Consider the following 60,948-nt stretch of genomic DNA (forward strand, 5'->3'; position numbering starts at 1 on the left):
GCAGGAAATCACCCTCCATCCTCAGGAAGCATCAGAGAGGTTTCTCTGGTGGATCTCGACTTACATCAGGCCGCCATCTGCCCTCCATCAGCAAACAACTGTCGAGCACAGATTTGAATCATAGATCCAAGTTTCTACATATTGGATTAGAACTGAACTTGTGCTCTGCCAGAGAGGTTTCTTTGGTTGAGATCAGCGAGTTTCAGATCTGAACTAAAATTAGCTGCGTCCCTTTTCTGCCTTTCTGGATTTCAAATTTGAGGTTTCAAGAGAGGACTCTTGTGTGATGACAAGAGTTGTGATTCAAGAATTGGTTGTGATTGGAATTGGTTTAGTTTTAATCCCGCATTTCATTACTGTTTTTGGATAGAGCTAGAACTCATTTGTTACAGATTTAAGAACATAGATTAGTTTCTTTCCAGATCCTTGAATAATCCTTGTTCTTTGATGCAGAAATTTCAGTGAGTTGTTGTTTAGTGTAATTAGTTTCCAATCTTGTCTTAGAGAGAATGTTATCATTTTGACATTAAAGAGTAGTTGTTGTTTGATTGAAATTGTCTTTGCTTGCTCAGATTTACTTGAATTATTTTACTTTTGAGTAGTTAATAAATTTAGGAAGTTGCTCTGTTCTTACTCCAATTCAAATTTTATTCATTAATGTGTAATTCAATACAGCCAATCTAGTTTAAAAATAAATGAATACCATAACGCCCATTCCTATTAAGAAAACTCCAAAAATAATCCTAAGTTTTAAACAAATATTCATCTATTAGTTTCCTTGAGAGATTCGACCTTGGCTTTATACTACAACAATCTGGAGTAGTTAAAGGGTTTTCAAGATTAATTAATTTGGAGTTCATTTGTGACAACCAATTTGAAAGTGCCAGTGAGCAACTAAGTTAAGCTAGGGTAAACAAATATAAGAAAAAAATGCAATGTAAAGATAATTAATAAAAATAAGTACAAATAGATTTTTCAGTTAAAAATTAGATTATATAGATTATACCTCCCCCTAGACTTAATATATCATTCTCCGCCTTTGATCACATAAAAAATGGGATTCCTTAATAAATCTAAGGTTATTTTAAAAAAATTGCAATAAATTAGAAAATTTTAAGTGAAAAAAATTCTAAGTGAGAAAATTTTAGGCAAAAAAAAATTCTAAGTAACACAATTTTTAAATAAAATTTTTTTGCAATGGAATAAATAACTTAAAAAATATTTTAACAGAAATAATTTAAATATTGAATTTTTCTAAGTGAAATTTTTAGAAGAAATTTTAATAAGTGTTACACCATTGACAAATATTGAAAGCAATTAACTATTTTTTACTTATCAGTTTGTCAATTAAATATTTAATTCAAAAATTGGCTTTCAGACTGTGGCGAGGCACTAGGCCTTCTTGGTTATTGGATCATCAACCACTTCTAGATAAAGCCTTTTAATGAATTCAAATATTCAATTTTCTACCTAAAAGCCCTAAGTCTAATTTCTTTTTCAATTTTAAAAAGTTTTTGGAACCCAATATAGGTTCCTTCCTATAGGGTTAATTAGGTATTTTCTAGGTATATAAGTTTTTGATATTTTTCTGATATGTCTTTTGTGAAACCTATAGTACCAGTTTAATCCTTTATAGTTTCTAAAACCAGAAGTATTTGAACAAGCAGAAATTTTTTAAGTTTTCTATTTCTTTTTTTAATTTATCATTTTCAAGTCTTACTTTATCAAAATCTTCTATCAGACATGATTTTGCTAAAATTCTCTTTATTTCTAAATTTTTATTTTTTTAATTTATTATTTTTTCTTTTAAATTTGTACATAGATTTTGTCATAGACTTAATACCATAATAAAGTTGATCAGGAGGTAGGAGGCATACCTCACTTATCATATCAGACTTGAAGCCTAACTCTCCCCCTGTTTCGCTGCATTCATTTGAAGTCGCTCCCCCTTCATCGATGCTGGCTTCTGATGTACTTTGCCCTTCATAGCTCGCCATCAGTGCTAGTCCGGTATATTCTTATATTTCAGACTCAGATGATGAACTGTCGTCCCAAGTAGCTTTCATATTCTTGTGCTTCTTGGGTATCTTGATTTTATCCTTCTTGAGTTCTGGGCAATCCTCTTTTAAGTGTCCTTCCTTTTGACACTGGTAGCAACGAACCCTTCTTCTATTTCTTGGATTTTTCTTATTTTGCATTTCTTTAAATTTATTAGATCTAAAGAATTTTTGAAATTCCTTACCATATAAGCTTCTTGATCTTCTTCTGAGTCTGTCTCAGGTTCATCCTTCTTGGTTGCATTTAGCACCATAATCTGGCTTGAGTCTTTTGATGTCCCAGCACATCTGGTTTCATGTAATTCAAGAGTAGAAAAGAGTTCCTCTAGGGTGTTAGTGCAATTGACCTCTAGGGTTTCAATGTTTGACAATATGACCAAGGGTTGATCCAAACAGGACTTGATGTTTGGGAGAGAGAAGTCTAGTCAGGACTAGATGACTAGCAAAGGTAAGTCTTAACCAAAGGTTAGGCAAAGTGGAAGTCCCGGTGAGTGAAGTCAGGCCCTAGTGAGTGAAGCTAGGTGGTGGAAGTCTCGGTGAGTGAAGTCGGACCCTAGTGAGTGAAGCTTGGTGGTGGAAGTCCCGGTGAGTGAAGTCGGGCCTTAGTGAGTGAAGCTAGGTGGAGGAAGTCCTGGTGAGTGAAGTCAGACCCTAGTGAGTGAAGCTAGGTGGAGGAAGTCCTGGTGAGTGAAGCCAGGCAATGGAAGTCCTAGTGAGTGAAGATAGACAACCCTAGGAGGTAACCCTAGGTTATACTTGAATTCTGTTAATACTGTGTTAACTCAGTGTTGCAGGGAAGCTCAGCTAGGTCAACGGGCTGACCAGGTAACTGACATGAAGTCCAGATAGGTCGAAGGGCTGACCGGACATCTGGCAGGTAAGTTAAGGTAAGTCACTGGAGGGGAGTGACTGTGAGGACACATTCCCGGGAAGGGAATATTAGGTGCTGATCTGACTTAGATCCATTTCAGATATCTAAGTCGAGATCATGACTAGATTCCGATCTTGAGGAGATGGAATCTAATTACTACTCTATTCTTTAACTGTGCTAACACTTTATTTTGTAGGGTTGTTTGCATTTTGCCTCGGACTAACTCTTTTTTGCAGGTTGCTGAAAAGTGGAGGTACGGGCGCCCGGAAGGGATTCGGGTGCCCGAAATAGGTCTGGGCGCCCGGAATGCAAAGTTTATCCCCAACGAGCTTCGCCACGTGGATCACCCTGGTTGACTCGGCTACGTCATATTCAGGGCGCCCTGAAAGTATCCGGGCGCCCCGAACCTCCTATATAAGGAGGGTGAAGGCTGAAGCAAACAATCAACAACGACAAGATCCTCCAACGCTTGTGATCCGGCGGTAAGAATGGGGGACCCCATTTAGCAGAGTCAACACCACGTGGAGGTCGAAAGGTAAAAGGCCAACCAGAAGCTTGGCCGAGCTGATTATGATGGTGATAACCGGCTGAATCTTCCGAGCGGAAGCGATACACCCCGGCAGGGAGTCGGGGTTCCGACGCTCATGATGAACAGTATAGTAGAGCCGAGCGGATGGCCCGCTCGGCCGAAAGAATGAAACACTGCGAACAGTCCCGAGCACGCGACCAGGAAGCTCCCGAGCGGATCAGGAAGCTCCGACCGGTCGAACGTGAGGAAACCGCCGACCGGTCGGACGCTCGGCATGGAGACAAGGACAGAAACATCCTCTGACAGCAGGTGATACGCAGGATCTTAAGGCATGGGCTCACTGTCCCATCAGAGACGTACTCGGACTGTAGCAGTAAGAGGTCAGGCAAGCTCATCTGACAAGCCCATACTAAGGTATGGCACAGAACACGTGTGCACCTCGGTATGAGTGCACATGCCTCTTCACAGCCCTATATAAGGGTCCTCACCCTTCGCCGGAGGTACGCTCTCGCATGTTGGAGCCTCATATCTACTGTCTGCTTGCCTGACTTGAGCGTCGGAGGGTCGTCGCCGGGGACCCCTCCCCGGCCCGACTTCTGTGCAGGTTCGCCGGAGGTCGATGCAGCTGGCCGAAGATAGGGGAGAGCGCCACGTGCCCAGCGTCCGTCGATTCAGCGACTCGGACAGGATCAATTTGGCGCCGTCTGTGGGAACGCGCCTGTATCCGAGCGGAATAGATGGACGAGGCTGGATGACCTCACATCGTGATGCTCCCCCAGGAGAAACTCGACGCTCTAATGGGGGCAAGAGCAGCTAAGCTCGTGGAGCAACAGAGACAAAAGGCTCAAGCTGAGCGGATATCCGAGCGACCCAGGAGGACTGACCGGAGAAACATTAGAAATGGGAGTAAAATAAGGGTCCAATCGGCCCTCAGGTGGGAGCAACTCCTGCCCCGATATCGGTCCGACAAAGGGGTCTTCATCAGGCGAGGCAACTGGCCAATAAGTTTCGACAAGTATAACGTATGCTCCTCACTCCACGGGTATTCGGGAGTTGAGAAATTGGGTCATAGTCGTGCCGATCGATAGGTCAGTTCTTTCAATTACCTGTTGCTCAGATTGGTAGTTTAAGTAAGAACTCCCGTGCCGCTCGGCCGGGAGTGTATAAACCGAGCCAAGAGCTCGATGGGAAGACCACGTGCCGCTCGGCCGGGAGTGCATAAACCGAGCCAAAGGCTCGACGATCGGAGACCCCGAGCCATTCGGCCGGAGGTATATTGAACGAGCCACACGCTCGAAAATTCGGAGACCCCGAGCCGTTCGGCCGGAGGTATAATATCCGAGCCAAGCGCTCGACGAACGAAGGCCCCGAGCCGTTCGGCCGGAGGTATAATATCCGAGCCAAGCGCTCGACGAACGAAGGCCCCGAGCCATTCGGCCGGAGGTATATTGAACGAGCCACACGCTCGAAAATTCGGAGACCCCGAGCCGTTCGGCCGGAGGTATAATATCCGAGCCAAGCGCTCGACGAACGAAGGCCCCGAGCCGTTCGGCCGGAGGTATAATATCCGAGCCAAGCGCTCGACGAACGAAGGCCCCGAGCCATTCGGCCGGAGGTATAATATCCGAGCCAAGCGCTCGATAACGAAGGCCCCAAGCCATTCGGTCGGAGGTATAATATTCGAGCCAAGCGCTCGACGAACGAAGGCCCCGAGCCGTTCGGCCGGAGGTATAATATCCGAGCCAAGCGCTCGACGAACGAAGGCCCCGAGCCGTTCGGCCGGAGGTATAATATCTGAGCCAAGCGCTCGACGAACGAAGGCCCCGAGCCGTTCGGCCGGAGGTATAATATCCAAGCCAAGCGCTCGACGATCGAAGACCCCGTGCCGTTCGGCCGGGCGTACGATACCCAATCATCGACACAAAAATCGAAGGCCACGTGCGGGAAGCAAAGTGGTGTAATATGGCGCTAATGCTGTATATTTTAAGCTGCGCCGAACGGAAGCGTTAAAATTAGCCTTAACGGCCGACGAGCACCGTCGTTAAACATCGAGAGCCGCGCCGACCGGCTATAAATAACCGCGCCGTCGAGCACCGACGTTAAACATCGAGAGACGAGCCGGCGTCTATAAATCCCCGAGCGGAAGACCGACGAGCACCGTCGTTAAACATCGAGAGCCGCGCCGACCGGCTATAAATAACCGCGCCGTCGAGTACCGACGTTAAAAATCGAGAGACGAGTCGGCGTCTATAAATCCTCGAGCGGAAGACCGACGAGCACCGTCGTTAAACATCGAGAGCCGCGCCGATCGGCTATAAATAACCGCGCCGTCGAGCACCGACGTTAAAAATCGAGAGACGAGCCGGCGTCTATAAATCCCCGAGCGGAAGATCGACGAGCACCGTCGTTAAACATCGAGAGCCGCGCCCACCGGCAATAAATAACCGCGTCGAGCACCGGCGTTAAACATCGAGACGAGCCGACGCCTATAAATCCCGAGCGGAAGACCGACGAGCACCGTCGTTAAACATCGAGAGCCGCGCCGACCGGCTATAAATAACCGCGCCGTCGAGCACCAACGTTAAACATCGAGAGACGAGCCGGCGTCTATAAATCCCCGAGCGGAAGACCGACGAGCACCGTCGTTAAACATCGAGAGCCGCGCCGACCGGCTATAAATAACCGCGCCGTCGAGCACCGACGTTAAACATCGAGAGACGAGCCGGCGTCTATAAATCCCCGAGTGGAAGATCGACGAGCACCGTCGTTAAAAATCGAGAGCCGCGCCGATCGGCTATAAACAACCGCGCCGTCGAGCACCGACGTTAAACATCGAGAGACGAGCCGGCGTCTGTAAACCCTCCGAGCGGAAGACCGACGAGCACCGTCGTTAAAGATCGAGAGCCGCGCCGATCGGCTATAAACAACCGCGCCGTCGAGCACCGACGTTAAATATCGAGAGACGAGCCGGCGTCTGTAAACCCTCCGAGCGGAAAGCCGACGAGCACCGTCGTTAAAGATCGAGAGCCGCGCTGATCGGCTATAAACAACCGCGCCGTCGAGCACCGACGTTAAATATCGAGAGACGAGTCGGCGTCTGTAAACCCTCCGAGCGGAAGACCGACGAGCTCCGTCGTTAAAGATCGAGAGCCGCGCCGATCGGCTATAAACATCCGCGCCGACGAGCACCGTCGTTAAAGATCGAGAGCCGCTCCGATCGGCTATAAACATCCGCGCCGACGAGCACCGTCGTTAAAGATCAAGAGCCACGCCGATGAACGAATATCAAAGAAACCGCGGAAACTACAAATATTAAACCATTCAGGCCCGATCGGGGGTTGGTCCTTCGATACTCGGCGTTTGTTAACTTCACGCAGGCAGGATACGTGTAGAGCGAGTAGACCTCCTCGCTCGGACTTTATGCAACGGGCCAAGCCGGTCGGACGCGTGAGGGAGAACGCTTAAGAGCAGGACTGACTCTAAGCATGAACGTTAAGCAAACAGAAGAATATTATGAACAATGAGTAGGAAGACAAGCAAAGGAGCATCGTTTCATTAGAAGAAAAATTATGCCGAACGGCACGTACAATAAAATTTTTGCATCCGCCGAGCGGATGAAATACAAAAAGCACTAGAGATAACTCGCCTCACTCCGGGTCTTCAAAATTAAAAAAGGCGTCCGGGATGTCATCAATCATGGCCGCCAGGTCGGAGGCGGGAATATACATTCCCTCGGGAAGGTGGCCACTCTTCTTCAGGTACGCCAGGGTGACCTTGACCGCTTCAGCGAATGTAGAAGAGACACTGTCGCCGAATTTCGCGCCGAACCGCTCCGAGTGGAGATACTCTTGGCGCGCCGCTGCTAATCGACTCGGCTCTCCCTCCTTATACCTTTTAAGCACCGCCCGGGAGGCAATTAGGGAATCTTGGACTGCCTTCAAGTCCATCGCAGCTTTGGTGTGTTCGGCCGAGCGGATCTCCCGCTCGGCATTCAGCTCGGCCTCTAGCTTTTTAGATTGCTGATCCAGGGCCCGGACTTCGACTTTCATTTTATCCAGATCAGCAATCGCTCGCCTCTTCCGGCCACTGGCGCGCTTCACGTCCCCGTCCCGCTTCTTCACCAAGTCTTCGAGTCGGGCCACCTCTGCAGCCAGATCGACAGCCTTCTGCTGTTCGGCCGCGAAGGCTTGTTTCTCCCGTTCGGCCGACGGACCCCCCGACACTTGAAGTTTTTCCAGGAGATCCTCCAGCTCGGCCAGCCGATGGCTCGTGGCGATTTGCTCAGCCCAGCGCTGCAAGGGAAATAATAAAATCAGGAATCGAACAATAGCATGGCACGGGAATAAAGATGGGTTTACCTGAGTGGCCTGCTGCATATTGTTATCGCCGAGCTGCTTGGGCGTCATGAGGGCCACCTGGATCTGGGCGTCCTCGAAGAGCTTGGCGAGCGGACCAGTCAGGGTTATTTCGTGGACGGGGCTCGATGGCCGGTCGGTAGACAGTAAATATTCCTCCGATGGGAATCGGAGGGTGGTCTTGATGGTCGGATGGCCGGACGGCGCTTCTTCTGTTGCCGCCGCTTGTTGCGAAGACTCCCCTATGGTGGAAGTTTCACCCAACCGACGTAAACGGCGACGAGTCCGGGGAGGAGAGCCGGAAGGCTGTGCGGTAGGCGAGGCCGCTGGAGTCCCGATCTGTGATGGCGTGCGAGCAGGCGAAGTTACGCCGATCGGCACCTGTGGTGCTCCCTCTTGTGGTGGCGGAAGGCTGGAGTCCCTTCGACGCTTTCGCCGAACTTCCAGCGGTGGATCCCCGACTTGAGGGACCCCCAGCTCGGCGGGGGCTGAGGAAACAGGATCCGCCTCAACCTCCGTTGAAGCGGATGGGGCAGCATCTGTTTCAGGGGCGGCGGCTAGGGATGAGACCCCGCTCGGCGAGCTCCTTTTTGGTGGCCGCCTCAATTTCCACGGCCTTCAGTTTCAGATGAGCGGTAGCCTTGGAGCGCCACATGACTTCAGCTGCAATAGAAGAAATTAAAATCAGTTAGATAAAAAAGGTGAAGGGAGTAAAGAGTCTCTTACCCATACGGTAGGGAAGATTGGCCCGAACGGGAGATAACCCAAAAATATACAACACCCCCTTGAGAAGCAACTGGTCTATCTTGTACCGCTGACCGGACAACCAGTTCGCTGCATGGAGATATGCCGGGTTGCTTCTGAATTTGCCGAGCTCCGGCTGAGTCGGCACGACGGTTTGCCATTTGGTTCGAAAGGCTGGCCGCTCAGGAAGTCGGATGTAGAAGAAAAATTCTTTCCAATGCTTGTTGGAGGTCGGCATATTGTCAAAAAACTTAAAGCCTATTCTACTTTGGAAAATAAAAGTCCCCAACTCGGATTGTTTGGGGTAGAAGAAGAAGTGGAATATTTTAGGGTCAAGAGGGATACTGTGCAGCTTGAAGAGGACGACCATCCCGCTCAGTAGCCTAAAGGAATTCGGCACAAGTTGGCCGAGCGGGATGCGAAAGTAGTTACAAACCTCTAAAATAAAGGGATGGGTAGGAAATCTAAGGCCACCCTGGAATTGGTCTAAAAAGAAACAGATTATGCCGATCGGCGGGTCATGTGGTCGGTCAGTCGGGTCGGCTACAACTATTTCATAGTTATCGGGAATCCCTTACGTCCGAACAAGACGCCGAGCACCCTCCTCATCAAACCGACTCTCCATGGTCAGGTACCAAGGGCCGTGAACACCAACAGCGGGTTCGGAGGAGCTTGCCATCTCGAAGGAGCAAAAAGACAGCGAGAAATCGAAAGAATGGGAACAAAGAAGGCAGAACGAGTTGGGAAGGCCTTGTAAGGGAAGGGAGAAGCTTACTGAGGGAAGGTAGACAGGAAGGATCACCAAAGAGCCGAAGACCACCAAGAAGCGAAAGCTGGGACGGCCGGAATGAGGCAGCAGCAGCGGGCACCTTCGACGGAGAATACGCGATGAAACAGAAAATGCGGCATAAAAGGCGAAGACGAGGGCTTTATACGAACGAGGCTGGTCAGCCTCGTCCGTCGGATGCAGGTCACGGAAGACGAAGCCATCATCTAGCCGTCCGTTTCAAAATGACCAGCGTCCCATCGTACGAATCATCACCGCCACGCGAGAAGAGCCACGTGGCGCTCTGTCGCCAGGCACAATTAATGCGCCCATACCGCGCATGCTTCGACTTAATGGAGAATATTTGCGTGATTTTCGAGAAGATCTAGACAAGCAAACATCCATGTTGAGCGACAAGACAACCGGAATGAAGAGCCAAACGGCTTAATTTGACAGAAGGGCCGAACGACCCCAGGGATATTATAAGCTACGGAAAGGTGGCGACCGCCCGCTCGGACACATATAGTCCAGTCAGTCGGACTCACTGCCTCCTTCGACTAGACTTGAAGGGAAGGCAAGTGATCCGGCGGTAAGAATGGGGGACCCCATTTAGCAGAGTCAACACCACGTGGAGGTCGAAAGGTAAAAGGCCAACCAGAAGCTTGGCCGAGCTGATTATGATGGTGATAACCGGCTGAATCTTCCGAGCGGAAGCGATACACCCCGGCAGGGAGTCGGGGTTCCGACGCTCATGATGAACAGTATAGTAGAGCCGAGCGGATGGCCCGCTCGGCCGAAAGAATGAAACACTGCGAACAGTCCCGAGCACGCGACCAGGAAGCTCCCGAGCGGATCAGGAAGCTCCGACCGGTCGAACGTGAGGAAACCGCCGACCGGTCGGACGCTCGGCATGGAGACAAGGACAGAAACATCCTCTGACAGCAGGTGATACGCAGGATCTTAAGGCATGGGCTCACTGTCCCATCAATGACGTGCTCAGACTGTAGCAGTAAGGGGTCAGGCAAGCCCATCTGACAAGCCCATACTAAGGTATGGCACATAACACGTGTGCACCTCGGTATGAGTGCACATGCCTCTTCACAGCCCTATATAAGGGTCCTCACCCTTCGCCGGAGGTACGCTCTCTCGCATGTTGGAGCCTCATCTACTGTCTGCTTGCCTGACTTGAGCGTCGGAGGGTCGTCGCCGGGGACCCCTCCCTGGCCCGACTTCTGTGCAGGTTCGCCGGAGGTTGATGCAGCTGGCCGAAGATAGGGGAGAGCGCCACGTGCCCAGCGTCCGTCGATTCAGCGACTCGGACAGGATCAGCTTGCTCTGCCGTGATACGCTCCTGCGACACTGCGAAGCTACTCCGACAACGCGCTGTTCTTTAATTTCTTCCTTTTTGTCAGTATTGTTTCTCTATTAGCATTCTTGTACTTTAATTATAACAATCATTTCGAATTGCTAGTGAATTGCCCAACGAAAGCACTCAACGAGTGCGGGCCTTGGAGTAGGAGTCGACAAAGGCTCTGAACCAAGTAAAACAACTTGTGTTAGCATTGTGTTTTCAGTTTTCCGCTGCTTACTCTATACGAAAATATTTTAATCGCTATTCACCCCCCCCCCCCTCTAGCGAATATCTTGATCCAACATTGGGTACTTACCTCCAGGTACTTTGAGATGTAGTAAGCGTCGATTATTGAGGTCCATTCTGGAGTCCTGGGAAAGACATTGAGTGCATAGCGTATCGTGTCCCGATTGGCTACCGTTTCTCCGAGGTTTTCGAGTCCGGTGATTAGTTCTTTTACGTTTGCATGTAGATTGACTACCTTCTCACCTTTTTCCAGATAGATATTTGTCAATTTGTTCCGAAGTATATCTCTTCTTGCAAGTTTGGTTTCGGATGTGCCTTCGTGAAGTTCTAGGAATTTTTCCCAGAGTTCTTTGGCCGACGAGTAGCTTTCGATGCGGTTGACTTCTTGAGGCGGCAGCACGCTCAGCAAGTGATATTTCGCCCGGTTATTTGCTATGAAATCGTTTTGTTCTTTCTTCGTCCAAAGACTTTCTTATTTTTCTTCTCCATTTTGATTCGTAGGAGCTACAAAACCATATTTTATTATTAAATGAATTTAAAAGGTTGTTTTCAAAAATACCTCCATACGACATTTCCAGTGTGCGAAGTTTCCCTCGAATTTTGGTGGAACGATGCTTGGTCCGACCATTGGTTGCTTTGCTTCGGTCGGCGGTTAGTGCTTCTGAAGCGTCCTCGCTCTGATGCCACTTGTTGGTCCCTTTAGAGGCCGACTAGGAGGGGGTTGAATAGCCTGCACAAATAAAAAATAAAACTACCATTCTCGGACTTTCAACAGAACACTTGCATTAATTTAAAAGCGATAAACTAAAAGAGTAGAGGCAAGGGAGTTTATTTGGTTACAACCGGGGAGGTTGTTAATCCAAGGAAAATGAAACACAATAGATATCTCCTTTCGGGCGAAGAAGCCTCTTACAACATTCAAGCACAGAGAGAATAAGAAGCTAAACTAACAATGAAAGCATACAAGTGTTGTAATCAGAATTGCTTGTCTTATTGAGCTTCTTGAACCAAGGCTATATTTATAGCCTTGGTTGGGGCGCTTAGAAGGGTTCCAGGCGCCTGAGAGGGGATAAAACTTTATCCCTTCTCACATAGATCACATTTGACCGCGATCTGGATAACAAAGATTGCGTTTGACCGTGACTGGAAGGGTTCCGGACGTCCGGACTAGAGCCGTCAATTTGGGTTGGGCCCGTCTGGTTGGCCCGCCCCGCCAAACAATTTAAGTGGGTTGGGTTAGAATTTTATCAACCCAAGTCCGTCGAGGGCCGACCCGCCTAGGCCCGCGACCCGCGCGGGTCGGCCCGTTCGGGCTTGGGTTGACCCGCAGGTTGAAAATACATGTAAGCTAAGTTTTAGGCCAATTTATTATCTTTCTTTGTTATAATTTTGAAATAAAAATAGTACTTTTCATCCAACATAAGTACTCGTTTGTGTTCATTTATATTTAAAATACATGCTTATGTATACATTTAATTGTAGAAAACTTTTTCAAAGTAAAATGTTGAAGATATGAAATATTTTTTAAATTTTTTAAAAATTTTTGATTGGCCCGCGGGTTGGCCCGTCAAACCGCAACCCACCTTAGAATGGGTTGGGTTGGAATTTCCCAACCCGCCAAGTTGGCGGGTTGGCCCGCCCCGCCCCGCCCCGCCCCACCAAATGGTTAGCCCGCCACGGGCCGACCGGCCCCGCCACGGGCCGACCGGCCCCGCCACGGGCCGACCGGCCCCGCCACGGGTTGGCCCGTCTGGCAGCTCTAGCCCGGACCAAGAAAGTCAACAGTGTTGACTTTTTCAGTCCGGACCCTCTGCTCCGGTTCAGCTCGCCTTGGTCCAGGTCTTCCGCTCCGGGTCCACTTGCTTGGGTGATCTCGACCATCTGGAATAGAGCTCATCCGAACCCAAGTTCCGGCCTTCTCCTCGAGCAGCCTTCCGCCCCAGTTTCTCATCTCTCGAACGCCGCGTGTGTTCTTCTCGTCCACCGGTGTACTCTTCCGCGGCACCTCATCCCTCGGACGCACCAAGCTCGTCGGCTCTCTCCCCGTGCCGTCCTTCTCGCTAGCCGCGTCTTGCGCTCAACTTCCTGTGCTCCTAAGCTTCTGCACACTTAGACACAAGGGTTAAACCAAACATGACCTAACTTAACTTGTTTGATCACATCAAAACAACCTTGGGGTTCTAACACATATCATATGTTTTATTATCTTCAAAATGTGCATTAGGTCCTCGGTACTCGTTCTGGATACATTAGAAGACTTGGAAGTGGGTTAAAGTATAAGTTAGGTCCACTTCTTTAGATGCCACCTTATCATCTAGATCAACTAATGTCGCATTGCGTGAAAAGCTTAAATCCATCTAAGATAAGTTAGCAAATACCAAAGTTTAGTTAGCAAGTACCCAAGATGAGTTAGCATCAATGAAATCAAGATAAGATATGTTTGAATAAATTCTTAACCGATTGACACCTAGAGCATTAGATTCGTTGATCTATGATTCATCTTCAGGTCCACCTTCTCCTCCTCGATCTTAGACTTTGATATTGTGGACTTTTGGATATGAACATGTTGTTGTGAAATTTATTTCTTGTAGACTTTGATGTTGTGGATTTTTTGTTGTGAACTTGATGTTTTGAACTTGTTACTTGCTGTGTACTTTATTTGTTGTGTTGTTATTAGACTTTGATGTTGAGCACTTGCATCTCTTTATTTGTTGTGCTAGAGTTGTGAATGTTGTGAACTTTTTTAGGTTGAAGTATGAGTTGTTTGTGAGTTTATTTGTAAATTTGTTGTTAAAGTTAGTACTTGTATAAGTTTGTGAATATTGTTGTTAGAGTTGTGATTGTTATGAATATTGTTGTTAGAGTTGTGATGATTGTATGAATTTGTAAATTTGTATATAGGATATGAATGAAAACAAAAAATTCTTTCTTTCTTTTTTTTTAAAAAATAGGGGTTAGCGACGAATTTAGCATAATTCGTCGCTAACATGTGTGGTTAGCGACGCAATATCTAACAATCGTCACTAACCCCTCAGATGTATTGCAACTTATCGTAAATGTTTGTGATGAATTACGATAGGTTTAGCAATGAAATATTTGTCGACCAGATCGTAGTTCTAGTAAACTTTAGTGATGAATGGGAAATAAGATTGTCACTATATCTATTTAATGATGAAACATGGGTAAATCGTAGAAAAATAATTAGCGACACCTTCATTTAAATTCGTCGCTAATAATTATTTTAGCGATGAATCTTCTTAGTTCGTCGCAAAATATTTAGTGATGAATATAATAGATTCGCGACGATTTATGTCACGTTGTTAAACAATTTGTGACGAAATATACTTATCACTAATTTGTGTTTACGACAAGCTTATAATAACGATCCTAGCAATGAAAATTTATTGTCACAAATATTTATTAGCGACGAATATCAATATGTTAGTCATGAAATATTTCATCGCTAAATATCAATGTTCTCGTAGTGTGTGTATTTATAAAATGGAGGTTAGTCATTATTCCAAAGGTTAGTAGTCGTCTGTGATTTATCTCCTCCGTATTAATCCTGGGACGGATTGACGAAGGCGCTGGGATGAACATGTTCGCCTTTTGCCACATTGTATTTAGAAAATGGAGAAATTTATTTGCCAAAAATAAAACGGCACCTGTTTGACTTTTAATAAAAGTAAATTATTCTTGTGTTGCCAAACATGTGGCATATATCTACAACAACATAAAATTAAATCATTTTGATTCACTTAAAATTATAATAATAAAATATTATTATTTAATATTATAAATGTACACTATAATATTTTTTACTATTATTAAATGATAATGTCTTACATAATTAATAAATAAACTACAAAAGCACAAATAATAATCATATCCAATGGAAAATTTACTAAATTTTTTATCAAAAAATAAATCTTTTATTTAACAAATCAACCCTTAAAATAGTAAAAAAAAAAATACAAATTGGTTGCAAATCATTTTGCAAATGGAGCTTTCATGTTAAAACAATAAACCTCAATACTTCTCTTTCTATATATATCTATATATAGGAGATGAATCATTCATAATTATGGAATTATGGTCGCGATCCGATCACAATTAGTTGCGATCCTTTTCTGTGTTTACCGTCCCCTCTAGGTTATAGTTTGATTCAGAGAGGGCGATCGGAGGCTGCTTGGAGGCCACCGTGGTGGACAAGTGGCCAGGTTGCTCGACGCCGAGCAGGGGATGGCCTCCGGGCGGCCTCTGGCCATCCTCTCTAAACCAAACTATAATCTGGAGGGGACGATAAACCCAGAAATGGATCACAACTAATTACAGTCGGATCATGACCACGATCCAATCGCAATTATGAATGGTACATCCCATGGTCCAAAAAAAGGACTAGGAGATCTGCTCTCATAATAAGCGGTATCTTTTAATAATCTTAAATTACAAAGGATATATTTCTTTTATTGATCCTATCTGAAAATAGAGACAATGATTGACTGAAAAAGATGGCTTTAATGTTGACAAAATGAAAAATTTTCATTGTTCAAAGATAACTCTGAAGTAGTCCTGTGTGTTAAAAGGAGTGTTAGCGACCGGGCCAGAGAAGGGGTCCTCGGTATAGTCCCTCCGACGCTCAAGTCAGTGATCGGTAGAAGGCAAGGAACAATCAAACCAACAGTGGATGCATGTGTAAAATTATGCAGCCTCGTGTAATGTGAGTTTATCCATGGATGTAGATGGAGACCCCCTTTTATAGTGTTATTATTTGTCTGTGTATCAAAACGTTTTCAAAAAAGGACAGACCATAAAGACACTCTGATACTTTTTCAAAGATGGACCCACGATCTCTGTGTTTGGCAGATATGAAACTTCTATTATACAACTTGCATATAGAATATTTTATGTTCACCATAATACAAAATGCTAAAAAGGAATATGAAGTTATTGGGTGAGGACCCATAATATGTTTACATGGCAAGCCAACCTGACCCGATCGACAAACGCTTGTGAGGGTGAGCCGATCGGTTCGTCAGAATGTTGTTGGGAACTCGTCCCTCATTAGTTCTATCTGTTTTAGGCAAAGAGTTTGATCGGACCAGACGCCCATTCTATCCCTATCAGACTGCAATTCTGATCGACTGGGCTACTTAATCGAGTGCTATCTTTAAGTGGTAAACCAGTTGACTCATCTTTAGTTACTCATCCACATTGAGTGAATCGGCATCTGACCGATCCATCGGTCCATTCAGACGAACTCTCAACCGTGACGCTCGAGTGCGTTGACTCCTCCTTAACTTTGACTGTCACGTCCAACGACATTTTTTACTTTAACCCGACTCGGAGGCTCCCATCACATCCACCGTATCATTTATAAGCATCTAGAATTCATGTTCTTTTAATAATAAAATTATAGAAAAAAAAACGTTTTTAAAGACTTCTATCGATAGTAAACTAAGTGAAGAAAGTGCAAGTTGCGGCACAAGAGAAGAGTAAGCAAAAGGGCAAAAAAAACAAATATAAAAAGAGCTAAAAGAGAACAACCAAGGGGAGTGATAGATGAAGAAAGCGAAGGATGACGGTCATCAGAGTGCAAGTGGTGAAGGAGTAGAGGAAGACACGACAAAGTGACGATAACATATATATGGGTGGTGGCCATTGCGAAGTGAAGAAGGTTATAATACATGCACTCCATCGCTCCCACCTCAAATTAAACAAACTAAAATGGTATTGTCATTCTAAAGTGTTGCTTTCTTATGTTTGTGAATTAGACGACACCATCCTATTCGAAAATGTTCGAATAGAAAAACCAAAATATCAACCTAATCGTACGATCATTCCTCGTAATATTGACGCCAAATGGAATAGTATTTTATGTTGGAAGATCCAGCCGAACCCCACAAAATCACAACCCCATTGGCTTTGTCTCCACTAAGTCATCGAGATGATGAGATTGATATTGATTCGATCCCTCATCCCTGTGTGTTGCACTCATGTATGATTGGATCCTATCACTTTGCCACGTCATCCAAATAGTTGTTGACATGGAAAGGAGAGTTGACCTTGTTACTTGCTCAGGCCGGCCGTTCAAAAATATTTATGAAACCAATTAGCTAGACAAATTAATGAATACCTTCGATGTGATATCATTTAGATCGACTTATAATTAAAATAATACAATAATCCAGGGATTTGACTTTCTCGCAGCTGGTTGACTTTGACTTTGTTTATTGTCCTGAGTTTGGATTCATCTGACATTTATCTCTTCTACGGATGGTTCGACGGCAAGTAAACGCCTGCGCCGTCGCCCAAGCGCTCCTCGTCCGCCAAGACTTGCGCATCTGCTGACCGCGCCCGAGCAGCGTACACAGCGACGCGCGCTTGCGTCTCGGCCAACTCACGCTGGGCCCCACTGATCTCGGCCTGCAGCGCAGAGATCACTCCGGCGCTGCCGTACACCGGATCCTGCACCCTCCAGAACGCCTCCAAGGCGATGGCGTCCGCCGCTTCGCTTCGTTGCTCCTCTGGAATTTGCTTAAGTACACGAAGCAAATATTCTTAAAATTAATTAAGCTTAAAAATAAATAACATATGATAATAATAATAATATTAGTTTTTTTTTTTAAAAAAAAAACCTGGAGCATTCGGGAAACGTTACTGGCGCCAAAGATGCGATGGACATAAGCAAATCTGGTGGGGTTCGTCGAGGGGAAGAAGGGAGCTAACGTACAGTCCTCGCAGCATCGCCTCCGAAGATATCTGCAAGCTGCGCACCGAGTATAGTTCGACATGTAGAGGGTTTTCTAGATTTGATTCTTGAAAGATCTGGAGATTAGATTTAGGGAATCTAATGTCGAAATCTAGCCTAGATTTATTTGAAGGTGTGAGAACAGATCGGTTCTTCCTATTATGGAAATGTCAACGGCTAGTAATTTGAAAAGGTGGGAACTCAAAAATGGGATGGGGTGAAACTGTCATATTTGGCTAATTAAAAAGAACTATTTTGGGGTACACGATTGAATTCGTAGATGGCATGCAGTGGCGTATTTATTTGATAAATTAGTAATTTTTACGATTTCCAAAGCAAAAACTTGACATCATGTTAATCTTTTTTATTTAATATATGATTTTTATTTAAGAAAAAAAAACTTTGTAAAAGTTTAAAGATAAATATCAATATACTTTACTTAAAGAAAAAATTATTTGATTTAATTTATAACTAATCAAATTAAAATTGAATATAAACTTTATTCTAATCCGATCGAACTAAATTGACCCCATAAAAAAAAAATGAACCAAGATGATTATTTATTTGAATAGAATAAAAAATGTTGTGTGATCCTGTACGAAAATCGTGGAGACGAAAAATTGGGATTGTGGATGTTGCGTTGACTGGATGTACACCACGCTCCGATCTACAAGCATAAAAAATGTCAGTGCCGAGCCAAGAAAGGAATCCCAACGTTGACCCACGGACACTCAAGTCAGTCATCGACACGAAGAAGCTAAGCTAGAAGATGGAACAACAATAGCACAAGCATAAACAGTGAATAATGCGTACCTATGCGTACCTCCATCGGTGTACGGACCCCCTTTATATAATGTCCTAGTGGGCGATGTGCGCGCTTTTTCGAGACATAAGCACGTTCTCCCATTGGTTGCGGACACGTTCCCCCAATTGATCCCAAACATGCGGTCATGGGCATGTTCTCCAATTGGCCCTAGACACGTGGTCATGGACACGTTCTCCAATTGGTTGTGAGTACGTCCTCCATGATCCGCTTGTTGATCATACCCCATGTCGGTGGCACTATCTCCCAAAAGGATGTCCAGATATAGATCAGCGATCCCTGTAATCGGCCGAGCGAGGTAGTCGCTCAATTAGGGATTCCTTCGCTCGGTCGAACTCGGTTGTTCTCCCTTGCAGCGATTGGATATAGTAGGCAGCCGCCTCCTGATTGGACAAACGCTCCGGTCTCCTTGACGTTCTACCGCTCCGTACTGAGCATCTGGCAATCTTACCATCTTGTTCCGAGCTAGATGGGTGGTTAGCTTGGACAAGCTTATTGCCGATCGGACATTGTCTACCCGATCGACCCTTGTGGTCTACCTCCGTAGGCGAGCCCTTTGACACCTTAGCATTGACCACTTTGACTTTGACCTCCACCAAGGCAGTTGGCCCGCACCGGGCGGGGCTCCGTTTATCACCGCATCACAAGCCTTCCCCTCAAGTCTAGTCGAAGGAGGCTGTAAGTCCGATTGACTAGACAAGTAGGGTCTTCAGTGACCTTCACGTCCGATCGGACCATTTGTGTCTTCGAGTTTCTGATCGGCTTACATATAGTCGTCGTTCGGCTTCATTTCGCTGCCCTGTGTGGGTAGCTGCCGCTCGGGTCATACCTCATAAGGCTGATGGTGAATCGACCGTTCGGCTCTGTGATAATCAAATATTTGTGCCGCTCGGGGCGGTTGACGACTTCACTTAGTGAATTTTCTCTTTTCCCTGCGCTCTCTCAAATGAGCGCCCTGTGATACTAGTTAACGTCCTCCCAATTTTTAGGAAACCGTACAAATCCTCAATAATTATAGCCGAGCACGCAACCATACCTTTTAATTAAGCTCATTAATACCTTCCAATAACCGACTGTTATGTGCCCCCCTTTCTGCTACACGTTTAACGTGACTGACAGATATCCGCTTGTGATGTGACTGATGCCTTTCCAAATTCTATGGCCCGATTTCATCCTAGTTTTGCACAACCCTTGATCAGATGGCTCAGGGCAATCAACCGTGAGATTTATAAGCATTACTTCGCATCGCCGTCGTCTTCATTCCTTGCGTTTTCACCTTCGAGCAGTCTCCGCAACAGTTCTTCTCCTCTTCTTCGTCGACGTCCTCTTCCAATAAGGTTCCTCTTTCTTTTCTTCGTCGAATCTTTGCCTTGCTTCTTCTCGCCTTTCTTGTTTTCAATGGTTGATTATCCACAACCCCCTGTGCCCGTCCTAGACTCTGGTATACTTCCGCTGAGCGGGGATGACATAGAAAAGATGAAATTCACCTACCATTTCCCCTCTTCTTATCAAGTTGCTATCTCCTCCGCTTACGACCGGCCACATGAACCGCTAGTTGGCTTTTTGACTTCTTCGAGGACAAGTTTAGTGTCAACCTTTGATTTCTCGTTCACCTCTTCTTTTCTGCCGTCTGTAAATATTTTCACATCTCCCTTCATCAATTAGTGCCGAACTCCTTTCGGTTGGTGCGCGGGATAGTAGTTATCTTCCGTCTGCACGACATTCGCTTGACGCCTTAGGTATTTCATTATTTTTATTACCCTAAATAGTCTGAGTCGGGGTCTGTCCTGTTCCAAGCCTGAGTAGGCTCGATCTTCTTTGATAAAATATCATCCTCCAATAAGCATTGGAGGGAACATTATTTCTTTGTTTGTTTTCCCGAGCGGCCCGACTTCCCGACCGGCTGCAGATGGAAGTGATGAAGCAATCGTCACTCAGGAGATACCAAAGCTGATCGGATTATCTCCAAGCAGCATCAAGTCTGGCCGGTCAGAAGTATCACATTCACCGACTGCTATTGGAGGGCATCCTTTACATGTTCGACTTGAGCCCAATCCGAATGCGGCTTCCGTCCAGCCTAGATATGCTCTTTTTACTCTTCATCTTTGAATCTAACTGATTTTGCTTTCTTTCTTGTAGCCCACATCATGTTAAGTGCACGTCTGTTGAGGGCACATCTTGTCGGCAAGAGCAGACTCACAGACGATGAGATCAACACCGCAGGGGTGGCCGAATTGGAGAGTCGCGACCTACAGCCGGTCAACAACATCGGGGCGAGCGAGACTCCAGTGCCGTTCAGTGAGGGTGGAGCGAGTCAGAAGGCGGCTAGTGGGGCAGCGACTGCTATAGCTGACCTTCCTCCAGAACAGCCTTCAATGCTGTCGATGGCGGTGGCTTCAGAGTCAGCCACTTCCGGGGAACCTCTGCAATAGCGCAAGAGGTGTCGTGGGGAAGCTTCCTCCCGCTCTGCCACGTCTGCCCTACAAACACTTGCCCGAGCCGGCTCACGCCCTGCTTCCGAGCGGGGTGAGACATCAACACTCGCTCTTCTCGAGCAAGGAGCCGCAGTGATCCATACTTCCCTGTCATCTGACCGGACACCGTCGCTATCCGAGTTGTCGTCGAGGACCATCTGTGCACTGCGATCGCCTAAATGCCACCTCCATCCTTGCCAGGCGCACAAGTGTCCACCATTCGATTGTCCCCAATGCCTAAGTCTACGGGCAAGGCGACTTCAAAGCCCTTTGGCTCGAGCGGCCAGAGACAAATAATGGTCATCATCCACCCGCCTATTGATGAATGACGCAGTTCAGGCAACATCGTGTCCCGCACCCCCAGCACCAGATTCGGATTCAAGGGCCGCTAACACAAGTATGGGCCGATGCTCAAGCCCGCGCAGCGGTCATCTCACCGGGGAAGCTTACGAACAACCATACCCAGAAGGCCACTGGGGTACATATGTTACCTTTATATTTACTTGATTTAATCCGTCGGGACTTACAATATTATTGTTGCTGTAGTATTGGATCAAGAGTCTAGCCATGTGCCAAAGGTTGGCTTTTCTGAAGCATGAATTCCAACAGCTGTGCACTCTGAGAGGCCAATCAGAGGCCGCTTAGGCATGCATTGAGCAGTTGACTGCTGAGGCGGCTCAATTGAAGGCTGATCTGAATAAGAGTTCCAAGCTCCTACAAGCGGAGATGAGCAAGAGCGCTGAGTAGGCTTCACAACTGGCGAGGCTTAATAAGTAGGCTAGCTCCTTTGAGGCGAAGGTCAATTCGGCGAACACCAAGAAGTTCTGAGCCATTGAGGACTTGGAGATCAAGAATAAAGAGGCTCAGATCCTGCCTCAAAACCTGAAGGAGGTGGAGGCGGCCCTAAATATTGAGCGGGATACCCGATCGGCTGAGCATGTAGTGGCGCAAGAGCAACTGGCCGCTAAGGATGCCGAGCTGGCTTCTATGAAGGCTGAGCTGGAGGCCTCCCAAATGACTTTGGAAGTTTATCAAGGTGCAGAGTCTAGCCGGTTCGAGATTCTGAAGCGGGATTACCTCCGATCGGACCCCTTCAATGACCGGCTCATTGATCCGGCGATCCGCCTCTTCAACCTCGCCATTGATGGGATGCTCGACCAACTGAAGGGCGGCGGCTATATCCCACCCTCGGTGACTAATAAGGTCATCAGTCGAGAGAAGTAGACTGAGTCGCTGCCCGATGATATGCTGGATTACCTTGAGTGATCCCCGCCCACTGTGAAGATCGCCTCCTTTTGTACCATCTCTTGCTACCTTATAGAACATTTTCAAAGTGTTAATAAATGATCGCCCGTTCGGTGAATCTTTGTTTAGTTGCTTTCTACAGTGTTCCCTCATGCATTGTCGTTCAACATTTCTTCCATTTGTTGTGTTTTGCACTTGTTAGTGAATGCATTGTCGCTCAGCTAGAGTAGGACCATGAACCATTTATCATTTTTTAAAAAGTTTCTAAGTATGGTTCCCTGCCCTCCCAATCGTCGATGTACTAGTCGCTATGTTGTCAGATTAATTACTCCAATCTTGCCGAACAGTCTCATTTTAGTGGAGAACTGTTGCTTTTAGGAGCAACATGTTTCATTGCTAGCCTTATTCGCGACTTATATACTCGTCGATCAGATTTATTTGGAGTAGACTTGGTTTTAGAGCTACGACTCAGCCGATATTCGTCGTAGACTCGGGTTTATAGTCGCCGCTTAGAGTTAACATAGACTAGGATTTAAAGTCGTCGCTTGACTGTTGACATAGACTAGGGTTTATAGTTGTCACTTGACTATTGACGTAGACTAGGGTTTATAATAGCCGCTCGATTGTTGACATAGACTAGAGTTTATAATCACCGCTCGGCTGTTGACGAAGACAAAGGTTTATAATTGCCGCTCGACTGTTGACTAAGACAAGGGTTTATAGTCGCCGCTCGACTGTCGGTGAGGACTAGAGTTTATAGTCGCCGCTAGACTGTTGGTGAAGACTAGGGTTTATAGTCGTTGCTTGACTGTTGGTGAAGACTAGGGTTTATAGTTGTCGCTCGACTTTTAACTTGGTCAAGCAACACAAGAGTCTTGGATACTTGTGAATTTTATTCATCGTTCACCTACATTTACAGGACATACTCTGATACAATATTATTTGGATTTAACCACGCACCTCTCACCCGACCCTATATGGCTAGAGTTGGTTCGCACTCTAAGGATGCTCGAGCTTTCTCCCATCCTCGTCCTGCAGGTAGTAGATTCCTGAGCAGAGCTTCTGAATGACTTTAAAAGGTCCTCCCCATGGAGCCTCCAATTTGGTGATGTTGTTGACCAGCTTCACTCTTTTCCAAACCATATCGTCGACCTAAAATGACTGATCACCCTCCGATTGTAGTTCTTCTTTATGTGTTGTCTGTACGTCATTAGCCGGACAACGACCTTGTCCCACGCTTAGGGCTGTAAACAAGCCAAGTCAAGGTAAGCTTTGGGGTGTTCAAGCTTGTTTGATAAGATAACCGAGCAGAGCTGAGCCGAGCAGAGCTGAGCCGAGCAGAGCTGAGCCGAGCCGAGCTGAGCTTAAAATGAACCAAACTTTTGAAATGAGTGTTCAAGCTTGGTTTAGTTTATTTTTTATGAGCTTGAGCTTGTTTGAAGCTTGCTTGAGCTTGGTTTATACTTGACTTGAGCTTGGTTTGAGCTTAGTTCGTTTAGATATTATCAAGCTCTCAATTCAATCTTGTTTGATTGTTTGAAATTTTTAATTGTTTGATTGGTTATTAACATTGATAATTTAAATTTATTTATTTATTTTATTTTATTGTTTATTTAGCATGTTGAAAAGAATTTTATTAATAAATATGGTTCGTGAACATTGTTCACGAATGTTGTTCACGAACATTGTTCATGAACGTTAATGAGCTGAACATATATGCGTTCAAGCTTGTTTGTTTAGCATAACGAGTTGTTCAAGCTTGTTTGTTTAATTAATCTTATGTATATTGAACGAACATAAACAAACTCTTACCAAGTCAAGCACCAAGCTTGTTCACGAACGCTTGGTTTAAACTCCGGGTTCCACTAGAAAAGTAGTCTACTACGACAAGTAGAAATCTTCACTGACCGGTCGCCATTGGAAATGGTCCAACGATATCTATGCTCCATTGGTCGAACGGACAAGACATAATAGATGCCTTCATCTCCTCGGTCAGTCGGTGTTAGATGTTGTGATATTTTGACATGACAGGCAGGTCGCCACTATCTGAGCGACATCCTCTTATAGTGTGGGCCAAAAATATCCTGCTAACAGGATCTTTCGGGCTAGTAATCTACCGCCCGGGTGACTTTCACAGGAGCCCTGATGCACTTCTTAAAGGATGTACTCGACGTCCTCCGATCTGACACACTTGAGCAACTGCCTTGAGAAAACTTTTTTATACAGCTGGTCTTCGATCAGAGTGAACCGCCCGACCCACTTTTCAATAGGCGAGCTTCTTCTTGATCGGCTAGAATGCTACCCGATCAGAGGAACTTTATCAACGGGCTTCTCCAGTCGCTCGGGAAGTTTATTCCATCCATCCTGTCGATGTGCGCCACTAGTGAGACTTGCTCGATTGACTACTCTATCGTGATCGGTGACAATGAACTAACTAACTTAGCCAACTTATCCGCGATCTGGTTGTTCGAGTGGGCAATCTTTTGTATAACAACTTCTTGGAAGTTTGCCTTCAACTTCTCGAAAGCTTCTGCATATAGCCTGAGTCGGGAGCTGCTTATTTCGAACGTCCCCAATAGCTACTGAGTGGCCAGCTGAGAATCCGAGTGGATGATGACCTTTGCAGCTCCGATATGCCGAGTCGCCTGCAAGCCGACTATTAAGGTCTCGTACTCAGCTTCTTTGTTTGTAGTCCGATAGTCTAGCCACATAGATAGTTGCATCCTATTCTCCTGAGGTGAAATCAGGAGAATGTCAATCCCGTTACCTTGCTGAGTGGATGATCCGTCCACGTATATTTTTCAAGTCGTGTCTGGCTCGACGTTCTGGACCTCAGTGACAAAATCTGCTAAGGTCTAGACCTTGATCGTTGTCCTGGGCTGATATTGTATATTAAACTCACTAAACTTGGTTGTTCATTTGATCAGTCTTGATCAGTCATCTGGATGCTTCTAGGTTAAGAAAGACTCTTCGCAAGGCATTGTTGGTCATCACGACGATCGGATGTGATATGAAGTATGGACGGAGTCTACGAGCAGCGAGTATTAGCGCTAGGCCAATTTTTCGAGACAGGTGTAGCGACACTTTGCATCTTTTAATATATGCCTTATAAAATATATAGGTTGTTGCTCGGAGCCGTTCTGCCGCACCAACATTGAGCCAACAACATACTCAATGGATGCCAAGTAAATCATTAACGACTCGCCAACGATGGGCTTAACCAATACAGGCAATAAGGTAAGGTACTCCTTGAGCTCTTTTAGTGCCTTGTCGCATTCCGCGTCTCATTGGAACTTAGTCACTCGACATAGTATCTTGAAAAACGAGTGACTCCGGTCGGATGACTTGGAGATGAACCTTGATAGCGCGGTGATCCGTCCGATCAGCTGTTAAGCCTCCTTCAAGTTATGGGGCAGAGGCATGCCCTGCAACGCCTTCACCTTGCTCAGATTTGCCTTGATTCCTCGTTCGATGACGATGTATCCGAGGAAGCGGACACTCCTTACTCCGAACAAACACTTGTTTGGGTTCAGCTTTATCCCGCACGCCCTCAAAGTATTGCAGGTTTCTTCGAAGTCTACACAAAGGTCAGCAGCTCGGAGGGATTTTATTAATATGTCATCGACATATACCTCCATGTTGCGGTCGATCTGCCGCCGGAACATCTCATTCATCAGCCTCTGGTAGGTGGCGTCGACATTCTTCAATCCGAACGGTATGACATTGTAACAATAAGTTCCGTTGGAGTGATGAAGTTGACCTTTTCTTGATCCTCCATGGCGAATGACACTTGGTGGTAACCTTGATATGCGTTGAACATGCAAATCAGCTCGCAACCTGCCATGGAGTCCACCATCTGGTCTATCCTTGGCAGGGGATAGAAGTCCTTCGAGCAAACTTTGTTCAGATCACGAAAGTCGATGCAGACTCATCATTTGTTACTCGACCTGGAGACCAGCACGACGTTGGCGAGCCAGCTTGGAAACTGAACCTTGCGGATGTGACTAGCTTCAAGCAATTTTTCTATCTCTACCCAGATGATCTGGTTCTACTTTGCATTGAAGTCCCTCTTCTTCTGTTTCACAGGTCGAGCGTCTAGTCGGACGTGAAGCTCGTGCTGAGCTACACTTGGCGAGATTCCCGGGAGCTCGTGGGTCGACTAGGCGAACACGTCGTGATTTCGCCTAAGGTAGGTGACCAGCTCTACCTTCTTCTTCTCTATCAGGTCGGCAGCGATGAAGGTGATGGCCTCCGATCAACAGGGATGAATCTGGACTTCCTCCTTTTCCTCATATACCAATGCGGGAGGTTCTTCTTGTTAGAATGTATACTAAAAGCCTATCTTTTTGTATAAATATTTATTTTGAAATAAGAATCACGATTGGTCAAATATCTTTATTTATGTTAAATATAGTTGTTCATTTAATTTATATTGTAGATAACATGGTGTGTGGTGTCACACAAAATATCATGTTATCAGTTCCTTATAAATTATAAATAGTAGCTCACGACCAAAATGGATAGGGACAAACCATTGGAACGGTCGTAGTATGATTTAGTATAGTTTATCTTGACTATAAAATTACACTAGTACACTCTGAGTGTATTGAGCAGAACCATTTGAGGTTGTTCTTTTTATACCGATTGCATAAAAGAACAGGACCTCTATTATTATGGAAGTGTGTACTCTTAATCCCGATATAATGACAAACATATATATTTAGTATTTATTTCTTTAATTTATCAATGAGTGAGATTTAGTTCATTAAATCAATAGGTCCGATAAGTTGGGAAATAATATTATTTATATGGTGTGTTGTTAATTATAAAAGGAAACTGTGTCCTAGTTATCTAGCTTGATGATGTTCCCTTGAGGAGCTCATAAGGATTGTAATGTAAACCCTGCAGGTGGACTTAGTCCGGCATGACAATAAAGTTGAGTGATACTACTCTTGGAGCTAGATGTTAATTAAGTGAGTGTCAGTAACATATTTAATTAATGAGCATTCGATATCTTAAATACAAGGAGATTAACGCATTCATGATAAGAAGGAGCCCATAATATAATTTAGGAATTATGCGGTAGTTCAATAATAACTCTTTAGTGGTATGAGTTATTATTGATGAACTTGAGTTGAGTGTTCGAGGAGAACACAGGAAGCTCAAGCTCATCGGGAGACCAAAGTCAATTCCTCCTCTAGGTCCCTATTGTAGCCTCTTATATAAAACCTTATATCCACCCAAAGCCCAGCTTCTTAAGCCTAAGCTAGGGTCGGCCAAGCATGGTGTCCAAGCAAGGGGTCGGCCAAGCCAAGCTTGGAGCCCAAGCTAGAGCTGACCAAGCCTTGCTTGGTGCCCAAGCATGGGGCCGACCACACATAGAAAAGGAAGTTTTATTTTTTGTAAAATCTTTCCTTTATAGAGATCCATAAAAAGGATTTAAAAGAATGATTTTAATTATAAAGCTTTCCTTTTTTAGATTGGTCACAAAAGGAAATAAAAGGAGTTTTTATCTTGTTAAATCTTTCCTTTTATAGAGATCCATAAAAGAGATTTAAAAGAGGGATTTTAATTATTGAAATCTTTTCTTTTATAGACATCCACAAAAAGGATTTAAAAGAGAGATTTTAATTTTATAAAACATTCCTTTTATAGCTATCCACAAAAGGGATTTTAAAAGAGAGATTTTAATTTGTGTTTAAAATTTTTCCTTGTTTGATGAAAGGGGTTTTGGCCGGCCATGATAAAGGATTAAAAGGAAATTTTAATTTTGTTTTAGAACTTTCTTTTTCTGCATTCACCAAGGATTATAGAAGAGGAGGAGATAGTATCTTATGGTTTAACACATCTTTTATTCCTCTTCCCTTCTTTGGTGGTCGACCCCTTCATCATCTTGAGCTTGTACAAATTTTTGTACTTGTACAAATTATGTACAGGGGAACAGAACGGAATCCAGGTGTAGCAACCAACACTTCTCTGATGGTGTTCACTTCCAAGCGCAGGGCCTTTTGCGTGGCTCTTGCTTCGGACTTGACTATCTCAACGTAGCATCGCAGAGTGGCTAGTTGATCGCCTGTAACTTCGCCCACCTTGTTGTCCACCGGAAACTTGATCTTTTGGCAGAAAGTGCGCACCACCACTTGGAACTCGTTAAGGGCCAGTCGGCCCAATATAACATTGTATGCGGACAGCGCGTCTACCACAATGAAGTTTGCGGTCTTTGTCCTCTTGAGCGGCTCCTCTTTGAGCGATATGGCCTGCTGAATCTGGTCAATCGGCAATACTTCATTGCCTGTGAACCCGTAGAGTGGGGTCGTCATTGACTGCAACTCACTCCAGTCAATTTGCAGCTAGTCGAACGTCTTCTTGAATATAATATTCACCGAACTTCTTGTATCAACAAAGGTCCGGTGAATATAATAATTAACTATTACCGCTCGGATAATCAGGGCGTCGTCGTGAGGGATCTCCACTCCCTCTAGGTCTCGGGGGTTAAAATTAATCTCAGGTCCCTTGGCTTTTTCTTTATCCACTCGGCCTAGCTCCTCTGTTGGAGTGTGGAACAGTGCTCGATGGAAGGAAATCAGTGTGTGGGGTGCGTCTCTGTAAGTGTCAGACGACTTCTTAATCTGTACCTGAACGGATACATGATCCACTCGGTTTCCATATCCGGCTGGATGACCTATTGCTAAGGCCGCGTGCTCCTGCACATGACGATCGACCAGCACCTGTTACTGTTGTCGCTCCACTATTTTTGTCGCTCGGACTTGTATCAGCGCATCCAGCTCCACTTTTGTTAAAGTAACCGTGGCGAGTCGTCTAGCGTCCTCCATCTTCGTGTTTCATATTCAGACTCCATTCCCACAGATGGTGCCAATATGATCCTGTCCGAAAATAGTAGAGACGGAAAGCTGGGATGTGACTACTGCGTTGACTGGATGTAGATCACGTTTCGATCTACAAATACAAGAAACGTCAGTGTCGAGCCAGGGAAGAGGTCCCCGACATTGACATTCCAATGCTTAAGTCAGTCACAGACACAAAGAAGAAGATGGAACAACGATAGCACAAGTGTAAACAGTGAATAATGCGTACCTCCGTCAGTGTACGGACCCCCACTTTATATAATGCCCTGGTGGGTGACGTGCACGCTTTCCGAGGCATGAGCACATTCTCCCATTGGTCGCAGACACGTTCTCCAAATTGGTCCCAGCCACATGGTCATAGCCACGTTCTCCAATTGGCTATGGACATATGGTCATGGACACGTTTTCCAATTGGTCGTGGGCACATCCTCCGATTTATCGCCGTATGATCCATTTGTTGACCATGCCTCGTGTCAACGACACTATCTCCCAAAAGGATGTCCTAAGATAGGTCAACGATCCCGCTGATCGACCAAACGGGGTAGTCTTTCGACTGAGGACTCCTCCGCTCGATCGGACTCGATTGTTCTTCTTTGCAGCGATTGAGTATAGTAAGTTGTCGCCTCCTAATCGGATAAGCGCTCCAATCTCCTTGATATTCTGCCGATTCGTATTGAACGTCTGGTGATCTTACCATATTATTTTGAATTAGACGGATGGTCAACTCGGACAAATCCGTTGTCGATCAGACATTGTCTGTCTGACTGACCCTTATGATCGACCTCCACTCGATCTCCGTAGATGAATCCGTTAACATCCTAACGTTGATCATATTGATTTTAACCTCCGCCAAAATAGTTAATCCGTACCAGACATAATCCTCTTTATCACCTCATCATCGTGGTAACGAAAGTATAAATCACAAATTAGACAAACTCAATTTGGCACATGATCAAAAGTTTATTAGAGATTGCATTTTGACAAAGGAAGCTGCTGCATTGCCACAAGTCCTCTTAAGCAAGCTACCAAATCTCAATTATCTCTCCATCTGACTTCAATCTCAACTAATTTTTTTTTCAGGATTTCGTCCACTGACCTAGATCAGTCGACTTCACGTGTGTTGACATACTCAACCTCCTCCCACGAAGAAAAAGACCACCGCCAACGACGCAGCTCCACGGGGACAAGTCCGTGTTGGCCGGCCGTGTGATCCTCATCAACAGCAGCACATGCTTCGCTCCTTGTGGCTGATGCTAGTTTCCATGCACATTAAAAAGGGATGCAGGAGACCTGGATTGAGCATAGTGCCAGCTCAAAATGAATATTCGGTAAACATCATGATCGATAATCAAGAGAGATTGGGTACAAAGTTTCGCTCACCGATGTCATTGGTTTACATGTTTCTGCAAAAAGGCATTTGCCAAATTGCTCAGCGTGAGGTTGATAGATCCGGCTGCTGCATACCTTCGGATTATTTCCAGTACCTCTGGTTTCAAGATCTCTTTTTTAGAAGAATGATCGCAAAGATAGTAGAGAGCTCCAAGAGCATAGGACACCTGTTGTTTGCATACAGTTAATAAAGAAATTAATCTATAAAAAAGGTCAATCTGTTGTCAAAACTATCAAATTGTCCATCGTAGAGAAGAACAATGAAATAATTGCAGTATGCAGCGAGATGGTTTCCATGACTAAAACTGAACTCGTACATCAAAATATATTGGTGCAACGCATTTTACTCCACAGAAAGAATTTATTTGCATGTTAAGTGCGTCTGATGCATGAAATTACACAATAGATAAGACTAAAAGATAATTCTAGGGAAAAATACGCTTACAGTGTTTCTAACCGGGCTAGATAAGCACTGTATCACCAAAGGAACTCCATCGCATTGAATGATCAATGCAGCATTTGCTGGATCTGCATTGCACAGTTTGTATCTCTTATACGACAGGTTGAAATTGCATAATTCTAGTATTAGTTGGCAAAATCTTGAAAATCTTTGCATTCTGGTTTGTTAAGATCTGTGTTAAAATTGCTTACCAACAGAAGAGTTGCAGATTCCACCAATGCCAAATTCAACAAGTTTTTCATTTGGCTCTGTAATGCAGTCCAGGAATAGTTCCAAAACATTAAGCTGCTTCCACAAATGAATTGACATTAATGATAGAATAAGGTACTATGACAAGTAAATATGCTGATACTGTACCTGGCGCATAAATTCATAATTGTAAGGATCATAGGCAAAGTTAGCCAAATTGGCCACAATTCTCTCTTTTGATTCTGCAGGATAGGAACACAAACTTCATCACAAAATGTGGTGAAATAATGTAAAAAAAATGTGCACTTTAATTGGCATAGGAAGCACATGCAGCATTCTTTTTTGACTAAAATCAAAACATTCTTGAAACAAATATTTAAAAAAGAAAAATCCTGCAAATTATTGTTTCAACAGTATAATGTAATGCTTTAGTTGATAACTTAGATGTCAAACATTTATTTTCACTAAGGTATGAGTTACTAAACAACAATTAAGGAACTCATCAAGTTATAATCAGTCAAAACCTTGAAGACTTTAGCAACATGGATACTTTTATACAAGATTTTCAGTGACTTGGAAGCGCTATATATCAGCTTCCCTGTTTGAATGCATATGATATAGTAAAATAAATGCCAAGCCTGGTACATCTTCACAGGAGAAATTGCAATGACCAAAACAGTATTCCACAGAGCTACCATGGATCAAGACCAACCAGATCCAATGAGATTATAGGAACTTAAGTGTTAGCTATTTTATAAAATCAGCATCTATACTGCGAGATCTTTTACAATTTAATCTATCCATTGTCCTACCACCACAGAGGACTGTAGGTTGAATTTAATTACTAATTGAGAGAATATCTAGTTGAACCGTAAACAAAATTATAGCAGCATACACTTAGGTGGTTGTTTTCAGAGAATCAAGAGATTGTTGTAAAAAGACACGAGTGAATTCCATCTGAAGTCAGCTACATCAATCCTAGTATGCAACTATTGGAATATATATAAAAGCTATGTTACTATTAATTTAAATTATTTTTAGCTATATTAAGCAGAGGTTTTTTATTGCCGTCTACCTCTTATAGCTCAAATCTAATTAATTTAATTTGTCTAACCTCTAATGATCATCTTTAATCATGTTCATATCTTATCATCTATCCCTCTCAAATACTACCTAATTGCTGATAGCATTATTTGTTCTAGTTTTTCCGATAATGTCACATACCCATCTTAAAATTCTCAATTTTGAGATACTAACTTTTACATGGAAATCAGTTTGATTGATGCACCAATTTTCCAAAATTTCCTTGTAGCCTAATGGGCACACAACAATCGCATAACACTTCAAAAGTTTTTCTCCATTTACTCACTCATTTTTCATCTTATCATTGACATCTCAACCATATCATCTCTGCAAAAAATGGACGTCTGTCTAAAATAGATTCTCAGATCATCCACATCTCCACCCATATCATCTACGTAAATCAAATATTTATCTAAAATAGATTCTTGGATGCACTGAACATTTAGGATACAAGAGTTGATGGTGAATATCGGTTATAAATCTATGCATTATTGATGACTTAAAAATACTCAGTAATCAGGTTATTCTAAGCTAATGGAGGAATGCAACAACAACAAGCAGTCTATATGATTACTAAACCTAATTAAATAAACATAGGACAAATTAAGAATTCCAATCAATCCCGACATATTTAGACAAAGTATATGTCCTGGTTACGCGATTGTGGATCAACATAAATAGATAAACAAACTTGTAATAAAAGAGAAATGACCTTCATTTGTTGCCTTCTGGAACTCTGACACAAGCTCCTGTATCAGAAGATGATTTTGAATAAGCAAGATAGCCCAATTCACCTGGCATCATTGATGAGCTAACAAATAGATTAACGAGAGGGGTGCACAGATTACCTGGAGATATTGAGCTCGAGGAGTACCGGACCTCCCTGTCCTCTCCGCCTGTCGCTTGTGATTGGTAAACATTTCTACCGGCGACTCGGATTTGCTCAATCTACCCGAAAGAGTTCTGCAAGATTAGATCAGTCGCTCGGTGAAGAGGCTGACGACTCGAAGAAAGTTAATCTAATGAGAATGCTGTAGAAGCGGTGGAGGATGAGGAGAAGCGAACTCCGGCGAGGAGCGGAAGCATCGGAGAAGAATTAGGGTAACAGTGCGCGTTGATGGTATAAATTGGCAGATTGGTTAAGGAGAAATCGGATCGGGACTTTTACATCACGTAACCCGAAACCGAATCGTAGGCCGAGAAATCGAAACTCTACACCGACCCAGCCCATAGTCCCGGCCCAAATAAGCTTCTTCCAGCTTAAGTTAGGGTTCTTCGCGTCCACGGTGGTTCAACTTCGACTCCGTCGCGTGCTCGCCGTGGCTCTTCCCTCATGGCTTCTGCGTTAGCAAACTCCACCGTCACTATCGGCGGAAAGGGTTCCTCCGTCTCGCCTTCGACCGTATACGCCGTCTCTCGTGGCGTATCCTCCGTCAGTATCGACGCTGCCGCCTTTGAGAAGCTCTCCCAATCCAAGCGGCCTTCTCCGGTGGAACGTGCTCAGGATGATCCTTTGACACCCCTGTTGTTGACTGCGGAGGAGTCTCGCGCTGCCCTCGTCGTTCTTCTCAATAAGCTCGTCCTCTGCGACGCCGCTATCCGCCCCGGCCTTCTGTCTCTCATCGTGGACACGCTAAATCTTGCGTCAGGCCACGAAAGAATCAATTTTTGTTCGGCTTCAGGGTTTGTGACCTCGATCGCCTTCATGAATGCGAGGAATCCTGACGAGATTCTAGTCGGCCGGGAAGAGATTGGTGTTTTCGAGACTTCGTGTGCTGCATCGGTTGCGATCTGCGCTATCTTGGACTGCTGCTCATCTGCTCTGATGAAGGTCGTTGATGCCGTGGCAGCTTTGTCTTGCGAAGCTGCTCGCGCTGATGTCTCTGCGTTAGATTTATTTAGCTCAGGAGATGGATTCTCCATGAAGGATGAGATTGATGTCGCAAGCGACATGAAGACGTTGCTGTTTGGGTCGAAGCTTGTGGGGCAGAATGATTCGTCGTTCTTCAGTGAGATTACTACCGTCAATGGTAGCTTCAGGGAGGCTGTCAGGTTACTCCATGTCCGAACACGGGTTGAGTTGAACTCCAGTACTAAGGTCAAGAAGTCAAAGGTTATTGCAAATCAAGGAAAAGAGAAAGCTTTTATTGCATCAGTCTTGCCACTAGCAATGTCAATTCAGTCCTTGAGTGAGAGTAGCTTGGGTCGAGCTAAATCTTCTATTAATCTTATCAGTGATAGTAGCTTGCGATCTAAGGTGGTTGAGGTTTTTGAGAAATCGTGCCCGAACTTGGATGGTCTGAGAGATCAATTTCACTCAGTTACAGAAAATGCTGCCTCTGGATCAAATTATGTGCGTGTTCTTCAATCTGTGTATTGTCTTCTGGTTAAATTTAGGGACATTCTTGCTTGGGAAGCAGTTTTGGCTTTGTTTTCCCTAGAAATAGATGACTCGATTGAGAGAGCTCAAGTGGATTCTTTGAAGGACAACAAACCGGATGGAGATATTGCAAAAGGAGAGAAGAAGATTGACAAGAGAAAAAAGAAAACATTAGGCAAAGGGACTTCTTCCATAAGGCAGCTTCTTAGAGACAGTGCTTTGTGCAAACTTTCTACTGAAAATGTTTCAATGTTGGTTGAGTGGGCATCTGATCTGTCAAAATATTTCGATCCCATGGACACTAGACTAGATATTCTATTGTCAAAGGTTAAGGAAATAGTTGAGAGCAATGAAGTCAGGAGACTTCCTAAGATTCCTAAGGTAGTACATTTGAAATTGTTTGGAATTATATATTTTCAACAGTTTGCAGTTGTCCATGCTTACTTAAGCTTGTTGTATCTAGAGTGTCTCTGCATAATTTACTTATTGTTTTTTTTCTCAGTTCTTCTTTTCCTTGATTGAATTGTGTTATATCCCATTCTATGCTAGGCCTAATGGCCCTAATCAATTAGCCACCTGTTTATCAAGGGATGGATTACTGAGTTTTAATCATAAAAGCATTTATTTAACTTAGAGCAAATTTAGAGTGTCAGTCATATCTAACCAGCAATTTATTGGAATTTTATCGATGAGAAATTGGCAAGTGTGGATTTATATCAGAAGCATGAGTTTCTTTTTCACGATTTTTTTTCTAAAAAGAATCTTGCTATACTCCTCTACAATGCATTGTTGGTTAAATTATTTTTTTCAATATTATTTATTCCATCCTGTGATACATGAATAACATCTAATTCAGTAATTCTTCTTTGTCTTTACAATTCAAAATTTCATTCTGGATATGTATAATAGGGGACACGCGATTTTGGGAAGGAACAAATGGCTATTAGAGAGCGTGCTTTCTCCATTATTACAGGTGTTTTTAAGATGCATGGTGCTGTTGCTCTTGATACTCCTGTATTTGAGTTAAGGGAGACTCTCATGGGTAAGTATGGAGAGGATTCGAAGCTGATATATGATCTTGCTGACCAGGTACTTATGAAGATGTTGATTATTTCTTATCTCGGCTTTTTTCTTCCAATTTATTTATTTGGATATGTTTCCATTAGCTATATTTTCTTCTTTCATAGGGTGGTGAACTCTGTTCTCTGAGATATGATTTAACTGTTCCATTTGCAAGATACTTGGCCATGAATAATATCAATGCACTGAAACGGTACCAAATAGCTAAAGTATACAGAAGGGATAACCCATCAAAGGGAAGATTTCGTGAATTCTATCAATGTGATTTTGATATTGCTGGCCAATATGAAACAATGGAACCTGATTTTGAGGTTATCAAAGTTTTGACTGAACTGTTGGATCAACTTGACATTGGCAGCTATGAGGTATTTGTTTTTCTTCCACTAGATTTCTCAATAGGAACTGGCATTTTGTAAAGCATAGGTGAATACAAGAAAGTTGTAATATAAAGTCTTTGCTGTTCCCAAAGTTATGTCTTTATATTTGCAGATTAAGTTGAATCACCGAAAGTTGCTGGATGGGATGTTGGACATCTGTGGAGTGTCCTCAGAAAAATTTAGAACAGTTTGCTCAAGCATTGATAAATTGGACAAGCAACCATTTGAACAGATTAAAAAGGAATTGGTGAGTAAAGCTTCTGCAGATTCATTGATTGTTATCTTGTTCAAAACCCAAGAGAACCATTCTTCTGTTATGTAAAAACGTTTTTTTTATATTTTTATTTCTAGGTAGAAGAGAAGGGTTTATCGACTGAAATTGCAGATAAGATTGGTTCTTTTGTGAAGAGAAGAGGGCCATCACTTGAAATTCTATCAGAACTGAAAAGAGAGGGTAGTCAATTTTTGGAGAACGCTGGTTCAATTGTTGCACTAAATGAGTTGGAGATTTTATTCAAAGCTCTTGAAAAAGCAAAGTGTTCAAACCGAGTGGTGTTTGACTTGAGCCTTGCAAGAGGCCTTGATTATTATACTGGAGTCATATATGAAGCCGTTTTTAAAGGAGCTACACAGGTAAAATGATGCCTGTATGACCTTAGTGTAAACAGTCGAAACATTTGATGCATAAACAGTCTTTCTTTTCACTGCCTTCTCAAGTAACTGAATGTTTTGTGCTTAATCCATAATCAACTCTGCAGATTCATTTGGATTTAAGAGATTTAGGTCTGAGGAAATGAATAGTTGATAATCCTTTCCCCAATTATACATCTTCACTCAGGGACCTCATTTTTCAACAGCTTGGTTAACAATCATGTCTCAAAGAATTATGATAAGTGGCATGCCTTTAGGCATATATTTTTTTAAAGCTTTTGTTTATTTTGTGGTATAAACATATGTGGGTGTAAATTCTAACGCACCTGAACTCAGCACTCATTTTTTCTTAGATCTCTTCCCACAACCATCTAGATTATCTCGTGTAACAGAGATGAATTAAAGGCATGTCTGATAATTCAAGGAGACTTTTTTACTGGGGTTTTTTTTTTCTGTGTTTTAGGTTGGGTCTATTGCAGCTGGGGGACGATACGATAATCTGGTAGGGATGTTCAGCGGAAAACAGGTTCCTGCAGTAGGTGTGAGTCTCGGAATCGAGAGAGTCTTTACACTAATGGAGCAACTTGAAAAAGACAGAAATCAGGTATTTTGCTTCTTTTCCTCCCACCTTGGAACCATTCGAAGCTATTTGTCATATTAATTCTTGGGTGTTGGACAATCAGTCTAATGACCTTTGAATTGCATGCTTATCTTTAGATTGTTCATGTGTTTCTCATTAGTATGTATGGATGCATCATACTCTTTTATCTCGTAGTGGCCTCAATTTTGTTTTGCAGGTGATTCGTGCCACCGAGACACAAGTTTTGGTGGCCATTCTCGGGAAGGATCTCACACTGGCTGCAGAGATTGTGAGTGAACTGTGGAATGCAAAAATTAAAGCAGAATTCAGCCTCACCAAACGAGTAATGAATCATATTAATCGCGCAAAGCAATCGGGAATACCCTGGATGGTCCTCGTGGGAGAGTCCGAGATAACCAGCGGCATTTATAAGCTAAAGAACATCGAAGCCAACCAAGAGGAGGAGATTCCAAGAGAAAGAATTGTTGAGGAGCTCTGTATAAGGCTCGGTATCATCTGAGAAAGGATCAAGTGATTATACACAAGGTATAACTAGGAATGAGTAGGCCTTTTGTTTAAGCCTATCCGAGCTCTATTGTAACTTAAAAAAAAACAGGTTTGAATGTCGAACATTTGTTTGCATTAGGATCATGGAGAGCTAAGATGATTTCTTCTCTTCCATCCTGTATAATTTTGATTTAAATCTCAATTTAATTACAAAGGTTCTTTATGACATGGATTCATTTCTTCAGTTCTTGTTTGTAGTAACTTCATGTAGCGTTCAAATACTTTTTTTTATCATATGTCTACTGATTATATAATCTTAGTTTACAATTTTAATAATTATAAAAAAAATATTTATTTATTATACATTATTATCTTTGGAATTTGCCTTTTTACATATTCAATTTTCATAATTCTAAAAGCACATATCACATTTTTAAATGAATGAATTTTTAAGGTTTTCAAGCATTTTGAGAGTTATTTATAAATATTAACGAGTTAGACAGATAAATATCTAAATTTATTTATTAAATTTAATAAATTAATTTAAATTTATCTATTTGATTAACTTTGTATATACTAAATAAATTCTTACAAATTTTCTTTTATAATTTATCAAAAGATGTACTTAGATTTTTAAATTTATCAAAAAATATATACTATTTTAGTATTTATCAAAGGATACACTTTTTTATAGTGGTCTTCCTATTCTACTCTCCTGACAAATTTAACTGATTTTGTTTTTCTTTTCGTTGTCATTTCTCTCTTTTATTATGCATACAACGTATCTTTTTTTCCTGTCCTCTTTTTGATCTTCTTTTCTATTTTCTTTTTTTTTTCAATTTTTTTCTCAAACCTGTTATAGGAGATCAAACCAACATTAGGGCTGATATCTTTCCATATCAGGCCCAATGTGGGCATGATATGAGGAGATATTAAGCCTAATAACAGGAAAAAAAGTAAAAGGAAAAGAAAGAAAGAGAGATTTAAATTTTTCAAAATCTTTGGTCCACCACTAGGAATGTCAAAAATAACAATGGAGAGCATATTTAGACTCCTTATAATTTTAGAAATCCACAGGAACTGAAATGGGTGCAATCGGAGCTCTCTAGGTCCATAAGTGAGTTTTGACCAAAATCCACTGATCGACCTAGAAACCTCAGATTGTAGCTATTTCAGGTCCTATGAATTTTTAAAATTACAAGGAGTCCAAATATGTTATCCATTGTTATTTTCAGCATTTCTAGTGGTGAACCAGAGGTTTTGAAAAATCTAAATCTCTCTTTCTTTTTTTCCTTTTTTTTTGTTATTGGGCAATATGAGTATGATATCTCTTCATATCAAGCTCAATATGGTCCTGATATCTACCCATATCAGGCCCAATATCAGGCCTAACAAAAGAAAAGAAAAGAAGAAAGATTTAGGTTTTTCAAAACCTTTGGTCCACCACTAGGAATGCCAAAATAATAATGGAGATTATATTTGGACTCCTTTTAATTTTAGAAATCCACAGGACCTGAAATGGCTGCAATATGAAGTTTCTAGGTCGATCAACGAGGTTTCGGTCAAAATCTACTGATGGACCTAGAGAGCTCTGATTATACCTATTTCAGTTACTGTGGATTTTTGATATTTCAAGGAGTTCAAATATGCTATCTATTATTTATTTCAACTTCTAAAAGATATTAAAATATAATAAAAAAATCAGTAAAACAATCCCTATACGTTTTAGGTTTTTCAAAACATCTGGTCCACCACTAGGAATACCGAAAATAACAATGGAAAGCATATTTGGACTCCTTGCAATTTTAGAATTCCACAGGACTTGAAATGAGTACAATCGGAGTTTTTTAGGTCCGTTAGTGGATTTTGACAGAAATCCACTGATGGACCTAGAGACCTCAGATTGTAGCCATTTCAAGTCTTGTGGATTTCTAAAATTGTAAGGAGTCCAAATATGCTCTGCATTATTATTTTCGACATTCTTAGTAATAGACCAGAGGTTTTAAAAACCTAAATCTCTATTTTTTTTCTTTTTCCTTTTTTTTTATTATTGGGCTTGATACGAAGAGATATCAGGCCCAACATGAGGCTGATATCTCTTCATATCAGGGCCAATGTGGGCATGATATCTCCCCATATCAGGTCTAACAATAGAAAAAAAAAGAAAAAAAATGAAAAAGATATTTAAGTTTTTCAAAACCTCTGGTCCATCACTAGGAATGTTAAAAATAACAATGGAGAGTATGTTTGGACTCCTTGTAATTTTAGAAATCTACAAGACTTGAAATAACTACAATCTGAGGTCTCTAGGTCGATAAGTGAGTTTCGGTCAAAATCTATTGATGGACCTAAAGATCTCCGATTGTACCCATTTCAGTTCATGTGGATTTATGATGCTACAAGGATTTCAAATATGCTATCTATTATTTATTTCAACTTTTAAAAGATGTTAAAATATAATAAAAAAATAACAAAACAAATCCCCATACGTTGGGCTTGATATGATTCATATCAGGCCCACGCATGAGAATTTTTGTCAATTCATCATTATTATAATTTTACACCTCCGTAGTACCTGAAATAAATAATGGATGAGTCTCTCTTAATTTATGGGGTTACAAAGAATTCAAATATGTTATCTATTGATTATTTCGACTTCTCTATATGTATTCTAATGTTATTAAAAAATCAACTAAACTTTAAACATTGTGAGCCATATAATTTATATATTAGGCCTATGTTATGCATAATGCACTCGTGAAAAAAAAAGAAAGAGGAGATCGCAGACAAAAAATTAGATTGACTGTACTGATAGGAGAAAGTAAATAGAAAAAAAGGTAAAAGGATAAAATAAAAAATACATTTAAAAAAATACGTTTTTTAATAAATATCAAATATATATATATATATATATTTTATCTCGCCTTTGGTAAATTGGCGCAGGTAAATTGCCGTTTATGGTAGCTTAATTTTCTACTAAAAATGTAACTTATAAATTAAATGAAACTGCTTTCCGACGAGAGCAAAATAGAAGTCGAAACGGATTCGTTCGAGTCATCCCACAAGAATCGTTCTTCGGATAGCATCAAAACCACGATCCAGAAGTCTTCTTCTCCGCTTCGATCGCCGCCAAACCACGGATTCTCCCTGTTACTGATCTCCAAACCCTCGATCATCCTCTTTGGATTTGTTGTTATTTTTTTTTTCTCTCGTGTTTGTGGTTTTTGATCGAGATTCTGTAAGAAGGGTTGGTCATGGATCGAGGTCGGAAGCGCGAGGGCGCCGACGACCTCCCTGCGGACAAGCGCGCGTGCAGCTCGTCTGACCACCGGCTCTGCTCCTCCGCCGCCTCCCCGCCCCCGCTGCCTCCGGACAGCGAGATGGGGTCTTCCTCATCCGGGAGGTCCGACCGCGGCGGGGACTCCGGCTACGGGTCCTACGACTCCGAGAACTAAGCCGCGGGTTACGACTCGCGCTCCGACATGGGGAGGCTGCACAAGGTCTTGGTCGGCCTTGCCGACGAGGGATCCGCGCAGCTCTCAGCGCTGACCGAGCTCTGCGAGGTGCTCTCCTTCTGCATGGAGGATGCAATGGAGTACTTCCCCGTAGAGAGCACCGTGCCGCCGCTGCTCGTGAAGCTTGTCGGGCATGAGAATGACATTATGATTATCTTACTGAAGAAACTGCAGAATGCATTGTCTTCTTTGGATAACTTTCCTGTTTAAGGCAAGAAACACTTGTGCAGATATCCCTGCTAGGAGCTGGACCATGAATCCTTGCTTAAGAGTTCACTTTGTTTGTGAAAAAAGAAGATTCAAACTTGTCTGACTATAACAATGTTCTAAGTGTCGATATTTTTTCATCCTTAGATGTTTTAGAAGGATATCTCTTGCCTAAAGTTAGTGAAAACAAGAATGCTAATCTGACAGAATCTATGGATAACAATATCAGCAAACTAAAACTCACTTCTTCGAGGTTAAATCATGCTTCAGAAGGGAATTCTACAGAGACACACACAAACATCTCTAATGAGACATGTATTTCCAACTCCTCAGAGGTACAGTTTGCTAACTTTATTCTTTTTACCTATCTTATTTTTCATGAAAGAACTTAGTATAATTTGCATTTCTGTATCTACAACAATACATCTGATCTAATAACAATCATTCAAGTTCAATAGAAATAAGATATCAAGTGGTTTGGATGAACCCTTTTCTTGCAGTTGCCTACAAAGACACATTTATGATCATTCATTCTATTTCAATGGAAATAAGATTAGTGCTGTAGATGAACCCTTTTCTCATAGTTGCTTAAATTTTCTTCCACTTAGGTAATTAGAAGTCAAGAACAATTTTTACCAACAGAGACTAGCACACTACAGATATCTGGTAAGCTTTCAAGGATAGAAAAACTACCTTCTTCGATAAACATATTTGATATGCCTTTTTTACATGTTGCTCTTCAGGTATGAAAGCTGCTCCAGAAATGACCACAGCAACATCTCCAAGCATAGAAGCAAAGAAAAAGTTAACTTTTAGCATAAGTGGATGGGAATCGAGCAGGCCTAATGCATCCAGCGCCGGAGTCGGAGCCGAAGCTAGATCAATTTCCCCCTCTTTCTATCCCAAGATCTGTTGCTCAGGAGACGTTGTCCCTGTTGTCTAAGGTTTCATACGCAGAAGCTCTGAAGCCGGCGTTGCTGCGGGCAGCGAAGAAAAGTTTCGATGAAGTAGCGGAGGACTACAAACGAGCCACAACCTACAATAACAAACTTGCTATATTCTACACAGGAAAAGGTTTCTGGTATGTCTAATGCCTTTTGTTTTGCTCTTATTGGGAAATTTTCAGGGTTGAGACCAAATGAGGCGACGATTATTCAATCCTTCGCGAATCTAGGGCTGTCCAGTTTCTACAACATCAGGTTTCTGAGGTTTGGGTATGTGTTCATCCACCTATCATCAATTGAGTATATGGCTAGGATCGGGACTAGGGGGATTTGGTATATAGGGGGGCGTTCCTATGAGGATCTTTAAGTGGTCGCTAAAGTTCACCTATGAAAAAAAAAATGTGGAACCGCCACATCAGCGACCTCCCTAGAGCCGGTTCCACGGATATGAAGAGAGGTAAATGCAGGTACACAACTGAAGCACATAACTGGGACGCTAACTCCCAGGCAATGGCACCCCGAGGATCTAACCTTGGACCTCTTGGCCACGAAACCATGTGCCCCCAGCTGTGCTACGCCTTGGGGACAACTAAAGTTCACCTATGAGGTCAAATCCTCTGTGGTTCCGATCTGGATCCAGCTCCCCGATCCTCCCATACATATGTTCTGCAAAAAGGGGTTGTTTGCAGCTGTGAATATTCTTGGAAGGTTTCTGAAAGTTGATGAAGCTATATAGCGGATGACTCTAGGCTGACAATGGCAAGAGTTTGTGTAGAGATCGATCTTTTGAAACCAAAGATTGAAGATTTCTGGATTGGTATAGGAGAGGACAGGAGATTGCAAAAGGTGATCTATGAACGCCAACCTAAATACTGTCTACACTGCCAGCATTTAGGACATTCAGTTGAGGAATGTTATGGTAATGGTTATCACCCAAATCTAGCTTGGGGTGTTGGGAAACAGAACTCTGCTACTGTGGGGGAAGATCCCATGGATTTGAAGGACAAACATCTGGAAGGTATTGTTGGTTGCTACTCGGAAAACCTAATGGTTCCACTGTACAAAATTTTGTATAAAGGTCTGAACCTTTTCCTAGCTACCATGTGTTCTTTTAAATTAAACTCGGATCGCCTGCGGAACTTAACACGTTTGATCCTAAGTTTAATTTATTTGTTCTTTTAGGTTTAGACTTGGATCTCCTGCGGAACTTAACACGTTTGATCCAAATCACCTAGGTTATTAATTCCATTAAATATTAATTTCTAAAATTGGCTTCCAGGACTGCATGGCGAGGCACATGACCTTCTTGAGTATGGGAACAACCACCACCGCCTAGACAAAGCCTTTTAAGGAAAGCTAATATTTAATTTCCTTAAATAACTTTAGGTCAACCGAAAAGAACAATCAAATCACAAGGAAAAGAAAAAACAAAAGAACACAACATCGAAAACAAATTTGAAATACTAGAATCGCATGCCTCTTGTATTTGGTATTTTTACAAAGAAATAAAACTAGTATGATGCGGAAATTAAATACTAGTATACCTTTTTCTTTTGCAAACAAAAACCTCTTGGTCTTCTACCGTATTCCTCTTCTAACCTCAGACGTTGTGTGGGCAACGACCTTCCGAGATGAGAACCACAAGCACCTTCTTCTTCCTTGCAAGTTTCGGCCATCAAAACTTCTCCTAGGATGAAGAGGTTCGGCCACCACCACCATGCTCCAAGGGATGCTAGAAACAAAGCTTTCTTTCTCTCCTTCTTCTTCTTCTTCTTCTTCTCTAAACTTGATCCGGCCACCATATGAATCTCCACAAGAAGGATGAGGTTCGGCCATCAAAGAGAAGAGAGGAGGAGAGGATGGCCGGCCACACCAAGGAAGAAAAAGAGGGAGAAAAATAGAATAGAGTTCTTGCCATGAAGGCACCTCTACCCCCTCTTTTATAATCCTTGGTCTTGGCAAATAAGGAAATTTTAATAAAAACTTCCTTAATTTCTTTGCCATGAAAAATAAATTTAATTGATATAAAATCAATTTCTCTTTTATTAATCAACATGGCCGGCCACAATAATCTAAGCAAAGGAAATTTAATTCAATCAAGAATTAAATCCTTCCTAATTTGTTTCCAGAAATTTTAAAATAAAATTTCTCTAATAATTTTTATCCCTTCATGATTGATTTATAAAAAGGAAATTAAAATCTTTCTTTTAAACATGTGGATAAAAAGAAAGTTATCTCTAAAAATTAAAATCTCTTTTAATCTAGAAATAAGGAAAGATATCAAATCTTTTCTTAATCTTTTGTAGAAACTTATAAAAGAGAATATTTAATTTTTAAACTCTCTTTTAAATCATGAACATGGTTAAAAAGGAAAGTTTTCTTAAAATTTAAAATCCACCTTTTAATCAACAAATAAGGAAAGATTTCAAATTTTAAACTCTCTTTTAAACATGTAGATGATTTACAAATAAGGAAAGTTTTTACCAAAAATTAAAACCATCCTTTTAATCTACAAATAAGGAAAGAGATTAATCTCTTCTCTTAATCTTTTGTAGAAAGCTATAAAAGGAAATTTTTAATTTTAAACTCTCTTTAAAACCTTGATATCCACATGAAATAATTTTAATAAAATCCTTTTAATACTAGTGGCCGACCACCCAAGCTTGGGACCCAAGCTTTGGGCAGCAACTTCGCTCATCCACTTGGTCTTGGCCTACCCTAGCTTGGGTTTCAAGCTTGGCCGACCCCTATGGATGGATAAGAAGGTGGGTATGTGGTGGGTATAAATCTCTATATACAAGAGGCTACGATAGAGACCGAAAGGAGGAATTGGTTTTGGTCTTCCATGAAATTAAGCATCCGTGTTCGCCCAACACACAACTTAATTTCATCAATAATAATCATTCCACTAAAGAACTATTATTGACTCACAAATCCCAAATTACATTTTGGGCTCCTTCTATTATGAGTGTGTTAGTCTCCTGTTTAAGATAACAATGTCCACTAATTAAGTAAGTTCGACAACTCACTTAATTAATATCTAGCTCCAAGAGTAGTACCACTCAACTTCATCGCCATGTCGGACTGTCCACCTGCAGGTTTAACATGACAATCCTTATGAGCTCCTCTTGGGGACATTCTCAACCTAGATTACTAGGACACAGTTTCCTTCTATAATCAACAACACACACTATAAGTGATATCATTTCCCAACTTATCGGGCTTATTGATTTATCGAACTAAATCTCACCCATTGATAAATTAAAGAAATAAATATCAAATATATGTGCTTGTTATTATATTAGAATTAAGATCACACACTTCCATAATAACTGAGGTGTTTGTTCCTTTATAAAGTCAGTATAAAAAGAAATGACCTCTAATGGTCCTACTTAATACACTCTAAGTGTACTAGTGTAATTATATAGTTAAGATAAATTAATACCTAATTACACTACGACCTTCCAATGGTTTGTTCCTTTCCATCTTGGTCGTGAGCTACTGTTTATAATTTATAAGGTACTGATAACATGATTCTCTGTGTGTGACACCACACACCATGTTATCTACAATATAAATTAATTGAACAACTACATTTATCATAAATGTAGACATTTGACCTGATTCTTATTTCTAGATAAATGTTTATACCAAAAGCTAGACTTTTAGTATACATCCTAACAGGTATACCTAGAGAGGGTGTAGAAGCTCATCCAGGGGTTTCTCAGGTAGTGTCTTTGATAGCTAGAGTAGGGAAACAAGTATGGATTCCAAGGGAAAAATCTGTTGTAGCTCTAGAGGTTGGGTCAGTGGAGGGTTTTGCTGTTGAAAACTCTTTCCAGATTTTGGAAAATTTGGAGGAGAATGTGTTGGATTTGCATAATCTCGATATCAGAGATAGAGAAGAGGAATTAATTGTGAATAAGAAGATGATACATGAGGAGGTTGGGGTTCATGTTTCTTATCGAACAAAGGCATTTAGGAGGAAGGGTGTAGCTATGGCTGAAATCTCTAGAAAGATAAGGTCGGATGGTATGCCACAGAGAAAGGGTAAAGCTCAGGGAAAAATTACAGGAACATAGCTTTTTGCCTATTGATGATTCTGTTTTGGGGCTGATCATAGCTTCTTTGGAAGAGGAGGAGGATATTTCTAAATCTTTTGTTGAAATGGAGGATTTGGATTTGGATTTGGATAATCTTGTGATCAAGAAAGGCAGCTCCTCTCTGAATGATGAGTCCGGTGGTGGTGCAGTTAGACAGGGGCTAGACTGGGATCCAGGAATACATAATATGATGACTAGGCGTAAAACTCAAATGGTACGGGCTTCCACCTCTGCTGATTTTTAATGGCTGGTTTAATCTGGAATATTAGAGGAATAGAGAATGATGCATCTATGAGAAGAGTTCATTTCTTAAAAGAAATTTACCATTTAAATTTCATGGGCATTTTGGAACCATTTATTGAGTTGGATGAGACTTTAATGATCAGAAGATTAGGATTTGAATTAGCTATATCTAATTGCTCTAGTAAAATTTGGTTTCTACATGATGTTAATATCGTTTGTGATATTTTGGTTGATTATGAACAGTTTATGCATCGCAAAATAAGCTCTCAATTGCTTCCTAGTAGTATTTTTATCTCGGTGGTGTATGCCAAGTGTAACAGTGGTGAAAGGAGAATTTTGTGGGAAAGGTTGCTGGATGTTAAACCTATTGATGATGTATGCTGGTTGGTGGGAGGAGATTTCAGTGTGCTCTCTAACAATCAAATGGTGTTCTATTAAGGCCGAGAGCTATTAAAGAATTCAATGATTTCTGATACTATCAGGCTTGTCGGATCTTGGTTTTGTTGGGGATAGATTTACTTGGACTAATAAGAGAATATGGAAGAGGTTAGATAGGATTTTAATTCCTCCTCCTTAGAATGATAAGGATTTGGTGGTGCTTGTGGAGCATTTGAGCAGAGCAACTTTTGATCATTGCCCTTTATTGATTAATATTTCGGTTTCTTCTCCTCCTAAAGCCTCCTTTAGGTTTCAGAAGATGTGGATCGAACATCAGAATTTTCCCCTTACTGTGACTGAATTGGATGCTGCCCTGTTATAAATATGGTCTTCAAAAATTACAGATCAAATTAAGAAGACTTAAGGAGCATTTGAAATGGTGGAATGAAGATGTATTTGGTAATATTCATGACAAAGTGAAGCTAGAGGAGGAGAGGTATGCTGCGGCTAAGAAAAAGTTTGATGCTGATCATTCTGTGGTGAACAGAATTCAGATGGGGGAATCACAAGCATCTTTGTTTAAAACTCTACACATGGAGGAAATGTTTTGGAAACAAAAAGCAGCTACCAAATGGATGGGAGAAGGGGATAGAAACATAAAGTTATTCCACAATTTGATTCAAAAAAGGAGGTTAGCAGGGAGAATTTTTAGAATTTGGGAGAGAGGCTCATGTTTGGAAAAAGCTGAGCTTATACAAGCTTCTGGGCTTTCTTTCTTTGAGAACTTGTTAGCTAATGAGGTAGAGGTTCTACATACTGATGGTATGGAACAAATTCTGGCATTAATCTGATGAAAATATTGTTTTGTCAAAAAAATCCAACCATGGAGGAGATTAAGCAAGTAGTTTGGGATATACATCAGGATGGGGTAGCTGGGCCGGATGGGTTCTCTGTTGCTTTTTATAAGGAGTGTTGGGAGACTATAAAGGAAGATGTGTTTGAGGCAGTTTTGGACTTCTTCAATGGTGGGACATTCCCAAGGGGTATGGCTGCAACAACTCTTGTTTTAATTCAAAAGTGTAATAATGGGCAACAATGGAAAGATTTTAGACCTATTAGTTTATGTAATATATCTAACAAAATTATTTCAAAGATGGTCACTAATAGGCTAAATTCGGTGATGTACAAGCTGATTTCTCCATCTCAGAGTGGTTTTGTCCAAGGAAGGCTATTTCTGACAATATGCATCTTGCGTAAGAGCTTAATCATAAGCTAAATTATAGGGTCCGTGGTGAGAATCTGATATTGAAGCTGGATATGGCTAAAGTCTATGATAGGGTACAGTGGGCTTTTCTGCTTAATGTGATGAAGGCTTTCAGGTTTTCTAATCGTTTCATGGATATAATCAAAAGATGCATAGCCGATTGCTGGTTTTTTGTAAGGATTAATGGGACTTTATCAGGTTTCTTTCAGTCTAAAAGAGGTCTAAGACAAGGGGATCCTATTTTCTCCTTTGCTATTCATTATCTCAGCAAAATTTTTATTGAGAGGTTTGTATCAGCTCTTCAATAGCTCACCTCAGCTATATTTTGCCACCAGATGTGAGAATAGAATTTCTCATTTAGCCTATACGGATGATATCATGATCCTAATGAATGGTTTCCTTAATCATGTCAAATGTGTCAAGAAGTTCCTGGATTTCTATACGGCATGTTCTGGGCAAGTGAATGCTTTTAAGAGTTTTTTCTTTCCTTCTAAAAATATTTCAGTGGATAGGAGACATAAAATAGCTATGGTAACTGGATTTTCAGAAGGTGTTGCTCCCAAGGTTGTTAAAATCGAGATTCTACGTTGAAACGGAAGGGAGTTGTAGAATCGTAAACTCGTAGTATCGTAACACGAATCGTAAGTTTCTACCAAAATGTAAAATTATATATAAACATATATATACTCATAGAAAATAACATACATAAGATTAATAACCTCAAAAACACATTAAACATTTGATTAAACTAAACATTTATAAGGTCTTCTACAATCCACACATAAAATAAGTCATAAGTCACAAATTTTAGATAACATATAAGTCTACAACATGAAAAATAATAGTCAAGTTCTAAAGTCTAAACTTCATAAATTCATGAATTCATAATCATCCTCCATGTGTTCTTCATCTCCAGCATCCTCCATGGCATCTCCACCTTCTTCAACTTCATCATCATCATAACTAGGCAGCTCCAAATCATCATGAGGTGCTCCACTACTAGGTCCTTCTTCAACTGGAACCAAATCTTCATTTGAAGCATCCAAATCTAAATTTTCACTATCATCCACAATCCAATCATCATCAGAAGCTAGGTCATCAATGCTATAGTCATTGACTTTCCTCAATTCCTTCTTCTTGGCTAATTTTGAATTAGCCATCACAAAGACTACATCATTCATCGTTTTTGCCTTCAAACGATTTCTTCTCTTAGTGTGGACCTAAATAATAACAAAATCAATTAACACATACTCATATAATCACATACAACTAGGTAATTTCATTCAAGAATGAAATGCAATACCATCTCAAATGCACTCCAATTCCTCTCACAGCCAGATGAGCTGCATGTCAAGCTCAAAACACGAATAGCAAACTTTTGCAACTCAGGATGTTCATAACCATATGATTCCCACCATTGTGCTGGAGTTTTGGTTTCAATTCCACAAGTGGCTACTGCACTACCAAAGAATTTCTTTCGATATTTGAAGTCTTCCAGTTGAGCATCAATCTTCTTTACTTCTTCCATACTTTCAACCATCCTTTGTAGACAATCATATAGTCCTCTTTTCACTTCAAAGTCAGCTTTAAAATTAGGACTGTAATGAAATTGAGGGTTAAGGTAATAGCCCGCAGCATGCAAAGGCCGATGTAGTTGATTATCCCATCTTGCATCTATAATTTCCCATAGAGGCAAGTAACTAAAGAGTGAGAAAAAATTTGAATTAGTTTCCAAGAAATTATAAATTTATACGAGTATTTAATAATTAGTAATAAATTAAGTTACCTTTTCTTAATACCATTAAAGGCAGCTTGTATCTTTTCTTTGGCCCTGTCCATTTCCTCATAAATGAACCCCATGGCAGGCTTCTCATCTGAGTCTACCAAACGAAGGACTTTGATCAAAGGATAAGCACTCCTCAAGCATGTAATAATGCTTTTCCAGAAGTCCTTATCCATTACCACATTTTCAATAACCTTTCCATCTTTAGTCTTTGCAAATTGACTAGATTTCCATTCTTTGGATGTAAACATTCTAATCAATGCTCCCTTATTGTCATTCAAGCAACCCAAAGTCAAGTAAGATGTGGCAAAACGAGTAGTGGCTGGTCTAATCAAATCCTTTTCTTTGGTAAAATGATGCAATAGAGAAATAAGCGCAGTCCTTGAATAGATGTAAGTTGTGATCTTTTTACCTCGTGCAATTGTCTCTTTATGTATTGGTATCTTTTTTTCAAAATCCTCCAACATTAAATCGATGCAATGAGCTGCACAAGGCGTCCAATATAGCCTCTTTCTCTTCCCCATCAACATCTCCCCAGCTGCTTTGTAGTTTGCTGCATTGTCTGTGACAATTTGCACTACATTCTCTTCACCAACTTCTTCAACAATTTCATCCATCAACTTGAAAATCTTGTCAGCTGTTTTAGATATATCAGATGCATCAATTGACTTCAAAAAAATGGTTCCCATAGGACTATTAACCAAGAAGTTTAATATAGTCCTCCTCCTCTTATCTGTCCACCCATCAGTCATAATTGTGCATCCCATTTTCTTCCAAAATGCTTTGTGCTGCTCTATAACTTCTTTGGTGCAATCAACTTGTTGTTTCAAATACTTGACTCTAATCTCATGGTAGGATGGAGGCTTAAAGCCAATACCATGTCTTGCAACCAAGTCTAGCATCTTCTTGAATTCATCACTTTTTGCCACATGAAAAGGTATAGCATTATTGTAGAAAAAAGAGGCAATCCCTTGGCAAGCTTCCTCCCTCAAATTCTTCTTGAAAATGCCATTGATGGTAGTTTGACTACTCACACCCCTTTTCTTGAATAGATCAGCAGGATTCTTTGCAATTTCTCGCCTTTGTCTTTTTGCACCCTCCACCTCCTCATCTTCATATTGGCCAAGAGGACTTGAATCACTTGATCTTCCTTCAATCTCCTTTGCCCTCTTTATTAAATTTTCTTGCAATGAGGATACAATTTTCCACATTTCCTTCCTTACATCATCACTAACAGCCTTGCATGCTCCAACATCCTTTTGTGTTCCTGCCAAATGATGCTTGAGTCTATAAATCCCTCCATTTATCACCTTTTGACAGTATTTGCATTGCACTTTCTTTGGATTTTCATCAACTGCAATTCCATGTTTCCAACCTGGATCAGATCTATTTCCAGGAGCATTCACTGCCAATCTTTTGGAATCTGAAGTTCCACTAGTTGTGGAAGCTACGCTTGGAATGGCTGCACCACTATTGGAGCTTGCTTCACCAGACCCACCAACACTAGCTTCTCTACTCATTTTTGTGAAATTAAAGAAGAACAAGAACACCACCACGCAGCTTCAGCTTCACCAACGACACTGCAACTCTGCAACAGCAGCTCGCGAACCACAGACGTGGCCAACAGCCTTCAGAGATGCAGACGGGACAGAGACGGCCAAAGAAGTAAAGAACAGAGACCCACAGATGAGATAGATGGAGAAGGGACAGAGGCGGATGATGGCGTACCTTTAATTGAAGTCAGTCACAGTGCCGGTCGACGCACACCGGACGCACAGGGAGGAGGAGACAGACGCGTACGTGAAGGAGACGATGGTTGCTGAAGAAGAACGAAGCACAGCAGTTGCGGCGACAATGGCTCGCGACGCGACTTAGGAAAGCTAGGGTTTCTTGAGATCAAATCTTCTGTCCCGAAACTCTCCCTGTCCCTCTGTCCCACGCAGAAAACGACAACCGACTCGTGAGAAACACGTGACGAAGGCGGAAATAGGGATCGGCCCTTGCTGATCGGTCTGGGGACCGATCAGCCCCTAGGCCGATCGGTCCCCAGACCGATCAACCCCTAGGCCGATCGGCCCTTGCAGATCGGTCTGTGGACCGATCAGGCCATAGGTGGATCGGTCCACAGACCGATCTCCCTATTTTTCTGAAGGAGAAACGCACGTGTTATTTGGAGCGAGGTTTCTTGGACCCGTGTTTGATCGATCGCTGCGATCGACCTTCTGGTCTTGGAAAATCGCTGGACTCTTACGAGTCTACGATTTCCGCTACGCTTCCACGCGATTCTGCACGATTCCACCAGATTCCGCTTCCGCCTGGGCACGCAACGCGGAAGGCCCCCAGAAATGCGTAGAATCGTACGATTCTACGTTCCGACTCGCGATTTTGACAACATTGGTTGCTCCTATAACATACTTGGGTGTTCCAATAGTGGCAGGAATGAGGAAATCAGCATACTATCAACCATTGTTAGAGAAAGTTAGAAAGAAACTCCTGGGTTGGAATATTGCTAGACTTTCTTTTGGTGGAAGGCTTGTCTTAATACAAAGTGTTTTGTCATCCATTGTTATGTATTTGGTTCAGGTTTTACGCCCTCCATTGTGTGTTCTCCATCAACTCGAAATGATATTCGCTAACTTCTTTTGGGGTTCTACAGAATTTAAAAAAAGTATACACTAGATAGCATGGAAAGATGTTTGCAAGCCAAAGTTGGAAGGGGGCCTTGGTGAGAGGAAACTCTTGGATGTTGCCTCTGTCGTGGCTTTAAGGCTTTGGTTTAGATTCAGAGAACATAATACACCTTGGGCTTGGTATCTAATTAAGCAGTATTGTGGTAAGGAGTCTCCAATTGTTGTTTCTATTAAAAGTAATGCTTCTCCTTGGTGGAAAAGATTGATTAAAAGCAGAGCTGTAGTAGAAACTCCGATTGAATGGAGATTGGGTAAGGGGCAGGTGGATTTTTGGTATGACATATGGTTTGATAGGGGGCCTCTTTTTCTAGGGATGAATAATGTAGATAGCAGAATGCTCATGATTTCTAAGTTCTTGGATGGTAGAGGATCGCCCCCAGGGCTATGGTGCCGCGATAGGACATCCAGGTTGTCACCCAGACACTCACGGTTCGATCCTCAGCTATGACATATTTGTAGGATTTTTTTTTCTTCAAATGGGGAATACAATCAAAGAATGTTGGGCTTCTGGGCTTCTAGGCTACCCATCTTGTGCGCTTCTCGATTTATCCTGGCGATCGATGGAAAACTTCTGTGGGGCCAGGCCAGTCATCTAGGGCTAGTCAATGAGGCTAAATGAGTTTATCATTTTTGTTTAATGGTAGAGGATGGGTTCAATGTGAGTTGGAGGTTGTGTTAGAAGCTGAGGTGGTTGCTGCAGTGATCAGCTCAACTTTATTACCAGATGAAATTGATAAATTGACGTGGAAACGTAATGGTAAATTCTCATTGAAATCTGCTTAGAATCAAGTAAGGCAAAAGTATCATGCTGGTGGAATCTGGGTGGCAATCTGGAGTAGAGTGCTATCTCCAAGCATAGCAGTTTTTGTCTGGAGGTATTTAAAGTAACGATTACCTGGGGACGAGCTGCTGCAAAGAAGAAGAGTGAATCTGGTATCAAAGTGTCCATGCTGTGCTGAAGTTGAAGCATGGGAGCACCTGCTTTTTGATGGTCCAATAGCTAAAGAAGTTTGGGTTTTCTTTGCTAAGATGTTTTGTGTGAGTAAATGAATGTTTTTTGAAAATTGGAATACTGGCAAGGACGGGTCTTCGGGGCAAGTAAGGGAAATTGTTCCTTTTTTAATCATTTGGTTTTATGGAAAGCTATAAATGATGCTAAGCATAGAGATATCAAATCTGAGACTCGGTTAATTAGTAGAAATGTTACTAGATATCTTTGTGCTGGAATGACAGCAAGTACTATCCAAAACAAGAATTGGAAAGGTTTTAGGTTGACCGCTAGTTTGTTGGGGATTCCTGTGAAGCGTGTTACTATCAACGTTATTGATGTCGTATATTGGAGAAAACCAAATTTTGGATTTAAATTGAATACGGATGGATGTGCCAAAGGAAATCCGGGTTTATCCTTTTACGGGGCTATTGTTAGAGATCATGAAGGTAAGGTGATTTTTGCTTGGCACGGATTGATAGGGATGGGATCCAATCTTCGGGCTGAGTTGTTTGGGATTCTAAAGGGTTTGGAACTATGTATTGATAAGCATCTATTTCCATTATGGTTGGAATCTGATTCATTGGTGGCTCTGAAAATTTTACAGTTTTCATGGTTCTGTTGGGAGATCAGAAATATGGTAATTAGAATCCAAAAAATCATTAGGGATTATTGTATTAGGTTCTCTCATGTTTATAGAGAGGCCAATGTGACGGCAGATTATTTGGTCAATCAGGCCTATAGGGGTCCTATGGAGAGAATCCTTGGGGGTCATGAGATTGACAGAAATCTTTTGGGATTTGAAGGGTGGGATTGGATTGTCTTATCCGAGAATTTCATGTAAATGTGGTTAGTTTTTGGATCAAATGAAGTGATGCTCCCCCCGGGTTTGGTGGGTCTCTTATGTGATCTGGGATTTCCTATTTGGTATCAATGATCGGATCAACTTATATTGGTATATTATTGATACATTTCACCTTCATTCTCTTGAGTTTATATTGGCGAATCTTTTCTGGGGGTCTGGTCTTGCTACTATGTTCGTGTTCTGTTGGAAAAGCTCTGAAGTCTGAACTTTGCCTTTTTTGGTGATATATTGCTGAGATTTCAGAAGTGTTCGGTGTCTGCTTTGATGGTTGGAGAGCTATGTGTTTTTCTTTCCAATTTATGGTGTGCTCTAGTTTGAAATACGTGTAAATTTTGGGTGTCTTTGTTTAATTGTAGTTGGAGGTAAGGTTTGGCCCCCCTCCTACTATGATTACTACTTCATATATGTCAATTCAAATAAAAAAAAAAACTTTTAGCATTAAGTGGAAAACAACTTGACCGCTCTAAGTCACTTTATCAAGCAGTTCTAGAGGATCAAATATCTTCAGAATTTCACATGGTTGTGGGGTCTAAATTCTGTAATCAAATATACAAACTTGAGTACCTGGAGTTGAAAACTCAAACAAGGGCCAAATCTTGGATTGTGTTTCCCAGTCAAATACCCTCTTGAATAATCTTGGATTCACCTGGCAAAAGCTTCCTTTTTTTCCTACCATGTTAGAAGCCAAGATGCCTTCTAATATTGATAAAATGAGTTTGTCATATGATATTTTATTTATGTTCAAAATATTGGAGGGCTTGAATTGCTTTTCTTTGGAATTGCTGACCGATGAAAGAATTGGAGCATTGGCTGAAGGGAGAATATATAACTTTGATGATCAGAAGGTGATAGTTCATTCAGTTCCAGAAGTAGTGTTTGTGAACAGCAAATTGTCTGATAAGTTAGAGCAGCAAATGAGAGATCCTCTGGTAATGACCACTGGTTGTTTCCCATCATGGTGTAGCCAGTTAATGAGTACATGCTCTTTCTTATTTTCTTTTGAAGCAAGATGAAAGTATTTCTACCTCACAGTTTTTGGTTCTTTAAAAAAAAACAAAATAACATACAGCATTCAGTTAGTACTAGCATAAACTTGAGCAGTGAAAGTCGCACTTATTCACGTGAGAAGTTAAAAGTAGATCGAAACAGTATCCTTAAATGTGCTACTAAAATGGTGGAATTACATGCTCATAGTTAACGGTTCTCTTGAAGTAGAATATGCTGAAGAAGTGGGTACTGGTCTAGGTCATACAATGGAATTCTACACATTAGTTAGTCATGAATTTCAGAAGGCTGGATTGGGTATGTGGAAGGACCTTTGTTGCAATATTGGTGACTCTGAATTTGTGTCCGCTCCACTTGGACTGTTTCCTTGTCCTTGGTCAACAACAACAGGTGTACTGGGTGGGATTGATTTCTCTGATGTGATTGAAAAATTTCTCCTCCTTCGTAAGCGGGTAGCCAAGGCAATCAGAGACAGAAGGATTTTGGACATACCATTTTCCAGTTGCTTCTATAAGATTATGCTTGAGCAGGTTCTTGCGAAGTTTTCTAGTGATTGCTTGTGTATGTGAATGTTGTTTGCGTGCAATCTAACCATGGAATAAACTACATGCTTCTGTAGGAGCTGAGTATATGTGATATCCAGTCATTTGATCCTGAGCTTGGAATGACTTTGCTGGAGTTTCAAGCTATTGTCAATAGGAAAAAGTTTGTTGAATCAGTTTCTGGAGAAAGCCATAGGGTTTCCTCACACTTATATTACAGGGATATCAGTGTGGAGGATCTTTTTCTTGATTTCACTCTTCCAGGCTACTCTGGTTAATTTCCTTGGGAGAGTCCAAAAGTGGTAAGCGTGGTGTACGAAGACTTATTCTTTCTCATGCAAAGCACTTTGATGATTTTAACGGTTTGCTTGATAGCTTAATATTGAAAGCTTGGAAGAATATGTTGCACTGGTTGTTGATGCAACAATTGGCAGTGGAATCGCGAGCCAAGTTGACGCCTTCAAGTCTGGATTCAATGAGGTATTCTTTGCATCATTCCTGAATTTGGGTTTGTTGAACCTAAAACTCTGCAATATAGTTTATGGCTGGTTCTTCTTTGGATAGTTTTTTTTTCCCCTGAAAAAGATAGTTTTGAGAGCCCTCAAGCACTCATATTTGGGTGAAGGCAGATTTCAAATCAAGCACTTCCAAGACCTTTAACTGAGCTAGTTGGCGCCTCTCTTCTTTGGATAGATGATGATTTTTTTTTTTTTTAAAAAAAGGGCAGATTTGCGTTGAACCTTAGGCTTGTATCATAATCTTGATATTTCTAATGTTTTCAGCAATCTGAGAGAGAAATAATCTCAGCCCTTGGATTTTGTTGATTTTTACCTTATCCCCTTTATGCCCAGGTATTCCCTCTGAAAGCTCTTCAGATTTTCACAAAAGATGAGCTGGAAGAACTACTATGTGGGGAGCAAGATAGTTGGGATGGATGTAGTGTTTTCCCCTAGGTCTTTAGCAGTTTATCTGGTACTCCTTGAGGATTATAGTTCTTCGTTTCTATACAGTTCACTGAGCTCGTGGATCACATCAAGTTCGACCATGGATATACAGCAAGCAGCCCTACTGTCAATGCCAGTTAACAAATCTCCCCAAAGCATACATAGAAAATGTTTTGCTCACATAATGTAACCTACTAATTCGTGATATGTGTTCCTTTTTCTATGATAGTTGTTAGAAATCATTCAAGAATTTGATTGTGATCAACGTAGAGCTTTCTTACAATTTGCACATGGTGGCTTAGCTGCACTTAACCCTAAACTAACAGTCGTTCGTAAGGTTTGAATTTACAGTGGGATAATTGACCGATAGTTTTATGCGCTTCTAAGTTCTAACAACATCCTTTTATTTTCAATTGCAGCGTGGTAGTTGCGATGCTGATTTGGATTTGCCAAGCGTCATGACTTGTGCTAATTATCTAAAGCTCCCACTTTCTTCAACCAAGGTATTTATTCCTTATCCTTTTTTACTTCTACATTCTTGCTTTCTTGATTATCATTCAAGCAAATATCCTCTTTAGTGCAATGTCAAACCTTTCTTGATTTTGAAAAGCAAAAAATCCACTCAAATTTACCACGTTGAATATTCTTTTGCCGATATACTAACCATGCCTCAACTTGCACTGCACGAGAAAATGAGAGAAAAATTGTTGTATGCGATGACAGGTCAGGGATCATTTCACCTTTAGCATCCATAATGACATCAAATATTTCCCTTCAAATATTTATGGGACCCACTTTCATATCATCAATGAAATATCTTATTTATCAAATATCTCAAATCTCACAATAAAATATCCCCTCAATCAAATATTTATGAGCTCCATCTATTAAATATTTTTATCTCTCAATTATAATTTGTGGGGCCCATTTTCATGTCACCCACAATGGAATCACCGGGCATAAAGTTGTGCCCGGTGATTTTTATTCTCCTTTCAAATATCCCCACAATGAAGGATATTTGAGAGAGGAGGATATTTGAAAAAATATTTTCTCCAAATATCCCAGTAGGAGATCGTCCTAAGCTAAGCAAGACTCACTGCTCCGACACCGATCCACGATGTTAGAGATGATGTAAATAAGTGGGCAACAGGCAGCAGCAGGAGCCTAGTGGTGGGCAGATTGGCGCAGCAAAAGGAAGCCCGACTTGGCTCCACAAGTGTACATAGTTCAGGTTAACTCGATTCAAAGTGATTGCATGAACTCGATTCAAAGTGATTACACATGCAGATACAAAAAAATGTAAATAAGGCGATATTATTAACTTTAAACTTTAGTTTGTCATTCAGGGTATGCTTATTCCTACAGTTACATTTCGATTCTGGTTCAGTCTTTAGTTTTTGCATTTTAGTTGTGTTTGCTACAAGGTGATATGGATTGTCTATGCTATACACAGATTGTGATTGAATTATATGCAAGTGATATCTATTATATATATATATATATATAAAAGGCTATTGTTCTTATTAAAAGAATTCAATTTTTATAAAAGATGTTTAATTTCTTTTATATAATTGGGACTGAATTGTTGCTATCAACTCGTTGACGCAATTCAAAATCAGACCTTGAGTTTTTTTATTTAATGCAAATATTCAATAGAAGCAAAACAATTACAACAATGGATGATGGATGATGAGAACAGAGCAGTGGCGCGGGGCACTGGGTAATGGTTGAGCATGCACGAAAAGCTCTTACAGCAGTGTTAATGGCGGATGAGGACGAGTTACAGATCGAATTATGGGGAAGAATTATTTATTAACAAATGCGATTAGGCTGCAGAAGTTTGGTCATCGGACGAGGCGGCCCAGATGATGTCTTGCAGCGCCGGCCAGAGTACATCATTGCAGAAAGTCTCGTACTCCGCCGCGTCGCCGCCGTCCCGACGCACCGCCACCACGAGCACAGACGGCGTCACCGTGAAAATGTCCGCCGCAACCGCCAGCTTTCCCTTCCGCCCCCGCTGCTTCCCCTCCAGCCTCACCCCCGCCGGGCAGCTCTTGGTCACCTGGTACTTCCCCGCCGCCCTCTCCACCACGCCCTCCAGTCTCGAGATCACGCCGCTCGCTGGTTCCCTCGTCGCGAACCGCAAGACATCCTCTTCCCGCCGTTCGCCGCCGGAGAAGAGCGGGGAGAGGTCGAAACCCTCGGAGAAGGATATCAAGTGGAAGGCGTTCAGCTTCTCGGGTTCCTCTCCGTCCTTTTTCTCGCGCTCCTTGTCGCCGGTCTCCTCCGACTCCGAGGCGGTAGTCGGAGCTGGCGGAGCAGAAAGCGACCTGATAATCGTGGATTTCTTTAACCATGGGGTTTCCATAAGCCGCTCGAACGTGATTCTTGTCTTGGGGTTTGGGTCGAGCAGCTTGGTGATGAGTCGCCGGGCGTCCGAGGAGAACCACGGCGGGCACTGGAAGTCCCCCCGGCGGATCTTCTTGTACATGGCGAGAATGTTCTCGTCCTGGAAAGGGAGGAACCCGGCGAGGAGAACGAAGAGGATGACGCCGCAGGACCAGAGGTCAGCCTTCGCCCCGTCGTAGCCCTTTTTGCCGACGACCTCGGGGGCCACATACGCCGGCGTGCCGCAGGCGGTGTGGAAGAGGCCATCGGGGCGGACGTGTTCGGCGAAGGCGCTGAGGCCGAAATCGGCAATCTTGAGGTTTCCCTGCTCGTCGAGGAGGAGGTTCTCCAGTTTGAGATCTCGGTGGTATACGCCGCGGCTGTGGCAGAAGTCGACGGCGGAGACTAGCTGGCGGAAGTAGTGCCGGGCGACGTCATCACGGAGGCGGCCGGAGCGGGCCACCTTGGCGAACAGCTCGCCACCACGAACCAGCTCCATGGCGAAGTAGATCTTGCTGCGCGTCGCCATCACCTCGTGGAGCTCCACGATATTGGGGTGGCGAACCATCTTCATCACCGAGATCTCACGCTTCACCTGCTCCATCATCCCCGCCTGGATGACCTTCTCCTTCCCCACCACCTTGATGGCCACGCACATGCCAGTGAGAAGGTTCCGCGCCAGGTGCACCTTCGCGAAGGTGCCCTGCCCGATGACTCGCCCTAGCTCGTACCGCCGATGGAGAACACTCTGCCCTTCCGCGGACGGCGCCGGCGACGGTACCTCCTCCATTTCGATCTACAAAAAATAGGGTTTCTTTGCTCGCAGAAAGTTTGGGAACAAGCGCGATTCTCCGATGGGAACGAAGGAATTTCTTCGAACAGAGCCGATCTGCTGATCTACCCGTCCTCGACGTGTTTCCGGTGGCACGATCGGCTGGCGGAGTGCTTGCTCGGCTTCTCTCCGCCCCAGAACTCAGAGCAGGAACTCCCCATCATCTCGCTGCATCACCTAGCAGAGATACCATGCAACGGCAGACTGATCTCCCCGAAGAAGAAGGACAAGCAACGTAGTCTTCTACTTCGTCACCGCAAAACTACCACTGCGGCGCAAATGGCTGCTGCCTCGGCGAGGTTATAGGGGCATTCGACTGCGAAAAGACCAAAATGCCCTTTCCCTTTCCGGACTCAGACGGTGCGCAACGGCGGTGAGTGGGCCGACATGATGCCAAAATAGTCTCGTGACAATTTAAACATATATTAGCCTTCGGATGGAGATCGGACGGTCGAAAACGAACCCAGTTGGCCGTTAGGTGCG

General features: G+C 42.4%; 6 protein-coding genes across 6 annotated transcripts; 2 read left to right on the forward strand and 4 right to left on the reverse strand.

The window, feature by feature from the left end:
* Positions 1–17,189: 17,189 nt before the first annotated feature.
* LOC121979718 (LOB domain-containing protein 24-like) lies at positions 17,190–17,713 on the reverse strand. Its single transcript, XM_042531702.1, has 2 exons — positions 17,558–17,713; positions 17,190–17,456 (listed from the first exon to the last, which is right to left on the reverse strand). The coding sequence occupies exons 1-2, from the start codon at positions 17,711–17,713 to the stop codon at positions 17,190–17,192; spliced, it is 423 nt and encodes a 140-aa protein (XP_042387636.1).
* Positions 17,714–30,053: 12,340 nt separating this feature from the next.
* Positions 30,054–33,325, reverse strand: LOC121980795 (armadillo repeat-containing protein 7-like). The gene is made up of 7 exons (XM_042533011.1): positions 33,048–33,325; positions 32,912–32,948; positions 31,285–31,358; positions 31,119–31,212; positions 30,913–30,995; positions 30,459–30,634; positions 30,054–30,368 (listed from the first exon to the last, which is right to left on the reverse strand). Exons 1-6 carry the CDS (start codon positions 33,117–33,119, stop codon positions 30,464–30,466), a joined length of 531 nt encoding a protein of 176 aa, XP_042388945.1. The 5' UTR covers positions 33,120–33,325; the 3' UTR covers positions 30,054–30,368; positions 30,459–30,463.
* Positions 33,326–33,487: 162 nt separating this feature from the next.
* On the forward strand, positions 33,488–38,000 carry LOC121980796 (histidine--tRNA ligase, cytoplasmic-like). The gene is made up of 7 exons (XM_042533013.1): positions 33,488–34,960; positions 35,489–35,668; positions 35,767–36,024; positions 36,149–36,283; positions 36,388–36,669; positions 37,151–37,291; positions 37,485–38,000. Exons 1-7 carry the CDS (start codon positions 33,533–33,535, stop codon positions 37,785–37,787), a joined length of 2,727 nt encoding a protein of 908 aa, XP_042388947.1. The 5' UTR covers positions 33,488–33,532; the 3' UTR covers positions 37,788–38,000.
* A 4,716-nt stretch (positions 38,001–42,716) lies between these two features.
* Positions 42,717–49,068, forward strand: LOC121980799. The gene is made up of 2 exons (XM_042533016.1): positions 42,717–43,458; positions 46,125–49,068. Exons 1-2 carry the CDS (start codon positions 43,197–43,199, stop codon positions 46,520–46,522), a joined length of 660 nt encoding a protein of 219 aa, XP_042388950.1. The 5' UTR covers positions 42,717–43,196; the 3' UTR covers positions 46,523–49,068.
* A 147-nt stretch (positions 49,069–49,215) lies between these two features.
* Positions 49,216–52,085, reverse strand: LOC121980797. The gene is made up of 4 exons (XM_042533014.1): positions 51,940–52,085; positions 50,215–51,839; positions 49,732–50,128; positions 49,216–49,648 (listed from the first exon to the last, which is right to left on the reverse strand). Exons 2-4 carry the CDS (start codon positions 51,729–51,731, stop codon positions 49,295–49,297), a joined length of 2,268 nt encoding a protein of 755 aa, XP_042388948.1. The 5' UTR covers positions 51,732–51,839; positions 51,940–52,085; the 3' UTR covers positions 49,216–49,294.
* A 6,813-nt stretch (positions 52,086–58,898) lies between these two features.
* On the reverse strand, positions 58,899–60,742 carry LOC121980798 (CBL-interacting protein kinase 6-like). The gene has a single exon (XM_042533015.1). The coding sequence runs from the start codon at positions 60,421–60,423 to the stop codon at positions 59,071–59,073; it is 1,353 nt and encodes a 450-aa protein (XP_042388949.1). The 5' UTR covers positions 60,424–60,742; the 3' UTR covers positions 58,899–59,070.
* Between the last annotated feature and the right edge of the window lie 206 nt (positions 60,743–60,948).

Source organism: Zingiber officinale, chromosome 5A (assembly GCF_018446385.1).
Source record: "Zingiber officinale cultivar Zhangliang chromosome 5A, Zo_v1.1, whole genome shotgun sequence".
Taxonomy (NCBI): Eukaryota; Viridiplantae; Streptophyta; class Magnoliopsida; order Zingiberales; family Zingiberaceae; genus Zingiber; species Zingiber officinale.

Bases quoted from the DNA above. Each gene is read 5' to 3' on its own strand.
- LOC121979718 (XM_042531702.1), bottom strand. From the start codon at position 17,713: ATGTCGAACTATACTCGGTGCGCAGCTTGCAGATATCTTCGGAGGCGA. The intron at 17,457-17,557 runs GTTTTTTTTTTA...CGTGTACTTAAG, and splicing joins ACGTTTCCCGAATGCTCCAG to CAAATTCCAGAGGAGCAACG.
- LOC121980795 (XM_042533011.1), bottom strand. From the start codon at position 33,119: ATGTTTACCAATCACAAGCGACAGGCGGAGAGGACAGGGAGGTCCGGT. The intron at 30,996-31,118 runs GTAAGCAATTTT...TGTGCAATGCAG, and splicing joins AATCTGCAACTCTTCTGTTG to ATCCAGCAAATGCTGCATTG. The intron at 30,635-30,912 runs GTAAGCGTATTT...TGCAAACAACAG, and splicing joins CTAGCCCGGTTAGAAACACT to GTGTCCTATGCTCTTGGAGC.
- LOC121980796 (XM_042533013.1), top strand. From the start codon at position 33,533: ATGGCTTCTGCGTTAGCAAACTCCACCGTCACTATCGGCGGAAAGGGT. The intron at 36,284-36,387 runs GTGAGTAAAGCT...TTTTATTTCTAG, and splicing joins AACAGATTAAAAAGGAATTG to GTAGAAGAGAAGGGTTTATC. The intron at 36,670-37,150 runs GTAAAATGATGC...TCTGTGTTTTAG, and splicing joins TTTTTAAAGGAGCTACACAG to GTTGGGTCTATTGCAGCTGG.
- LOC121980799 (XM_042533016.1), top strand. From the start codon at position 43,197: ATGGCAAGAGTTTGTGTAGAGATCGATCTTTTGAAACCAAAGATTGAA. The intron at 43,459-46,124 runs GTATTGTTGGTT...ACATCCTAACAG, and splicing joins GAAGGACAAACATCTGGAAG to GTATACCTAGAGAGGGTGTA.
- LOC121980797 (XM_042533014.1), bottom strand. From the start codon at position 51,731: ATGAGTAGAGAAGCTAGTGTTGGTGGGTCTGGTGAAGCAAGCTCCAAT. The intron at 50,129-50,214 runs GTAACTTAATTT...CTCACTCTTTAG, and splicing joins TTTAATGGTATTAAGAAAAG to TTACTTGCCTCTATGGGAAA. The intron at 49,649-49,731 runs GTATTGCATTTC...GTTATTATTTAG, and splicing joins ATTGGAGTGCATTTGAGATG to GTCCACACTAAGAGAAGAAA.
- LOC121980798 (XM_042533015.1), bottom strand. From the start codon at position 60,423: ATGGAGGAGGTACCGTCGCCGGCGCCGTCCGCGGAAGGGCAGAGTGTT.